This window comes from Clupea harengus, chromosome 18, assembly GCF_900700415.2.
Source record: "Clupea harengus chromosome 18, Ch_v2.0.2, whole genome shotgun sequence".
NCBI lineage: Eukaryota > Metazoa > Chordata > Actinopteri > Clupeiformes > Clupeidae > Clupea > Clupea harengus.
The window spans coordinates 19,715,580-19,775,579 of NC_045169.1; the positions used below are offsets into that span (position 1 = coordinate 19,715,580).

Below are 60,000 nucleotides of genomic sequence, written 5' to 3' on the forward strand. Positions count from 1 at the left end.
ATAAAATTTGAGTACATATATTATTATTTTTAAGTAAACTTAACTTAAAAATGATACATCGGCTATACTGATTTATTTTGTTATCGTTTTCATAATTTTTAAGTTCTCTGAACTTATATTCAAATATTTTTATACTTAAATCTTTTAACCTCTATGTACTAAATTATTTTCACTCAACAACACAAAATAAAATTAAGTTTTAAGCCTTAAAAATCAAGTTCAGTGCACTTAATAGTTCAACTCAGAGTTCAACTTAATTATTCTGAGTAAATAATACTTAATAAGCTTACTTTTTTTAAGTTAACTCCGCTTGATTATTCTGAGTAGGTAATACTTAAATAGCTAACTTTTTTTAATTGAGCAATACTTATTTTCAATTATTGACCACATATACTGATTTTCTGGTTGTGTTTACAAACTGACTTTAAACTGAAAGTTACTCTACAAGAAACATTCAAATCTATGTAAGATTTCTATTAAAAACAGTGAAATGAGAAAAACTTAAGAGGTATCACATCATTTATATTTCTTGTAAAACAACTGACAAAATAAAAGATTACATTAAAGCTTTAAAGAACAGCGTTACAAAGTTAACAAGTCAACAACAAATCGTTTATTTCAACAAATATTTTTTTAAGGTGAGTAAGGACGGTTTCAGAGGTTTTTTTGTCTTCCAGACACATAAAAAGGTTCTGTATGAGAAGGTGTGCGTGAGTTTTTTGGGATATTCTAAATTGAAAGCATATGTCAGGCCAAACAACAACATAAATGCCTCAGAAATCCTCTGCACCCAATTCAAAGATGTTCTCGCAGCTGAAGGGGTCGGGGCCCGATGTAAGGAGAGCAACAGGAGCATCATCAAAATCTGGCTCTTACTCCTCCTGCAAAACACCATCAATACAATTACCAGGACAGTTTAAATGGAAACACTTACAAAAAAACTGGCAATTAATAATACAGAGTATCAACTAATATTAAAGTTTCAGTAACAAACAAAATGTGATCACCTAGACATACCTGAAGGTCATAAGCCTCGAGGATCACCCGTAGCACCTCTGCTGTCTTGCCAGTCCGTGATGCCTGTACACAAAAAATATCTCCTTTGGTTGACTCCTCTTCTTATATGTCTACATCAAATCGGTTTGTTGTTTATATGCAACACGAATGCTGTCAGGGCAAAAAGAATATTGTAGGTCTTAACTGAAGTTCTCGACCATTATTGTTAGCTTGCTGCTAACACTTTTATCCATCAGATCCATAAAACACATAGAAGCTAGCTAGCTGCTAAAAAGTTACATATAACCTTAGCATGCTGATATGAATTATATGGTGTTTCTGTAGAACATGAGTTGTTTTCAACATAAACAATTGATTGTTGTTTACTTTGCACATGAACATATTTGGGGGGAAATAACCCACTAACTAGCTCTTTAGCTCTTTAGCTTCCTAGCCGCCAGCGCCAACAGTCGTGCAACTGAACTTGCTACTTGACAGCCAAAACGTGATTACTCAATAATAATTACAAAGAGGGAAATTAGCCACTTCTTATCGCAATTTCACTTGCTCCCGCAATTTTGTCGCAACAAACACCTAAAAAACACTGTTTACTTACCAGATAAGGACGCTTAGCAGCGACAGGATTACTAAAATATCTCCTTTGGTGGGGTGACCAGACGTCCTCTTTTACCCGGACAAGCGTCCGGCAGTGATTGCAAAATCGTCCGGGATTTTGCCTCGTCGGATATTTGTGTTTCTCTGGGTCCTTCACAAACTAGTTTTTACGCCCTTACAAGTTTAGGAAAGGGTATCTCCCTTACGTTCCACCTTCTAGCACAAGCTCTGACTGTAGCGAGAACTGTCATTGGTCGACCGGCCTCTCAGTGTTGCCAGATTCACGATAATTATCCTCCAAAAACGATTATTTTGAGCATTTAATACTATACTTCACCATTTCCAATCTGGCAACACTGTGCACCGTGCCGCTTCCACTAGTTGCATTGTTTACAACAGCACATGACATCTGCATGTGGAAAAGGTGTCAAAATTCCGTCGCGGGGGGAGGGGGCGGGGTCATCTGTATGCTACACACTACCACGCCCCTCCCCGCGACGAAGTGTCCTCTTTTTCACAAACTCAAATATGGTCACCCTACAAAGTTGGTCGACTCCTCTTCTACAGGAGGAACATGCTTATAGAAGTCTAACTGATACTATACAATTATTAAGTCTGCTGTCTCTGTCTCTCATCACAAGATCTCTGATTCTGTTCTGAACTAGTCCTGCAACGACGTTGATGACGTCAGACGTCACGTTTGAATGAAACTAAAAAAATATGAGTTATCAGGCAATGTTTACTCAAACAAATACATTCCAATACAATTAAAACGTCTTCACTTGCTCAGAAAACTAATACATTTAAAGTTGGGTCAACTAAATACCAGGTTTTAAGTAATGAATACATCATTTTAATAAGTTAGTAGAACTGTTTGGGTTTACAGTGTGGGAAAAGGATGCCACAGGTCTCGCAAGATCGTCAACAAAACAGCATAATTCTGAACACAGAGACATAACACGGGGGTGTATAAGACAAACAGATGCATGAGTAAAGTAAACGGGAGAAAGCAGTGGGAGATTCAGAGAGTAAAACTGACGCAGATATGGATTATTATGACAAATGTCCATCCAAGTATCCATTTTATGAGAGATTACTTGCTTTATAATGCCACAATAAGATAAATGCCTAGCATGTCCGCCAAGGATTTTCAGTTATGTGGTAAACTGTGAATTGTGAGAACACTACTAACACATTTGTTGTGTTATTTTTCATACGGCCAGATGAAGTGTGCAATATTTAGATAAATAGTTGACCTGTGAGTTCACACGACCCATAAACAAACAGGCCAAGTGTTTGACCATCTAAACAAACAATGCTGTCTTCATTTTTTTAAGCCCCATATAATCCGGTGGGTTGAGATAACAAGTATCACAGCTCAAAGCGTCTAAAAGTAAACAAAAGGGAATGGGTGACAGAGTAACAGAGACGGTGGATGCGAGGGGAGATGGCATCAGGTCCTCAGGAAACGGACTTTGTCCACATGGCTATCCCGGTACGGTCAATGTATTACCCACTGAACTCATAGGGCATGATCTGGGGCACACAGGCTTACTTGCACCAAGCTATACGCAGTGACAGGAAGCTATACGAGTGAGAGGGAGACAGAGATATAGGGAGAGAGAGAGGGAAGACAGAGAGAGAGAGAGAGAGCGATAGATAGATAGATTGATCGATAGAGATAGTGGACAAGGAAGAGAGAGAAGACATAGAAAGAGAAAGAGATAGAGGACAAGTCGAGGAGAGGCAGAAGATAGAGAGCGTTTTTCCATTGACCATCACAGTACAGCACTGTGGACCAGTGCCTGTGTTGTTCTCCATCTGCAGAAGCACCCTTGCAGGTAGGCATGCTTTCCAGGAGCTGTGGTCTCATGCCACTTGCTTACAACCCAACAATGGAGGAGCTTGAAAGTTCGGTGAACCTGTTGCTGGGTAGACTATATGGCTGCACGTGACAGGGTGTGATCTCAGCAGAATGCTTTAACATAGTGCTGCGTCTGCATTGAGTAGCCTATACATAAACTAACTAACTACACTTACTGACTGCATATTTTCACATTAAGGTGCCTGCTATAGTGGTGTCAGACAGGGTTTGTGGTATTTTCTGGATAACAGTGACCAAGGTGTAGCTACTCACAGGCTACACACACAGTGTGCGGTATTAAATAGTCATTTAGTGGTTTAAAATGGGTTGAGACGGGAGTTTAGTTATGTATGATGTCATTTATAGGAAGTTGTGATTTAAATTGCAGGGTGCAAAAGTAATAAAGAAATTAACATCAGAGGTCAGCGTTGATTTAGTAAAAATTAACGTTGACATTGGAATGTTGATTTAACAACATTCCTTGGTATCTACGATTTGATTGGTAGTCGGATCACCCGGATGCCAACTAGAACAAATACAGTTTATTGACAAGATCAGCCTGATGAACCAGAATAGCCTAATGTAAATAGACACAGTTCAGGATGAGTGTTCCTGTATGTTAGCAGACTCTTTGAGACCCTGGTCAAACTGTGGTGATCCATAGGTCCCCTCTCCAGATTTAATCTGTTTTTTCAGTTTTTTTTTTTACATTCTGGGTTTGTTACTGTGCCTCTAGGACATGTGGACTCCAAAGAAGGGAGAGGACCATGCCCGCGCCCGCGCTCCCCGAGGGATGGTGGTCTCCGTCCTGCTCTACTGCACGGGAGAGATGAGCCACTTCAGCAAGTTCATGGAGGGTAGGAGCTCACCTGAAAACATACTCTTTGGGGAAAGTTCCCCTGAAAAGAAAGAAACAAGCGTCTGATAATGTGGAAAGGGTCCCTACATCAGCATCTGTTTACCTCAACGACTGTAAACAAACTGTAGGAAATTACTGTTTGCTCGTTGCGACGTAGCAAACCATTCAGTGCCTGCAGTCGATTACTTCTCCTTCTGTAAACTTTAGAAAACAGCTCCTCCACTGCGATCCTCGACTACAGGCACTGAATGGGGAGCCTTGCAGAGAGAGACCAGAACTGCGTCAGAGAGACAAGTAAACTAGAGACAAGTAAACCACTGACTGACTGCAGGGGCAGGCATGTCCTTATCCCTATGGTGAAATTCTGTGTTTGTGCTTGTAAATGTGTATGTGAACGTGACTGAAATCTCTAACCTAGTTCGGAGTATATGGTGCTTAAGAAACTGGGTCTGCACAGAGGCAAATTTGATAGTTGCCAAGGAATTGACCAAAATAATGTAATTTCCATCTTTAATGATCACTGCGTGACTCTAACTTCTGTACGGTAGCTCATTGTCAGATAGCGCATACTATATCTCGTAAAAATATCGCAAGGAATGTTGAAGTGTTTAGTAAAAGGATATAGCTAAACGATAAATTAAAGAGTTAACAAATAACACCTCTCATTCTTTCTCTCTCTAATTATCTTTCTCTCTCTCTCATTATCTCTCTCTCTTTCCCTTACCCTCCCTACCCCTCAGACAAACCCTTCCCTCTGCAGCTGGTGGAGTGGATCTTGCGTGGGGTTGCCAGGGTGATCCTGGCCAACAACCCCGTCAGCGGTGCACTGGTCCTGGGGGCGCTGGTCATGGCCAGCCCCTGGCAGGCCCTCCTGGGGACCGTGGGCCTGCTGGCGTCCACCCTCACAGCCATCATCATAGGACAGGACAGGTGAGGTGGAGGAGGGTGGTGGGGGGATAACACACACAAACAAACATAGACACGCACACAGACACATACACATGCACACACACACACACATAGACACGCGCACACACACATACACATGCACACACACACACACAAAGACACGCGCAAACACACATACACATGCACACACACACACACACAGACACACACACACAAACATAGACACTCGCATACACACATACACATGCACACACACACACACACACAAAGATAGACACTCGCATACACACATACACATGCACATACACACACAAGCACATACACACACACAATCCTGTGTTGAACCTCACATAGATAACACAGACAGGAACATACCTACATACAAATTTCCACACAAAAAAACAGACACACTCACACTGAAACACACAAGCTCCCCCTACAAACACATATACACTCTGTCTCCTTTTCACCTATAGCCAGGAGCACAAATTATAATACCAATTATTGCATTTCTAAAGAGCACACCGATTGATACAAATGATACCTTACCTTAATTATATCATTTTGGATGAAGGCATGTCTTAAATGTAAAAGTATGTTATTAAGTAATTATTTTATGTAATTATTGTGTGTGTGTGTGTGTGTGTGTGTGTGCATGTGTGTGCATGTTTGTATGTGTGTGTGTGTGTGTGTGTGCGCGTGTTTGTGTGCATGTGTGTGTGTGTGTGTGTGTGTGCGTGTGTGTGTGTTGCATGTGTGTGTGTGTGTGTGTGAAGTGCAGAGATTGCTGGCGGGCTACATGGTTTCAATGGGATGTTGGTGGCTCTCCTGATGGGTGTGTTCAGCTCAGCAGGAGACTGGTACTGGTGGCTGCTTATACCTGCCTGTCTCGGTGGAGCCACGTGGTGAGGAAATCACACACACACACACACACACACACACACACACACACACACACACACACACACACACACACACAGATAGAGATACAGATGTATTGCCATTTACACACCTATACCCCCCTCACCACACACACACACACCCACAGACGCACACAGACACTCACCCACAGACACACACGGACACACACCCACAGTCACAGACACACACTCTTATGCTCCATGTCTATGGTTCCAGCACGTTTCTGTTCAGTGGCTTGGGTCCGTTGCTGGACCGCTGGGATCTCCCTGTGGCCGTGTTTCCCTTCAACATGGTGATCGTGCTCTTCCTCTCCTGCACCGGTGTTGACCATCCCTACTTCCCGCACTACCCTGCAACGCCACCGGGGGCGCCAGAGGGCCTTAACCACACCCAGCTCCACGTCCCACAAGTAAGAACTGATACACAACACCAGTTATTACACCAACCTGACAGTTATTGTCCAAATAATTCAAAAAAATTATGAAAGTGTTCAAAGTAGAAAGTTAGGAATGGACTGAGATGTTTCCTGTACACTTTTTTCTCTTCTCTTAACAGGACTTGACTAAATAAGACACGTTTTCCAAAGATTTTATACACTGGTTTTCACACACTAACAGAATTCCATGACCAATGGCTTTGCAGTATACACTCTATGCAGGTTAAGAAATTATGCAAATGTAGCGAAGTAAACTAATATTCACGCTATTCTTAGAAGGAACTGCATAATAAGGCAGCGTGGCATGAAATTGAACTCTAATGCATAGCTACCAAGCAAACAAACATTCACATTTTTAGCAAGAAATACAGAAGAACAGAGCAATGCACCATGAAATGAAGTCTTAGTGCTGTCTATTATGAGACTTATCTGTACTTTTGTAACTGCATTCCAGGCATTTGTGTATGCTGCATACTAGTGAATGCATACTAGTCTATGCATACTAGTGTGGAACAAGTATGTAAGCGGTAACTGGGTGTGGGCAACACATGCTGGCCAGGCATTTGTGAGCACTGCATACTAGTCTATGCATACTAGTGTGAAACAAGTATGTAAGCAGTAACTGGGTGTGGACAACACATGCTGGCTGCCTTCTTCATATACTCTGAGTGATAATGTGTGATAAAAGTGTGTGTGATAAAGGTCAAACGATTTTGGCTCTTAGAGCGCAGACACAGCAAAGGAAAAAGGCTTTTAAGATGAGCTCTCTAAAAGGACACTGAATGAATCTGAGTGCTTTAAAATTGCAGGAGAGAAACAAACCAAGTAGCTGGGCTGATTTTTCAGGCACTTGCACGGAACGGAACCGCACGGAATAGACGGAACGCCTGGTTGGCATTGAGAGGCCTCAATCAGAGCTTTCCTTGTTCTGTGCAAAACAACCCAGTGTTTACTGTGTGGGAACAACATACTCACACAGATGGGCAGATAAACACAGAACAATCTAGAATAAGAATCTCGTTTATTTATCTCCAGAGTAAGTTCAAAAGTACAAGTGTTAAGCTCAAAGCTAGTAACATTTTCACTTCACACCTTCACTGTTCTACTTGTTTAAAAGGACTTAACTAAATAAGACACCTTTTACCAAGGTTTTTTATTTGTTCTGGTGTTCTGTGTGTGCGTGTATAGAAAGCAGGCCATTCCATTTTCTTTTTAGCCCTCTTGCTCATACCAGAGATAGACACAGAGACAGAGACAGAGACGTGTTGCCTAACGGCTCCTTCCTGATGTCCCTGCGTAGGGTTTCTCCTCATCAATTTCACCCACTCCTCCACCTGAGTCACTCAGTCAAGTCCTTTACTCAGGAGCGTGCAGGCTTTGCTCATCTGTTCAATTTAGTAAACATATGGCCACACACACACACACACACACATACACACACACACACAGACACACACACACACACAGACACACACACACACACACGCACACATACATATGGCCAAGAGCTCTTGAAAACGGAGGGCTGGCTGCTATTTTGGGACCTTTATCAGGAGACAGAAGGTCAGAAAAGAATTCCTTATTAAACCTGAAGGATGTTCCAGCTATTCTACATCCCTATGCATCAGATAGCCCGGATGGATTGAGCACGGAGATTGGAAGTCTAAAAGTAGCTCTGTTTTGACATCATAAGCTGCATACAGCACATTTTAAGATGCAATTTAGGACATTCAGTCACACACGCACACGCACTCACACTCACACACACTCACACTCGCACACACGCACTCACGCACACACACTCACGCACACGCACTCACGCACAAGCACATGCACATGCACACGCACACGCACACTCACACTCACACACACACACACACACACACGCTCACACGCTCACACACTCATACTCACACACTGTGAGAAGGAGAATTCTCCCCCTCCTCACCGTGGCAAAAAGGAATGGTGCCCTTTAAGACTCTTGGACTCCTCCCCCATAATGGTTGGGTCCTGGCTCACCTGATTCAAATGTTGGATATAATTAAGCCCAAATGGCTGTGCCCTATTTAAAGGGTGCTTCATGTGTAGAGAAGGAGAGACTGTTTATGAGAGGCATGAGAGCACGGACAGAGGTATTAAGACAAAAACACTTCCCTGTTTACCGGAGTGAAGGAAGTGTTTTTGTGTCTAGTTGTGGGGACACGGTGTCTTTGTGCTTTGTCTTTGTGCCTGTTTTTGTGTGCTTGTTTTGTTTGGATTGGTTGGTACGGCTAGCTATGTACTTAGCTTCGGGCTGAGTGCCTGGGCCTAGTTTGGGCCTGGCTTGGGCCTTGAGAGGGTGCCGATATTTGGGCCTAATCGGCCAAGCAGGTGCCTAGAGTGCCAGTGCCTATCTGTGATCTGTTTGACTTATATGTGTTTATGTTGTGTGCACTGTGTTGGGGTTGACAGTCCCCCTGTAAATAAATATATATATATATTTTTATATCAAAACCACCATCTCCTGCACTGTATTTCCCCTGCACCACCAATTCCAGTCGCCACATCCCTAAAAGAACGTGGGGTGACCGTCCGGTCCCTCACACACACACACACACACACACACACACACACACTCACCCTCACACTCTCTCTCTCACACACACACACACTCACACACAAACAAACACTGCACCACTTAACATTTTTTCGCCCTGTTGTTGTTCCGGTCAGCTCCTGCAGGGGGTGGTGTTGGGCGTGGGGCAGATCTACGCCTGTGGGGCCCTGTGGCCCTCTGTGCTCATCCTGGGCGGCGTGCTGATCTTCTCCCCCCTCATGTGTGTCCACGCCCTCCTGGGCTCCGGGGTCGGCACCCTGGTCGGTAAGTGGTGGTGCTCAGTTATCGTGTTTGTGTTTGTGTGTAGGAAGAGAACCAATGAGTTATCGTGTGTGTGTGTGTGTGTAGGAAGAGAATCAATGAGTTATCATGTTTGTATTTGTGTCTGTGTGTGTGTGTGTGTAGGAAGAGAATCAAGGAGTTATAATTTCATTAAAATAGACATTTCAGAGATAATCGTGATCTTGGGTTATTCCGTCCAATGTTGGATGCTACATGTTAGATATGTGTAAATGCCTTTCTCTCTCTCCCTGTTTCTGCGTGGTGTGTGTAGAGGTTTGTGTGTGTATCTGCGTGGTGTGTGTGTGTAGATTTGTGTGTGTGTGAGGGAAGGTACCCAGTGCTTAAAGACAAAGTTGGGTATTTATCAGTGAGGAGTTATCGCAGATAAAAGGGATTTTAGAGCCACAAATTTGATTTATGCAATGGGTACACACACACACACACACTATGGGTGTTGCATGTTGGCTATGTGTGTGTATGTGAATGTCTTCCATCCTACAAAGACAGACACTTCAAAGTGTAATATTTGGCAGTATATGTGGGTGGTGTGTGTGTGTGTGAGAGAGACTTGCACGCTGTGTATGGCTGTCTGAGTGCATACATTCACAGTACACACACACACACGCACACGCACACGCACACACACACACTATGGGTGTGTATGGCTGTCTGAGTGCATACATTCACAGTTTTATTTGAAAGGGTGTGTGTAAGCGCCTGCCTCTAAGCGGCAGGAAGAAATATAGATAGAAAGAAAGAAAGAAAGAATGGAAGGAAGGAAGGAAGAGAGGAAGAAAGACAGACAAACAAGACTGTCCTCCTGACTGCACTAATCAGTTTCCCCATGGGGTGTCTCACAGCAGCCTAAATGTGTATGAGTCACACTCCACACACACACACACACACACACACAACAGACAGGAAACCACTGTCAGTGGGGGATCTATGCTCATGTCGCAGGTGGGTAGGAGGCTCAGATTGATGAAGCCATCTAAGGCCTCCTCTTCAAAAATAAATAAGTCTATAACACCCACCCCCTCACACCACACACACACACACAGACACACACACAGACACTAGTGTCTCTAGTGACACTAATGTATGTATGCATGTGTGTATTTGTGTGTGTATGTGTGTATGTATGTTTGTATGTATGTATGCGTGCATGCGTGTGTATGTATGTATGTATGTATGTATGTATGTATGTGCGTATGTATGTATGTATGTATGTATGTATGTATGTACAGTATAATCCAATTCATCCGCCCCTAGTTTTCCTTCTTACTTCTTTGTTTTATTTAATATAAAAAAATATTTGTATGTAAATCACATTTTTGGCAATATTATATTCATAATACCCACACCCATGTGATGTGGATAACTCTTGAGTAGAGGGAGAGACACACTGAAGGACAATAACTGTAGAAATGGCGAGATTAGAATAGTTTAATCTTTCACCATGTACATTTTTCCTTGACGTTCACAGAATATTGTCTTCAAGAGACAATCACTCCTCATCTCTCTCTCTCTCTCTCTCAATTGCTGTTGTTCCCTCTCGGTCTCACACACACACACACACACACACACACACACACACACACACACACACGCAAGAAAAGAGCATGTATCCATAGCGACGGAGAAGCTGAAAGAAAATCAAATGGGATAATTCCCATTCTGAGCATGAGACTCCCATATGTAGGTTACTGAGCTCTTATGACTCGTCTTTTATGTAACCCTCTAACCCACTTGGAAGTAGAAAGCTCATCCAATGGAGGGTGTGAGAGCCTGAAAGTGATGGATAGATAAAGGAAGAGAGAGAGAGGGACAGACTGCCAGATGGAGGAAGAGAGCAGAAGTAATAATCGTCACGGTAACGAGGGAGGAGATAAGGTTAGAGGGAAGAGAAAGATGGAGAGAGAGAGAGAGAGACAGAATTTGTTTTGGTGCTATGAATGCTTGTGTGTTTGTCATGCCTATCTAACTTATTAGATAGAGTTAGAGAGGGGGGGAGAGAGGGAGAGAGAGAGAAGAGGGAGGGAGAGATAGAGCTAGAGAGAGGGAGAGAGAGAGAAGAGGGAGGGAGAATTGCACCCTATGAATATCTGCGTATTTCTACACTAGGCACACTATGAATATGTGTGTATTTGTCATGCCCATGAACGTTATTAGAGAGATAGAAGATTTATAAAAATAAACAGAGAGAGAGAGAGAGAGAGAGAGAGGGAGAAAGAGACTGAGAGATAGAGAGACGGAGATAGAGATGGAGATGGAGGAGATGTGTTGCGGTTTGAAATGGCATGGCAGCAGAGAGAACATTAAGCGTTAATGGAAGGAGAGCATCTGGGGCTCCATATTTCCTCCAATGAGAAGGGAGAGGCGAGGGAGTGAGTCACTGGCTAACAAAGGGCCTGCTGTACTTGGCAGCACTCAGAGAAGAAGAGATCAGAGATGGGAGGGGAGGATAGGGGAGGAGAAGGAGAGATGGGAGTAAGTAAGTAAGTAAGTAAGACTTTATTTATATAGCACAGTTCGTACAAGAGTTGCAGTTCAAAGTGCTTTACATAAAATCAATAAAAGCAAGCAGCAAGAGCAATACATGGAGTAAAAAAAAAAAAAAAAAAAAAAAAAAAAAAAGAAAGAAAAAAGATCAACATTTTATCAGAACCTGATGTTCCGATAGGCTTCTTGGATTACTAAAATCATGATAAAAGGAATAAAAGTAATAAAACCCTTCTGCCTGGTCTTTAGCTCAGTTGGAACCATAGTGCTTCTTCATAGATTCCACCTTACCCTGTTAAATATTTTCCCTAGCTATGTTTCTGCCCAGAGGCCACCCTTCCTTCTATACCCTTCCTTCAGAGGCCTTCTCGTCGGGAGGGGAGGATAGGGGAGGAAAGAGAGGCGAGGACAGGTGAGAGTGGAGGAGAGGGGACGAAAGAGGAGAGGGGATTGAGGGAGAGGAGAGGAGAGGACAGGACAGGAGGAAAAGGAAGGAGGTGAGAGTAGTCTAGCGTGAGGGAGTGACTCACTCACAGAAGGCCTGGCGTTCTTGTCAACACAAAGATATGAAGAGAAGAGATGAGAGGAGAAGAGAAGATAGAGGAGAGGAGGAGAGGAGGAGAAGAAAGAGGAGCAGAGGATAGAAGGAAGGGAGAGGTGAAGAAGAGAGATAGAACAGGAGAGAGGAAGACAGGAGATGAGACGAGAAGGTAGTAATGTAAAGTAGAGGAGAGTGTTGGGGTGACTCACTCACAGAAGGCCTGGCGTTCTTGTCAACATAAAGATATGAAGAGAAGAGATGAGAGGAGAGGAGAGGAGAGGAGAGGAGGAGAGGAAAAGAAAGAGGAGCAGAGGATAGAAGGAAGGAAGGAAGAGGTGAAGAATAGAGACAGAACAGGAGAGAGGAGGACAGGGGAGGAGAAGAGAGGGTAGTAATGTAAAGTAGAGGAGTGTTGGGGTGACTCACTCACTCACAGAAGGCCTGCTGTACTTGTCAACACTCAGAGATATGCAGAGAAGAGAATAGAGGAGAGGAGAGGAGATGAGGAGAGGAAAGGGTTGAAGTAGAGAGGAGAGGAGGAGAAGAAAGGAAAGAGGAGGAGAGGAGAAGAGGAAAGGGAGGAGAAGAGAGGGTAGTAATGTAAAGTAGAGGAGTGTTGGGGTGACTCACTCACTCACAGAAGGCCTGCTGTACTTGTCAACACTCAGAGATATGCAGAGAAGAGAAGAGAGGAGAGGAGAGGAGATGAGGAGAGGAAAGGGTTGAAGTAGAGAGGAGAGGAGGAGAAGAAAGGAAAGAGGAGGAGAGGAGAAGAGGAAAGGGAGGAGAAGAGAGGGTAGTAATGTAAAGTAGAGGAGTGTTGGGGTGACTCACTCACTCACAGAAGGCCTGCTGTACTTGTCAACACTCAGAGATATGCAGAGAAGAGATGAGAAGAGATGAGAGGAGAGGAGAGGGGAGGAAAGGAGAGGAGAGGAGAGGAGAGGAAAGGGCTGAAGTAGAGAGGAGAGGAGGAGAGGTGAGAGGAGGAGAAGAAAGGAAAGGGTCGTAATATAGAGGAGAGGAGAGGACAGGAGCTGAGTACTGCTGAAGCCTTCATCTTGTTAAAATGGAGTTTGTCCTTGGCACTGTTTCTTGTCGCCTTTGTGCCGTGGGTTCTCTAAAGCACCTTTAGACCATGTTCAGTGTTAATGGTGCTCTGTACAGACTTGGGTTCTCTAACCTTGAGAACATGTTCAGTGTTAATGGTGATCTGTACAGACTTGGGTTCTCTAAAGCACCTTGAGCCCATGTTCAGGGTTAATGGTGCTCTCTGCAGACTTGGGTTCTCTAAACTTTAGAGTCTAAAGCACCTTGAGACGATGTTCAGTGTTAAGGGTGCTCTGTGCAGACTTGGGTTCTCTAAAGCACCTTGAGACCATGTTCAGTGTTAAGGGTGCTCTGTGCAGACTTGGGTTCTCTAACCTTGAGACCATGTTCAGTGTTAATGGTGCTCTGTGCAGACTTCACACTGAAAAAAGATGACAGATCAACTTGGCCTTTTGCATTGCAACTACGTTCACCTGAACCATCATTTTAAAACTACGGAGGGGGATAGAGGACAAAAAAAAAATGAAGAGACGTGGCTCCTCTTGGTTTTGGCATACATTAATGTCCGAGGAAGATAATGACAGTGACTGTGCAGTTTAAAACCCTTATCTTCAGTTTGCCAAACTCGTTCTCAGCAGAACACTCCTGCCCACGCCTGTTATGCGTGAGGTTGAAATGTCTCAATCAATCTAAGTGCACGGGAACTGAGGCCTGTTTGTTTAGAGGGAGTGGCTTTCACACACACACACACACACACACACACACACACATACACACACACACACACTTTAAATATCAGGATTTTCATATATGTTCCCGTGTGATTATTTCCAAAGTCATTCACCACATGCTTCAATTCAAAGTGATAAAAGCATAGTGTATATGTATATATATATATATATTCTTTTTAATTTTTATTTTGTATATTTAATTGAATGTTGACTGTGCGCTAGTATGTGTTGCTGATTTTTTTAGAGTGTGTTTAGATAGTATTATGATTATTATGATTATTATTTCATTATTGATTGTTTAAAGTACAACACAATGGCACGCTGAGTTGTAGTGATCACACAGAGTAAACTGTTTATAGAGTATAGAGTTTATAGAGTATAGAGTATATAGAGTTTATAGAGTATATATATATATGTGTGAGGCACCACAGTTTGGGTTTTACTGTAACCTAGCTGGTCACAAATGACAGTGAAGGTGTTGAGTGTCAGTGGGAAATAAACAAATAAAACAGGGAGTGTCTAAACTATAAAAACTGAACAGTGTGATCTGACAGGCCTGGTGCTCGAGGTCTGTCTGACGCCGTGTCACAATATGTCAGCCAGAAGTGTGTAGCTGTGTGTACTTCACTTGGGGAGAGGGGAGCATGCTGGGAGAACAGCAGTGAGAGAGAGGAAGAAGTATGTCAGAGAAGAGTGAGAGAGACAGGGAATTAGGGAGGGAGGAAGAGAGAAAGAGAGAGAAAGAGAGAGAGTCTAAATGTATAGGTAGAATAAGCAGGAGAGGTCAGTTATTACAGTGATCTCTTAGTTTTAAAGAGTTTAACGAGTTTAAATAATACACACACACACACAGATACACTAACAATGTCTAATGTGTATTAATAGGAATGTCACTAGTTTGTCCAAAGTGATATATTTTCCCAGCACGCCGAAGTGACGTGAGCCAGTAGCAGCTCTAGCCTGTAACAGATACTGCAGTTTGCCTTAGAATGGCGTGCAGATGCTCAGACGTCACATCTTGCATCTTAATCACCGCTGCTATTATTAGGAGCCATTGATGATAGTGCTAGGCATCCAGTTAGCAGTGAATCTTGAACAAAGGGTTTGAGTGAGAGAGAGAGAAAGAGAGAGGGAGAGAGAGAGAGAGAGGGGGGGAGAGAGAGAGAGAGAAAGAGAGAGTGGGAGAGAGGGAGAGAGAGAGATAGGAAGACAGAGAGAGAGGGAGAGAGATAAGAAGAGACAGAGAGAGGGGGGGAGAAAGATAGAGAGAAAGTGTGAGAGAAAGAGGGGGGGGAGAGAGAAAGAGAGAGTGGGAGAGAGAGATGGGTTGGGGAATGCAAGGCGTTGTCTCTGGTGCCACCACTTGGTGATGAGATGATACTACAATAGACATCACATCGCCCCCCATCTACAAGATAGAGGTAGACTTAGGGAGCACTGGATGAACTGTCCGTTAGTACCTCAAAAATGTCTTGATACAATCAGTAAAGTATAAAGTGGGTCTGACTTACACAGCCTGGGTTTTCCATGCAGCATCACCTGATGAAGTAAGGCGCTCTTTGTCTCCCCCTGCAGGTCTATCGATGGCAGTGCGGCATGGTGCTCTTTATTCCGGCCTATTGGGGTTCAACGGAGCTCTGGGCTGCATGGCAGTGGGCGGGCTCTTCTTCACTTTCAACTGGAAGACACACCTCTTTGCCATCGCTAGCGGTAACAAGTCTGCCTACCTAACCTGCTAAAGTCCAAATACTCTCAAACTAAACCCACAGAGGGCCAATCAAGAACTATAACATTTGATTGTATGGCAGCTATGTAGAGGTCTTTTTTTTATACCATGGATTTAGTATATTACTAATTTGGTCCAGATAGCACCTGAATGTGGGCTGAATCCACACCAAACCAGGGCCAAGCCAGGGCCAAGCCAGGGCCGGATTCAGTCCAGCCACAGCAGCTCTGTAGGCACTAGCAGATACATGAGATGTGAAACCTGTTTTCTGTTTATTCCTCTCCTAGCCTTCCTCTCAGCGTACACAGACATTGCCCTGAGCAATCTGCTGGGCACGGTGAGTACACACACACTCACACCCACACACACACACACACAAAAGAGAACACATGTACATACACACCCTTATACACACACTCTCTCACATACACACGCACACACACACGCACCCACACACACACACAAAAGAGAACACATGTACACACACATTCTTATACACACACTCACACACACTCACACACACACACACACACACAAAAGAGAACACATGTACACACACACACCCTTATACACACTCTCACACACACACACACACACACACACACAAACACACACACACACACACACACACAAAAGAGAACACATGTACACACACACTCTTATAAACACACTCACACACAAAAGAGAACACATGTACACACACACTCTTATACACACACACACACACACACACACACATTCCACCCCGAGGCAGCCATGAATAGCTCTGTGTACGATGATGATTACTATTTCATGAGGGCGACTTCGCAAAGGACCTGGTCTGTGCTTCCCTGCACTCATTATTGAGCCATGGCGTGGGTGCATCATGTCCTATTCAGCTGGCAAACACCAGCCATCTGCACTGTCTCACTGACTCAAAAACACCAGCCATCTGCACTGTCTCACTGACTCAAAAACAACGCCAAACACCAGCCTTCTGCACTGTCTCACTGACTCAAAAACACCAGCCTTCTGCACTGTCTCACTGACTCAAAAACACCAGCCATCTGCACTGTCTCACTGACTCAAAAACACCAGCCATCTGCACTGTCTCACTGACTCAAAAACACCAGCCATCTGCACTGTCTCACTGACTCAAAAACACCAGCCATCTGCACTGTCTCACTGACTCAAAAACGACCCCAAACACCAGCCATCTACACTGTCTCACTGACTCAAAAACGACCCCAAACACCAGCCATCTACACTGTCTCACTGACTCAAAAACACCAGCCAACGGCCCTGTCTCACTGACTCAAAAACTACCCCAAACACCAGCCATCTGCACTGTCTCACTGACTCAAAAACGACCCCAAACACCAGCCATCTGCACTGTCTCACTGACTCAAAAACACCAGCCATCTGCACTGTCTCACTGACTCAAAAACACCAGCCATCTGCACTGTCTCACTGACTCAAAAACACCAGCCATCTGCACTGTCTCACTGACTCAAAAACACCAGCCATCTGCACTGTCTCACTGACTCAAAAACACCAGCCTTCTGCACTGGCTCACTGACTCAAAAACGACCCCAAACACCAGCCACTGTCTCACTGACTCAAAAACGACCCTGTGCTCCCTATGAGTGCTTGGCAACTACTCCCTATGGCAACAGTTTCTGTGTGCCATTGGTGGTTCGTGCATAAATATCAATTAAGTAAAACACTACAGTATATGTAGTATTATTTAGCTGTTTTACAACATTTCTCACTGTTTTACAATACTTACAGTGCAATACTGCATAGAATAATGTTCTGGGTGTAATTCAAGGGTATAATCAATGGTCTGCTTAAACATCATAACCCCTAGCGATCACATCACTTCTGATCTGTTCTGCACGACAAGTGGCTTACTCCTAGGGTGACCACACGTCCTCTTTTGCCCGGACATGTCCTCTTTTCGGGACCTAAAAAATGCGTCCGGCAGGGATTCCAAAATTGTCCGGGATTTTGCCTCGTCGGATATTTGTGTTTCCCTGGGTCTTTCACAAACTAGTTCTTACGTCCTTACAAGTTTTGGAAAGGGTATCTCCCTTACGTTCCACCTTCTTCAGTGCATGTGAAAAAGATGTCAAAACTCCATCGTGGGGGAGGGGGCGGGGTCCCGCTACAAAGTGTCCTCTTTTTCACAAACTCAAATCTGGTCACCCTACTTACTCCCTCTGTGATGCCTGTCTGAACATGCTATGCAACCTATGTAGGTCTACGCGTGGTAGAGATAAGCAGATAGTCTCGGCAGTCTCTCAACACTGCTCTTTCCAGCTCAGAGAAGAGCTGATTCTCCCCCATGATCAAACTGATTTGGGATCATTACCGTAAGGACTTGTTATGTTGGAGGCATGCCTAAACCTGCGCTACCTTATGGATCGACTCACTGGGGTGTGTGTGTGTGTGTGTCATGGATCGACTCATGGTATGTGTGTGTGTGTGTGTGTGTGTGTGTGTGTGTGTGTGTCATGGATGGACTCACAGTATGTGGGTCCACAGGAACTGTGGCCTGTGAAAGAATGACGGACGTGCTCTGATATCTCCAGCTGTGCTAGTTGGCCCAGGCTTGAGTCCTGATCGCTGCAGGTTGTCTGTGTGTCGCTTTGGATACGAGATAGATACCTTTACTATTACAGTTTACTATAGTATTTGGATAAGAGATGAGAGTTAGATACCTTTACTATTACAGTTTACTATAGTATTTGGATAAGAGATAAGAGTTAGATACCTTTACTATTACAGTTTACTATAGTATTTGGATAAGAGATAAGAGTTAGATGCCTTTACTCTTACAGTTTACTATAGTATTTGGATAAGAGATAAGAGTTAGATGCCTTTACTGTTACAGTTTACTATAGTATTTGGATGAGAGATAAGAGTTAGATGCCTTTACTGTTACAGTTTACTATAGTATTTGGATAAGAGATAAGAGTTAGATGCCTTTACTCTTACAGTTTACTATAGTATTACCTGCCACGAGGAAGGGATGAGCGGTTCAGCAGCAGTTGTGAAAAGGCCTCCCAAACACTGGCACTGACAGCTGACAGATGGATACCACTCATACACCGGAGGCAGAAAAAGAGAGAGAGAGAGAGAGAGAGAGAGAGAGAGAGAGAGAGAGAGAGAGAGAGAGAGAGAGAGAGAGAGAGAGAGAGAGAGAGAGAGAGAGAGAGAGAGAGAGAAAAACGATTACTGTTTACTATGCATCCAGAACTGAGAAACCCAACTGTAGTAGCCATGCATGATCAAATCTGAGATGCATGGCAGTCTGAGATTCTTCTAAATGACGAGTGCGTTACAAATAAAATGAATTATTATTAATAAATCAGATCCACAGTATTTTATATTCTGAACAAATTAGTAGTAAGCCGTTCCTTTCCAGTTGCTGGGTGTTGGTGGTACAGTGGTTAGTGCTAGCTCCTTTCAAGCGATCCAATAGACAAAAGAATACACGGGTACACATACACTTATGCACACAAACAGACCCCCATGTACATTCACACACAAACAGACACCTATGACAATACACACACACACACAAGCTATTTGCACTAACTTAACTTGATACTTTAACATCCGTATGTAAAAGCATCATTGGCCTAACAACACAGAGCCTACAATCCCACAATGCCCTTCTCATCCACAGGTGGGCCTCCCAGCATGCAGTTTGGGAGCAACACTCATAGCCACCCTCATGTTGCTGTTGACAGCCCAGCATCTCTCCGCCTACAGAATCCCTATTGGTCGAGTGGGATCACCAGAACACAACCTGCACAAGCACAGCCAATGGGAGGAGGGGGCCAAAGATGACAGCACAGATGTGTGACCTAAAATACACACACACACACACACACAAACACACACATACACATACACAATTGCACTTTTTTTATCTTGCACAATGTCACAGACCAGTCTTTTTGTCATGGCATATTAACATTGTTAGGCTGTTCTTATTCCATTAGATGTTATGTTGCAGGTTACAGTGGGGTTGTCACAAATAAATTGCCAATTTTGGCATCCGACTAATTCCCCTCCCAGTAGCTTACGGTGAGACAGAAGCCAGTGGTGGGCCTGTTCTTCCTTCTTCTGCCCAAAGACACGGTGTGCAAATGTTCTGTTCTTCGCTCGTCCTTCACGAGTCCTTTAGACATACGGGCCTCAGACACAGAACAGGCCAACAGGAAGGGACATCTGTGCATCCCTGGATAAATAAACCAATTTACAAAGACATCCATGTGTGTGTGTGTGTGTGTGTGTGGGTGTGTGTGTGTGTGGGTGTGTGTGTGTGTGTGTGTGTGTGTGTGTGTGTGGGTGTGTGTATGTATGTATGAAAGTGTTTTGATTGATTTTGGAGTGGCCATTCTAGTTTCAGACATAGACATCAGCTGTCAACAGCTCTCATACAACAATAAGATGGAATCAGGGTATCTAACCACATGTAAATCCAAATCCATTTGTTGTCGTAAGATTTGGATCTGCTTCTTTGGAAACCTATTATCTCCCCTGGATCTCCAAAAATGAAATAAATGTGGGTGTATGAGTTTGTGTGTGGGTGTGTTTGCATGAGTTTGTGTGTATGTGTCTGTGTGTGAGTGTGTGCATGAGTTTGTGTGTATGTGTCTGTGTGAGTGTGTGTGTGCATGAGTTTGTGTGTAGGGGAGAGTGGGGTGATTTGTGCCAGCGGGGAAGTTGTGCCACCCCCTGTTTCTAGGGAACCATAGAAGAAATTGGTCATGTGACTACACATTTTTGAAGAGTCAGCCATTTTACTCATCCTGCAAAGAAGAGAGCCTCATTGCATGAGAGGAAAGCACATTTTAGTTAAAAGAAACAGTTTTTTTGCCTTCCAAAGTAAAATTTCTATGATCAAGGTTTTTTGATTGTTGTGTCTGAATAGTTATAGACAAGTTTGAAAACATTTCACACATGTTTTAGTGCTTTGGTAAGCTACACTATGAATCTATATAGCTACCATGATTTTAGATAAAAACTGCTGGATGATGCATTTTTTCCAAAAAGGTGGGATTGGGGTAATTTGTGCCAGTGGGGACTTTGTGCTGGGGACTTTGTCATTGTGAACTTTGCAGGCAAAACCAAATCCTACAACTACGTTGGATTGGTTGAGAAGGTTGATGGTGCCGACATCAGTGCAAAGTTTCTAAAGCGAAGTAGTAAGAGGTCTGTGGATGGAAAGCCCATCTTCACTTTCAAAGAAAATGATGAAGGAGTCATCCCTAGAGAAGATGTGCATAAGAAACTACCCACACCACAAAAACTTGGTGGTACAGCCAGAAGTAGGGAGAAATGTATATTTCGACAAGTCGACAAGTTGCATCGACAAGTGGGATGTTATGTAGTAGGCCAGATCTGTGAAGAGAATTGCAGTCAATTTGGTCTTCATTTGAATTTAATTTTGTTCTGAACATGTGTTAATGTAAATTACCTTTAAATAGAATTGCTTATTTTTTTTCATTTGAACTCAACTTTGTTCTGATGTGTTCAGGAAGCCCTAGGCCTTGTTTAAGAAAATTGACCTTTGATGTGCTCATGTGGCGCAATAGGCTTGTAGAAAATCGGCCTTTGATGTAAAATAACTTTAAATAAACCATAAATGAGTAATTTTGTTTGAATTTGTCTAGCTTTTATATAGCATCACAGTTTCTTAGATGAAAATATACTGTTTTACTTCATTAATCAATGGCACAATTTACCCCAATGTATTCTCTCTAAAGGCACAACTTACCCCGCACAGGGGGCAAGTTGTGCCACGAGACCACTTTTTTTCAGAAAGCTATATTTCTTAAATACTATATTTCAGATCCAGAGTGATTGTTCCCAGGGATGCACCACATCCTGAAATATATGTACATACGTATTTTAGTTGGAAGCATTACTGTCATGGCCTCGCTTTAAAGTCACTTTAAGTAGAAACTGGTACAACTCACCCTACTCTCCCCTATGTGTCTGTACTTGCCTGTACATTTGCAGGTGGAAGATCAGAGCTAAGACTTCATACTTCACACTTACATCTCTCTCTCTCTCCATCTCTTCCTCTCTCTCTCTCCATCCCTCCCTCTTTCTCTCTCTCTCCATCCCTCCCTCTTTCTCTCTTTCACTCTCTCTCCATCTCTCCCTTTTTCTCTCTCTCTCTCATCCCTCCCTCTTTCTCTCTCTCTATCCATTTCTCCCTCTTTCTCTCTCTCTCTCCATCCTTCCTGCTCTTCATCCCTCTCTCTCTCTCTGTCATATGTGCTGGTATGTAGGTTCACTGCATGGTTAATGCCCCTCTGTGGAAGCTTTGCCTCTGTAATGCCCCTCTATTATCTCCTGCCCTGTGCAGTGGCTACGCTTACTCCTGTCCTACTTAATCCCCCTCTCCCCAGAAAACCGTGTGTCTGTGTGAAACTATAACTTCTCTCTATCTCTCTCTCTCTCTGCATCCCCCCTCTCCCTGGAAACCGTGTGTCTGTGTGAAACTATAGCTTCTCTCTCTCTCTCTCTCTCTCTCTGCATCCCCCCCTCTCCCTGGAAAACCGTGTGTCTGTGTGAAACTATACCTTACATCTCTTTCTTTCTCTCTCTCTCTCTCTCTCTGCATCCCCCCCTCTCCCTGGAAACCGTGTGTCTGTGTGAAACTATAGCTTCTCTCTCTGCATCCCCCCCTCTCCCTGGAAAACCGTGTGTCTGTGTGAAACTATAGCTTACATCTCTTTCTCTCTCTCTCTCTCTCTCTGGACAACCGTGTGTCTTGTGTGAAACTATAACGGATGAAACTATGATGTGAAACTGTGATGGATTTTGGGTATGGCCATTGTAACCTGAAACGCACTGAGACACACCGCTGGCTTCCAAGGCCGTAGGCAGGATTTGTAAAATACAGAGGTCAAAGGTGTGTGCATGCGAAAGGTGCCTTCACCTTTCTTCGCCTTTACCCACTCACATCATTATAATGCCCTGCAAAACCAATACCCCCCACACACACCCACACCCACAATAACACCCCACTAACACCTCAGGACCAGAACAGAAAGATAACAGAATGAAATAGATACATAAAAAAAAACACATCATTATAATGCCCTGCAATACCAATCCTGTGAAATGTTACACAACAATAGTGCAAAGAAGAAGTGGAGAGTGCAAGAAGTGCAGGGATTTTCCCATCCCTCTCTTGGAGAGGTCCTTTCTCTCTCTCTTCTTCTTTTCTCTCCCTCTTGGAGAGGTCCTTTCTCTCTCTCTTCTTCTTTCCCCTCCCTCTCTTGGAGATGTCCTTTCTCTCTCTCTTCTTCTTTTCCCTCCCTCTCTTGGGAAGGCCCATCTCCTGTTTTCTCCCTCTCCCCTCTTCGTGACGTTCTGAAGCTTGGTGTGGTGCTAGCTCCACATGGCTGTTACGGAATAGAGGGTTTGTGTTCCGAGGTGTGCGTTTCCCTTGGTGCTAGCGCCCCCTGGCGGGGGGTAGACGCCAAAGCATTTTATGAGCAATAGCTTAATAGTTTAATTTTCTTTTTTTATTTGGTATGCTTATACTTGGCTTCTTGGCTCAACAGTTAACCAAATGTCAGCAACCAATACATGCCTGTGTGAATGGCCAATCTTGATGAACTTTTGTAGGCTCATACATAATGGCATATAGAAGCTAAGACATAAGATGTTGCTACAACATGTTTTTCTCTGTTCCTCTGATATGGTTTGGTCTGTCTTAGCAAAATTTAGCAAAATCTGATTGGACCTCGATGATCGCTACTTGTGGCTATATTCAACAGTTTAGACGTATTATTATGATAGTGTCCCTGTCCTGTTATAAATGTCGACACTTGCAGGCATGTGACCATGTGCTTCTATGTTTACTTCCTGTGTTCCATGTGCTTTTGTTGTCCCATGTGTCCACGCTGGTTTGCTACCCTGTTCGTGTTTGTTCCAAAAGCTGTAAGTGAAGAATCCTTGTTTTGATATAATCTCCCAATCCAGTCGAAACAGGAAGTGTGGTGCTGGATATGACTGAGGCCATGCCTGTCTCTGGGCCTCCAGCTCCGGTTCCTGTTCCAAAGCCTGATCCTGGTCCCCTGCATACCCAGGAGTCACCATTCGGGGGAACTCTGCTGGCGAGTAGGTTCATAGACATATATTCGTCACCTTCCTAAAATAATTGCCTACGTCATTTTTTGACGAAAATGACTTTTTTGCCTAAATCATCTCCTCATGATGCTGGCCACCTCTGATAAAATCGCCTACATCCTCAGTTGAACAGATCATGTGATTCTACCCCTGTAGTATAATGGCCTATGTCAAGAGTGTGACTTAGGCAGTTTTATGTTGCCTAAGTCAAAAGACAATATGACTTTTTTACAAGCTTTTCAAGATGAATGCCTACGTCATTTATTCCTCTTGTGTTACATAATTGACATAAATTTGTAGGGATGCACCGATACCACTTTTTTACAAACCGATACGAGTACGAGTATTTTTATTTGTGTACTTGCCGATACCGAGTACCGATACCGATACTTCTTAGATTTGGTCTCCATGAAAGTGCAATTAATTTGGAGGCAGATTTTATTTTATCCTCTGCAGATTATGTCAAGCCTATAGTACAAAATTAACAGAAGGCTATCCCAATCCAAAAATAAACAGAGCTTTCTGGTTTGAACACACAAAAAAAGCCTTCAAACAGACAATATCATCACATTAGACAAAATGCAAATATAACCAGATAAAGGCAATTCAATTTGCTGCATAGTTAACAACACAGTCTGCTTAACAAAAAGTGAACAGAACTATTACTGGATTAGCACAAGAGCACATTTCAGTTACAAACGGATCAGAAGAATCTCCTGCTCAAGTACACAAACAATCACTTAACCTATGTGGCACAGTCTCTCTACCTCTCTCTCTCTCTCTGTGTGCGTGCGCGTTTTTTTCTTTTGCAAGACGTCAGTTAAGATTGGTTGCTTCGGTCTTGCGCCACTAGCATCAGTGAACTCTGTGTACTTAGCACTATGGTGTGTCTTCAGATGTTTAATCAAATTGCTTGTGTTAAACAAAGTACTTTGCTTCCCGCCCCTCGACACCGTAGCAGTGCAGATCTTACACTGTGCCTTACTCCTGTCGTCGTCATTTATCTTAAAATGAGCCCAAATCGCCGTTATGGCAGCACAACGGAATTGCTAATCGCTAACGAGATGCTAGCAGCTACATTTAGCGAAACCTGTATACTGAAATACTTTGACACTATGACAAACTTTCCTAACACAGTCAAACATCAAGCAAATGCAACACAAGACGGCAAATAAGCTACTTACTAGTCTGGCAGAGAGTGGTAGGACAGGTAGGACAATAAATCACATTTTGTGTCAGCATAGCTCGGCCAGTTTGATGCAGTGAAATACTGATGAGTGGTATCGGTGCTTGGTATCGGCAATTCAAAAACGAGTACGAGTATTTTAACAAAGTACCGTATACATTTGTATTAGTATGTCAAAAGTAATCTTTTGTCATAACCTTTTTGAATGAAATTATCAATAAATATCATATATTACATTTTTGGTTACGTTTTTTATGTTTTCTGAAAAACCTGAAAAAATTACTTCAGCAATTATTTTAGGAAGGTGACGATATGTCTATGAGTAGGTTCCCCAGAGCACCGGTGTCTTGTTTTAGTCCCGTTATTTAGTCCCTGTTTGTCTGTCAGTGTCATGTTCGTGATAACACGTTGTTTGTGTCCATGCTGTTTTGCTGCCCTGTTCCTGTTTGTTCCGAGAGTTGTAAGTAAACAATCCTTAAAGACTCCTGCTTTGGGTCCTACTTAAAGCTCCAGCATTACACAATGGAGAACATACTTGCTAATATAAGCCTAGACCTGTACATTTCACCAAATGCTCACCTTTAGCATAATAATTATATTTTATAAAGTCGCTCATCCTCAGTTCATAGCTCATAGTTTGTTTCTGTCTGTTTTCTCATTTGCACATCCCTATGTAAATGAAGAATCAATACATCGGGCAGAAATAAACATGGCGGAACGTTGATAAATGAGTTTGGTTTGGTTTGTTATTCGTTGCTAATTGAAATACTGCGTGAATTGGAATGCGCTCTCTGCAGTGTCAGATTAAATCTAGGAACCTCACCTCATAAGGTAGGTAGCGTGTGTATCTCTAAAAGCACATGTTAACATATCTTAAATATGAAATGTAATTAAATATACGAAACCTGCAGAAAAAACATGACTTCGGTTTGCTCAATGGTAGATACGGGCATGCTGGCTTCACTAGAAATCCATTTCCTCTCACGGATTGCGGAACAGCCATTCTTATTTCACCCACGCCCATATTTTATAAGTCATTGGCTTCTTCAGAATTCCGTATAGGTATTTCCCCAGATTTCCCTCATCTCCTACACTGTGTATGTGTGTGTGTGTGTGTGTGTGTGTGTGTGTGTGTGCGCGTGTTCCTGTGTGAGTGTATGTGTGAGTGTTTGCATCAATGATGGGTTTGGGCGTGTCCATTGTAATTTCAGACAAACTGCTGAAACTAAGCTATTCTTAACATGTACAGTATACCAGCTGTCATAGTTGGTATCAGGATATCCAGTAACATATAATCAAACATCTTTCCTAGAAGTAGAGCCTTCTTGAGAAATACATTTCCCCAACTGTTGATGTGAATGAATCATGAATGAACGAATAGAAACCAAATCATCTTCAAAAACAACATCGGACAGGCCACAATTCATGCCAGTAAGATAGGGTGTGTAAATAAGACGCTCATCTCTTTTCCGAGGTATAGACCCCACAGGCTATACATTGTTGACACGTTTAGAAGTGGAGGAACGGCTACAGAATATCTCCTAACTCTGTTTTTCTACAACAAACTCTGAAAGGCCTGCCATCTTATTTTTGAGTAATACAATTTTCTTGTTTATGTTCAATAATTGTACAAACACAAATATAAATACAGAACTAATTTGAAATGTCAGTCACATTGTAATGCCATAGTGTAACTCAATGAATATTGTATTGTGCTTTGGAATATTCCTTACAATATAATCTCTGATGTATAGGCCACTTGATTACATTCACATAACTCCAATCAATAGCCTATTCCCTTTAACAGGTTCATGAAATTAATTGTTTACATTGCGCAGTGCAATTTGGCCATCAGGTGTTGGAAGCCATCAATTCTTAATTCTAGTCTTGCTGCTCTTCTGTGTGAAATAGGTTATATTAATGTGCTGAGCAACATATTTGAAGGTAACTGTGTGTGTCCTATATGGGAATAGCTCGCTGACAATGCTGTGTGGGCCTGGACATGGGATTGACTAATGTGAGAATTTGTGTTAGGTGTTCCATTTCAGAATGTACTCGTACTTCCCTGCCTGTGTTAATGTCAATGTGTTTTTTTCTGTTGCCATTTCAGTCTCTGTGTTATGTGTAATGTCCCGGTGTAGTTTTCTCGTTCTCGTTCTCGTTTCTCGTTAGGTTAGCGTCAGTCTATCCTGTCCTGTGTGCTGTGTATAAGATCCCTGCCATCATGTCCATTCGACATCAGTTCCTGAGTGATCTGATCACATAGGCCACTGCGTGTAGTCAACAAACGGCAAAGACTCCAAAGAAAAGCCTGCCTCTAGCTCATCAATACAATATCTTGATTTAATGTAGCTATTCAGTTATTTAGTCAGTGTAATAATAGTAGATGGACGTGTATTAACAGATCACGAACTTCAACGAATCCAAGTTGAATGAATCATGCAACCGACTACAACAAACACGGCGATTCTTAAGAACAAGTTAATCTCTGTTTATATAGAAAGACAAATCTGGGATTTTCCCTCGATTTTTTTTCTATGACCCTAGGCGTATAATTAAAGCCTCATGCTGGAAGGCGTGCGAAGGTTAGTCGTAGCCTACACGGCGACAAGGACTTTGGCCGGGGGCTTCTCTGCCCGACTGGTGAACGGTGATCCAAGATCTGACTCAGCAAAAAAAAAAAAAAAAACTGAACGACTTCACGACTGAAAGTAGGCGACATCATCTTGGTCAGGACCGTTGCGACTTGGGAGTGCGAACGTCGACGAAGCTGAGTTTGTTGCTACTTTTTTTTTTAGCTTTGCGGGAGGTAAGGTCCTTTTCTCTGTCCGCTGGGAGCGCCTCCAGACTGCGCCAGCGCCTAAAAGCTGGGGCACACTCGCTCACCATGAGCTGCGGTTTGAGCGGTGATTCACAGGACGTCTCCGTGATGTGTGAGTTGTAAAGGCGACCAGATGTGGCGCTCAAAGTTCTGAGAGGACTTTATGAATCACCCGCTCCCTCTGCGAGACAGAGGTTACTCGTTTGCTGACTGCGGCAGGACAGAGTCCAGCTGAAGGAAACTGAAACTCGACTCATCGACTTCTTAGTCAGGCCATTCAGTTAAATCTACTGATGTGTCCGTCGTGATGTACTATATGGAAGATGACAGCGAAACTCTGATTACGTCGTTTCTAGTCGAAATCGTCAGCACTTTCGTAATAATGCTGTAGGCCTACTGCCTTAGCTACATGGAGAATGCCACAGGAATAAGCCGAACACTCCCACACTGTCAGAAGAAAGCCCACTGGAGTTCAATAAATCAATCAATAATACAATCACTTATTCCACTTGTCAACTGGAAGAATGACCTCAACAAGCACCGGACTTAGGAATGGATCCGTTACTGATGTGGTACCCACACAAGAAGTGCCAGATCAGGGGTGTAGCCCATTCACGCCAGACTCGGATGTAACTAATATGATAATGTATCCACAACATTAAAGGTAAACAGTGCCTCAGTGGAAAGTTGAACGGGTTAAAATAAGCGTACCTGCCCTGTTGGGCGTGAGACCCCGTCATGTTTTGGGTTTGACAGGTCTATTTGCCATGTAGGAGTAGTCAGGTGTGGCCTGCAATTCTCAGGAAATGACTCAGGAATGCTCCGGTTTAGCCTCACAGTCAAATTTGGGTCAGTCAGTATAACTGTCAAATAACTATAGGTGTATTTCTAGTATTGTATAGTTCAATGGTAGGGTGCGCTTAGTCAGTTATTGAGGAGAGAGGCATCCCGCATCTAGCCGCCTGATACATGCAGTGGGGTGTATGTATACAATGTTGTAGAATACAAAAGTAACGATCTCGAAATTACTTTTGTCTCCACAATAATCCTTATGATTTAACACACGCATAGACCATAACACTGTCCTAATCGACGCGGGTCTGTCTTAGCAAATAGTCACCTCTTTCTCATGTGTTTGTCACAAAACACACACACACAGACTTGTCTCGACGCTAGATGTTCCCCTGTGATTCCATGATTCATATGTTACAGGGGCCAATATCCGGACCAGAGTGAGTGGTCTACATTATTTCTTCTCTACAAATAGCATGGAGAGGTTTGCATGGCTCTACATCTGAATCCACCATCTTACTCCTGCCACATGTCCATATCATTCTACAAACATATACGCCTGTGTATCGCCATGTGTTTGTGTGTGTGTGTGTGTGTGTGTGTTTGTATGTTTGTGGGAAGTACGGATGACAGAACTTAGTTTATGCAGATCTAAGCTGATCCTGGAGAGCATGTGGTCCCGGCTTGCACCAGATCCGGCTGGGATTCTCCTATTGTGTGGAAGGAACACCGTATCAGGAGTTGACTGTCACATGACTCATGAGAATTTGATACGACACTTACGTTCATTGAGATTTTTAGATGTGGGCGTTGCGCACTGACGTAATTTGCGCAGTTTTAAACACACCTAAAACACGTTGAGTAAGATCTTCCCGCCCAGCTCCCTGAATCATTAAACTTTTTTCCTCTTTCAGGCGGTGCTTCGAAGGACATCTACTGACTCATTCAAGTGTTGCTCGGACACTTTGGACGTGCTTTAAGGGTATTTGGGCTATAAAACGAATTTTTAAAAACACGACCGACCTGTCGACGGATACTTTCGGCAGGAGCAGGTAAGTGTGTGTGTGTGAGAGAGAGAGCGTTTTTACCATGATGGAAGCAGGCTGTATTTATAAATTCATATTTAATTTTTTATGTGGTGACAACACATAAAAAATGGTTAAACGTCTAGTTATGGCAATGTTTAAACTATGCATAATCAGTGTAGATTGTCTCCTAAAGCTATGAGATGCTTTACTACAATATAACAATCCATAGCCGATACTAGAGTTTATATTATATATTTGGTGTCTTCTGCTGATAGTCATTGGTTGTTCTAAACATCCTTCGTCTGAAATGTCCCTGTTGATGAAGTTATGTGGGTATGAATAGACACTGTTGATTCTGGGTGGAATAATTCGTCATACACCAAACTGCGACATGGAAAATGGTTTTATAATGGGCTACTTATTGCATTTGTACATGGCCACTGTGAAATTCGGCAAATGCTTTAGAGTTGTGGACGCTTCATTTGTAGGGAAAGCTTTACCAAGTGTTTGACTATTAAATGTTTGTTTAAATGTCCAAGGACAAGTCAACAGTACAGATAAGACATAATTCATGAAAAAACTACTTTTCTCTTTTCAGAAATGGGAAAACAGGCACGAGGAGATAGGCCACTCCTTTCTCCACTGGGTAGAGAAAAGATGGCAAGATGTTGGCATAGCTGTAGTTGTGACTGCCCTGCTATGCCTCCATATTGCCATCGTTTGCTTCCCTTAGCTGCAAGAAGAGGCCTACACCAAAGGCTACACGTGAAGATACAAGACACCAACGCGAATGCTTTAAGCATTCAATAGTTGCATTAGGTGGAGTGCGGAGAAGAAAATAATATAACTAACTGCTTTGTCGTAGCATGTGCAATAATTTTGTTGTCAACCAATGATGGTGATCGTGTAGCCAAATAAGTGTCTTGAACATCGTTTCGAGATTTGGAAAGGTTCCATGTAGGCTACGGTAAGATGACCTACTCCCGTGCCTGTTATCCATCTAATAGGTCTATCTATGCAATACAGCCACGGAGATAACGAGCTCACGCAGGGTATTACACAGTCACAGGTGAGCACGTGAACTAATGAGGTAACTTGGCCTACTATTGTAAAGTTCACACCGATAAAACGTTCTGAACATTGTACCGAAAACCCCTCTCTAAATTCAGTTAAATTTGCATTAGTTTGTGTAAATACCTGGGTCCGTTTCTTTTTTATTTTAAAGTAAAGATGTACACAGATATTGGCAGTAAATGTACACATATATTGGCGGTATTTTTAGTCATATGTATCAAACTTAAAACGAATGGTGGCCTTAATACACACTTTTAATTTCACAATGACTGTTAATTGACCTTCAACTTTGTAGCTTGTTTTATCACGTCTCCGCTTTGGCGTGGGCCGATGGTAGCTTCAATGTGTGTGTGTACTAGTCTAGGCTATCTTTATTAGTGTTCGCTACTTTTCAGACAGTTGATTTTTTATTTCTTAAAGATGTCTTAACCTAACCTTGATGTCTTAACCTTCATTTTCAAGCCAAGCCAACCATATGAAACCAGAAAAGGTCAATACAATCACAAGACGTTCAATTATTTCACCTTTTTTTTCCCTTCAAAATCCCAAATTACTTTTTAATACTCGCAGAAGGTTCGCCTACTTGCATCATTCAAATGAATTGTGAGGCAGGTAGACCTGGACGAAGTAAAGTGAAGCTGTCAGAATATATGACGGATACATTGTGTCTGATCGAGGCAGATCACCAATGATAAAGAAGATACCGGTATACATGGAAAATAACTATTAAATTAACGTCCATCCACTTAGCAGACACTTGAGTTACAATACAAGTAGTCCATGGCCGAAGCATCTTATCAGTAGGCTATATCATAGTGATGGGCATCATATACATGCTCCATGGCTTTGGCCACTTCTCCCACCCATGTTCTTCCACGCAGGTAATGAAGTCTTGGCCTTGGTGGTGGTGGCACGTAGTAGAATACTTTTTTTTTAAATGGTACAAAAAAAGTTATCAATGTAATTCTTTCTCAGGGCCCCCTTGTTCAGAGGCAACATCAATAAATGAGGATGTATTGGCGTTGAATTTCTGAGCTCTTTACTTTGCAACGGCTCCAAACACGACCTCACAGTCAACTATAAATCAACATGTCGATAACAGCAACTGGCGATTTTCATTGAGAGTTTTTCGTTGATGACACTAACTGTTGACATGTAAGGTCTATTCCTGGGTGGGATTCCAACGTCGACAAGATCTAGCAATCAACTTTAAATGAAGTAGTATTTCGCGGAACCCACTGAAAATGTTGCATTAAAAATAGCCTGAGCTAACATAGCTGAAGTTGTAAATTAAAAAACTTCCTTTTCTTTCTTTCAATTTGACAAAATTAAAACCCGCTTATACGCATATCGAACAAGGATTTTTGGTAGGTTAATCTTTCATTTGTAAGACTTATTTTTCCCAATGACAATATAAAGGTGTATGTAAGAACAAAAACGTATTGTCAGACTTTTACGACCAATACATTATATTAATGAACCAACCAAATGCTTTATGCAAAGGTTTCAGCGACAGGATATTACATGGTCCACTTTTATTGTATATTTTTTGCTTATTGTACATTTATTGTGTATTTCTGTTTTTGTATGCACCACTTCATCTTTGTTAATTGTGTTCTTATTTCAATTTAAATTATTACATTATTGTTGAAATTAAGACAGATTATATTAATTAAATTATATAAAAATAGAAGAATTGAATTATATGATATTTTCACTGCAGCCTTTATTTGTACACATGCGTTTAATTGTGACTTTATAGTGACCAAAGTTTGTAGAATGTAAGTTTCATCTGTTTTTAAATAATTAAATGGAAAAAGTGGGAATAATGTAAATTTGGCCTTGTTTTGACCTTGAAGTAATTTTGAAAACCTTGGAAACATTGAAGTGTTTGTAGTTTAGTGAGGTTTCAGCCTCCACACAAAGACACGCTATTGGCCAGAGCCCAGTGGTTTGACAGGTACAACCAGTCAGCACTTCATGCAAAACCTGTGGTAAGAGACATGTCTTATTTTGCCAGTTAAGTGGGAAAAAAGTTATGAGTTAAGAGGAAATTCTGTTTATGGTCTGTGACGGCTGGGTGGGTGTGTGTTTGTGACTCTCTGTTACTGTTACTGTGGGTGCAGCAGTCGTGTAAGTAACACAGGACTTAGCGCACAAAAGCATCATATTTCATTTATTTCAATCTACAAAGAAGTCCTAAACATGGACAGACAAATCAAGAGTGGACTCTCAGATTCTTGATTAACGGCAGGTACAGAGGAAGGTATTCATTTGATGACAAAAGGCTCCCTCTGCTGGTGAGCTTTGAGAAGTGAGAAGCTGCGAGGTTTTGGACCTTTAGGTGTGTGAAAACCATAGACATATATACATATATACTTACTTTTGAACCTATGAATTGCAAGAAATGCTAGAATCATATTTAGTCTTGTGAAACGCCGTGTCAAATACATTCAACTTGCTCAAAGCAAAATTAAGTTAATTAATTTTGTAGTCATGGCTGGGGTAGGCTATATATTTCCACAGAACAAAAAGGTGTTCTTTTGCGTTCGTTATTATCCGAGTTTTTTGGAAGAAAAACATCGGTTGTTTGTACTCTTTAGAACAGTTTTAAAGACTGTAATCACTTGTGTTCTTCTCTTCCATCTCTTTCACAAATAATTAAATCGTAGTATAGTATTTTCCCCTGCGTTTGTTTTAAAGACTGTAGCCCTTTACCCACATCTGAAAAACACATACACGATGAAACAGGCGCTCGGCGAAGACCTGACTCCGAAATTATAACAACCTGTTCAATAGGGGCACAACAGCTTGAATGATAGGAGTTGTGCAGGAAACTTTCTTGCTATGTCCCTGTTGTAGTGGTCATCAGCTCGCAGGCGATGATGAGCTATATGACCAGGCAAAACGTCTGTCTGACCACTACAACAGGGACATGGGAATAACGTTTGTCCACAACTTCTATCATTCAGGGCCTGCTTTAGAGCAGAGATTGCTCAGCAGTCCTCACTCTCAACTTGCAAAGATGCTGATTGTGGATTATTACTAAATCCACCTTCGGTGAGGTGTGCACTGCCCTGCTATTGTTTCTGACAGTGGCAACAGCCGAGCGATCCTTTTCCAAATTTAAACTCATTAAGACCTACCTGAGGAGCAGGAGAGGCTGAATGGCTGGCTATCCTGTCCATTGAAAAAGCAAATCATGCATCATCACTTTTATGTTTGAAAGGCATTGTTTGGCCTGCAGGTGAGCTGTGTCAACTTGTCGGTCTTGACGTTCAGATTTTGCGCCTAAACTAGCTATATCGTATTGTATCGTCACATGATCAAATAAAGAATTGACATTTGACAACAACACACATATTACCCAGCAATCATCATTGCAAATCTGAAAATACCAAAGAAAATTTTATTTTAAAAGTTTCTTAATGTATGAAGGATAAGCATATCATTTTGTTATTGCTACTATTTCCCCCCCGAAATAATAAAAAATGGAGATAAGTTTGCCTTTTCAAGGGTATATATAGGGTTAGACACTTTTAGAAGTGTTATACCAGTTCATCTTTGAACACACGCGTATCTGAGAGGCGAAAACATGAGTCTTAGACTACTGACAGACACAATACTGGGGGTCCGTCAATAGATATTGTTACGGCCCCACTAATAAGGCCAGGGGCTCTTGTGTTACGGCTGTTGTCAATCTGTCCTGCAGGGTGCTGAGTGCCGTTAATGGGCTGGCCTATAAGAGGCTGGGGTTTGGCCATCGACTCTCTCGCTCTCTGCTCCAGACTTCTGCGTTGCCGGAGTAGGCGTACGGATTGTTCCAGTGGTGAGAGCCTGGGAGAAGACGTCCGGCTACGGAACTCCCTCAATGTTTCCTCCGTCCTCGTCGCGTTTTACACATTTGTTTGTTTACCCCTAGACACATTGCACGACACTTTCCTTTTACTACATTATACTGATTGTTTTCCCCCTTGTAAATAAACCCTTTTTAAGTATCACTACGGTGTGGTCGACCCATTTATGTCAGGGCTGCCTTGAGCCAGGCAGTCGTGACATGTGGGAGCTCGTCCGGTGATTTTTCGCCGACAGTGGAGTTTAGTAATTGGTAAAAAAAAAAAAAAATTGCGCCGCATTGTGCCGTTGGAAGCAACAAATGTAGGTGATATTTCGGTGAGTCTATGCAATTTTTCATTTCATTGAATAGGCTCAGCTGAAAAGTAATTTGGGAAAATCCCCGTAGTGATTGGGTTTTTGGGATTTTGTAACGCGGCGAAGGAGAATTCCATCGACATTTCATGCAGTTTTCGGCTGGTGGAATATAGAGTGCACGTCAGGTTTGGTTAATGCAGTGGTGTCTGGTTTACAACGAAGAGAAAAATACTGAATTGGGTTACTTTGGAGCAAAGTGAACACCCCGCAATAGGTGAGACCGCACAAAAGTTTTTGCTTTATTTTCTGCTTATTTTTTGTTTCTGAGTGTTGAACGAGGGAGGGCTGAATTCAGCCTAATCACGAATGCACTTGAAGACGTTAGGCTGTGGAAATAGGCGTTTATTTTTGGGGTGGTTTTAGATGCGGGGAGCTCCAAGCTAAAACTGTAGTCCTTCGTTTGTAAGTTAGAGCCACGTTGAGTCTTAACATCGTCAGGACGTGTAGTTTTTTTGTGTGAGGGCGACGTGAGCGAGAGTTGCTTTGTGTTTGTAGCCTAGTGGACACTGGGGGCTATATTGTTTGGCGTAACAGTACTGAGTTTGGTTTTCTTTGGTGGACATTGGTAAATTGTAGTGGCGAAATAAAATGGATAAGCTTGGTGCGTTTTTTTCTGCTCCTTCGGCAGCCACGTTGGACGTTTTAACAAAGGACGAACTAATTAAAGTAACTGAGCACTACGCGTTTGAATTGGAGATTCCGAAAGCGATTAAAAGAGACAAATTGTTACGGTTGGTTAGGGAACAGTTGGCTGGAAGAGAAATCTGTTCATTCGATCCAGTGCCAGAGCTTCTGAATACAGCTGCGTCATCGACGCCTCAGGGCTCAGATGCAGCTGATAGGTCCAGTGGACTCACGTTCGAACAGCAAATGAAAATAATGGAGATGCAAATGGAACGTGAAAAATTCAGCCAAAGGCAATGGGAAAGGGAAACTGAAGAACGAGAGAAGGAGAGGGTTGAACGAGAGAAAGACCGAGAGCTGCAGTACATTAAAATTAAACTGGAAGAAGAACGGTTGAGACTGGGTAGCGAGGGTAGAGCACCTGGCGGAAATCTTGGAGTTTCTTTTTCGAGTTTAAAATTATCAAGCATGGTTAAGCTCTCACCACTGCCCACTGGAGGGAAAGATAGAGAGATGGAAGACTTTCGAGTGAAATTGAAAGAGTGTTGGAAACGGTTTAGGGAGGGTACCAGACCTGGTGGCAATCCTGGAGGTTCCCCTTCAGATCCAAAGATAGCAAACATGGTTAAGCTTCTACCAAATTTCAGTGAGAGTGACCCAGACCGGTTTAAAGTATTGGCGGAGGAACCCAGTGTTACTGCTGCTGGTGATGACTCTCTGATGTGTTCTGTGAGTGAGAGCACTGACACAGTCAGTGAGGAATCCAGTGTTACTGCTGCTGGTGATGACTCTCTGATGTGTTCTGTGAGTGAGAGCACTGACACAGTCAGTGAAGAATTATCTTTAGAACAACCACCAGCATGTGCTAATGACAGCAGGGAAGAGGTTCTGTTGACTGTACGTCTGTCCATGCCTGTAGAGGGCGTCGATAGGGACCTGGATTGTTTGAATTTCCCTGTGTTACTGCCTACTCTTTACCATGAGGAGGTTGTAACCGCACTGAAAGGAGATGAAGAGTTGGTAGGCATTTTATCTGTTTGTCCTATTCCTGCAGCAGAGAAACCCTTTGAACACATCATTGATTGTGTGGGCACTCTGCCATCGTCTAAGTCAGAGTGTGCATTTCAATTGACTGTTTTTGCCCATCAAGTGGGTGGTCTATTGTCTCTGTTAAGGGAGGCTTTGGAGGAATCCAAACTTCCTGTAAAGGTGGTTGATTACGTCAATGGGTTCCGTCGTAGATTGATGCTCGCCTGGAAAATGGCCTGTGACAATCTGACGAAGGCCCGGCGACGTAAGAAGAGACTGTTTGATCGCCGAGCTAGGAAAGAGCTTGAGCGTTTTTTGGAAATGGTGGGTCATTACAGCAGTTTCTGTTGTAACTTTTCCACTTTTGGTTGTCCACTAACCAACCTCCTAAAGGGAGGAAGAAACCATACAACCCTAGCACTTCAAATTCGTCACATCAGGGGCGTGGACAATGTGATTGCAGACGCATTGTCTCGTTCCTTGGTCACTGGGTAGTCATGTTGTCGGGTCTCGTGTTTTCTGTTCCTCTTGTTTCCTTTCTCTCCTATTCTATACTTAAATAGGCTTTCCAAGGTACCTGGATTGCGGGTCGAACAGAAGTTGGAGGTTTGCGAGGGGATAAGGAAATTGAGATTGGGCAATACACTTGGTGATGCTTGGTGATGGTTGGTGTTGGTGGGTGTTTGGTTGTATACATTTGTATTTATGGTGGTAGTGGTGTTGGGGTGCACGATGGTATGGGAATTGTTATGCCTTTAAAATACAGTAGGCTATTTCATATAAGGACCTATTGTACAAGTTGGGTTATTGTCCAGTGCAGAGTCCCATTTAGGTGGGCCTCTGTTTTAAGGGGGGGGAATGTTACGGCCCCACTAATAAGGCCAGGGGCTCTTGTGTTACGGCTGTTGTCAATCTGTCCTGCAGGGTGCTGAGTGCCGTTAATGGGCTGGCCTATAAGAGGCTGGGGTTTGGCCATCGACTCTCTCGCTCTCTGCTCCAGACTTCTGCGTTGCCGGAGTAGGCGTACGGATTGTTCCAGTGGTGAGAGCCTGGGAGAAGACGTCCGGCTACGGAACTCCCTCAATGTTTCCTCCGTCCTCGTCGCGTTTTACACATTTGTTTGTTTACCCCTAGACACATTGCACGACACTTTCCTTTTACTACATTATACTGATTGTTTTCCCCCTTGTAAATAAACCCTTTTTAAGTATCACTACGGTGTGGTCGACCCATTTATGTCAGGGCTGCCTTGAGCCAGGCAGTCGTGACAATATATATACATCTACGCCCGGCTACGGGTACCCGCACCCAAGTGTACCCGCGCCCAAGGGGCCCCAGTGCAACCGCACCTGCTGCACCGCCTATAGTTACGCCCCTGGTATAGGAAAACATGTATCATTAGTATATATGCTCTCTTGGAATCAAACCCATGATCTTGGTGGTGTTAACACCTTGTTCTACCAGCTGGGCCACAGGAATCGCGTTTCCATTCAGATTAGACCACACTTTTCAAATGTCATGCACTGTCTCTACATTAGACCCAAAACTTTCAACTTTTACTCACTCTGCTTTTTCCCTTCAGCGAGATAAAAATAGTCCGGGTGCTGACTAGCCGCATAGCTGTGCTGTGTGTCGGACCGTGAGTCAGGGTGTAGTAAGGCCCTTGGCTGAATAGCCGCCCTCCAGATAACTAATGAAGCAATGGAGACGGAGTCACTCACCCCCACACAGGGTGTGGTGTAGGCTTGCTAACACAGACACAGACACAGACACAGACACATGATTCTGTGCAGGCTGTGGACATTTGTCACATGCACATTCCCTGGTTATTACTCAACTTCAAAAGCCAGACGTAATGGTGGTCATCGTCAAATTTGACATGAATTCATTCAGTTTTTAGATGTTCTCATGTGAGATAAGTTGTGTAAAGAAATAAAGAAGTAATTTTCATAGCAAACTGTTTATGCTAATATTTATATGTGTGTACAAAGAATATCTCAGCTGTCCTGTGCCGAGCCCAGAGGGGGAGAGAGAGTGTTCCTCACGCATAAATGTTGGCCATTGATTGGTGGAATATTTAGACAAATGTGTATGTTTACCTACCAGCTGGCTAAAAAAAGATAGCTTATTATAGAGTAAGATGAGTAAGAATAGAGTAAAATGAGACTCATCAAAGTTATTTGAGCTCTTCCATGTCTCAAGACAGAGTGATGGTTTGGCACTGATGGTGTGAGTCAGCTGGCACAGAATCTGAACTTTCAGGACCTTAAACATGACTTTGCTACCTAAAGGGTGACGGATTTTTAAAGTGATTATCAGCAACTCATCATTTTGACATTAATGATTTAATTTGATTGGTATATTATGAGTTCATGAGGCTAGGCTACTAATGTGATTTGAACGTTTTTGAATGAGAGTCGACAGCAGCAACAACAAAGCATGGTGCTAAATATCAAGCCTGTTGTGAAGCGTATTTTTACTTGAATAAGGGTTGAGGCTGGGACCACTGAAATAATTTTGCCCCTCGTCCGGGTATAATGCCGGCCGGCCCTGGTTCCCTCTGTACAGGGGGCCTGACAGCCAAAGCCTGATCTTGCCCAAACAACTGCCCCCAACTACTCAACATTTCATTTTCTCATAAGACTTGTGTACAAGAGGCCCGGATTCTAGAACAGGCCCAGATTCTAGAACAGGCCCCGATTCTAGGCCTGGATTCTAGGCCCGGAGTTCTAGTAGGAAGTCTTGACAACTTCAGTGACCAAGAGCAAACACAGAGCCTTCAGCGATGATGTCTGTTCACTTTGACAACCGCTCCAAGAGGACCACTCATGGTGAGTCGCTGCGAGTCATGTGGAGGCAGTGGTGAGTCTGTCCCGGGCTTTAAGCTGCCCAATCACTCACATTCAGAGACAATGAACACAAGTCAGGTCTAATGTATCCCATCTGTCTTTGCCCAGTAACACCAATAGCAATCACATCAATTCACACAGACACCCCAATTAACACAAAGTTGGGAGAAACGTCTGTGCATGCAGTGATGCAGAATGAATGCATTTAGACTTATTTCTGGAAAGCTGTTCAATATACTATGGGACACATAACATTCAACATGACACCCAAACGTAATGTTGTGTATATGCTCATAATGGATGTAACACTATGTAAGAGAGAGAGAGAGAGAGAGAGAGAGAGAGAGAGAGAGAGAGAGAAACAGAGACATAGACAGAGGAGAGGAGAGAAGAAGAGACATGGAAAGAGAAGAACAAAGTGAGAAAGAAAGGAGAAACATAGTGAGAGAGAAAGGAGAAACATGGGATAAGACAGGGATAGGGCAGGTAAAGAGAGGAAGGGGAAGAGGGGTCTTAACTCATTCCCCCAGCACACGGGTCAAAGCCCCACATACCTTATCTGCCCTCGTGCATTAGGTCAGTTCTTCGCATGCTATCACTTTTGTTAACCCCTTTCCCAATGTTAACTTCAGGATCAGGGCCAGACTGGGCTCGACCCACTCCAGAGTCAGGGACCATGTAGGTGCTGTCTCTATGGTATCGGTCAATGGGGCTCATCATCTGAGCAGGGGATCAGCCTTTGGAAGGGAAATGTTGCCATCTAGTGGGAGAATGTAAATAACTCTTCTGGTCCCCCTCTCTCCCAGCTCTCTGTGTCTCTCGCTCTCGCTCTCGCTCTCTCTCTCTCTCTCTCTCTCTCTGTCTTTTCTGTCTTTGTCCCTCTCTTTATGAGCTTAATATATACATTATACAAGGTACAATGCATGGAACAGAGCCTGGGGTGATGCTTATTTCAACCTCAAGAAGGAAAAAATCTCTCTGTCTGTTCAATAAGTACTATATAAATAACTACTGCACATGATCTTATAATATACATTAGAGTTGTGGCATTAAATAGGCCTATTTATCAAATATAATACATGTAAATGATGATCTTATAATATACATTATAGTTGTGGTATTCAATAGGCCTATTTATCAAATACAACACATGTATATGACGATCTTGAAGTTTGTATGTATGATGTGAAATACAAAGGTGTACTGCATACTGCAGAGCTGGTTCATCAGAGATGTGGATGGGTGGGTCACTAACATATATAGTGATGTAGTTTTAATGAAGATGTATTTCAGAGAGGCTGATTTTAGTGAAGATGTATTTCAGAGGCCTATTTTAATTTACATTCACATATGGTAGCCTAATAGATACATTTTTAGTGCTCAGTGAGCACTGGAAGAGCAAGGTGCTAACAATATCAAGGTCATGGGCTCTACACCCAAGGTCTTGGGCTTCACACCCAACGCATCAGTTAATCTCTATTGCCGTTTGGCTTTGCAGAGCAGTGTGCAGAGCAGTGTTCCTTGTCTTATCTGTCCAGCACACCTGCGTTAAACCCATTGCCCTGTACACAGTTGATGCACCTGTCAGTTGTGTCAACACACATAAACAAAAATATAAACTGCGCTGTCCTGTAAGTAACTTTGGACAAATGAGCCTGAACGTTGAGAATATTATGGGGTGCGGTGGAACAGTGTTTCCCAGTTGAATTCCCAACCGCTGCAACGTGCGTATGTAAGTCGCCTTGGATAAAAACGTCTGCTTAAATACCTGACCTTTACCTTTACATGTAGATATATTCCCCACCCTTTCGCCCTCTGGTGGCCAGCACAATAGCTACAGGCACCAGTTCACCAGCTGCCTGGGGACGGCAATGACCGAAGCAGGTCACATGACCCTGTGAGGAAGCGTCCTCTTTGACAAGTTGTAAAAAACAATCAAGAATCTGACTTTGGATAAATGGGTCTGTTAAAAGAATAAATATGAATGTAGATATACCCAGCACCCTGACTCAATCTGTGGAGGAGGCTAGCACAACAGCTCCAGCCACCTGTTGGTCAGCTGCTTAATCATGGTATTGACTGATGCAGGTAATGACCGAAGCAGATAATAACATGAGCCTATGAGCAAGTCATAAAAGACAGTCAGGAGATTCAGTGCTCATTTCATCCTGGGCGCCCAAACGACCGGGAGGCACAGCGGGCCCTCGTCTCAACACGCCCGCAGAATGAGATGCCGAGGTGGCAGTGGCCCCAGCTGTAAATCACTCTAATTGGCTGTCTCCGTCGGAAACGCTCGGTGGGCCGGCCGCCCGGATCCATGGCGACAGCTGTCAGCTGATGTTCCTGACGCAATCCGCCAAATTACACGGCGGCAGGGACGGTGTGTGTGTGTGTGTGTGTGTGATTGTGTGTGTGTGTGTTTGTGTGTGTGTGTGTGAGGGGCTGAACGCATTGATCACTGGCGCGTCGGACGTTGGATGTTTTGTTTGCAGCATCTGCTGTTGTGCATTACAATATTACCTCATTAAGCCAGGGGGAGGGACTGCTGTCCTGCTGCAACAATGAGAGACAAAGAGACAGAGGCAGAGAAAGAGAAAGTAAAAAGAAAAAGAAAGCGAGAGATAAAGTAGAGAGAGAGAAAGAGAAAATAAAGAGAGAAAGAAAGCGATAGATGAAATAGAGAGAAAGAGAAAATAAAGAGAGAGAAAGAGATAGAGAGGGGGAGAGAGAGAGAAAAAGAGAGAGGGGGAGAGAGAGAGAGGAAGAGAGGGGGGAGAGAGAAAGATATAGAGAGAGTAAGAGAGAGGGGGAGAGAGAGAGAAAGAGAGGGGGGGGAGAGAGAGAGAAAAAGAGAGAGGGGGAAAGAGAGAAAGAGAGAGAGAGAGTCGCTCATACGTCTTGGCTAGACTGTGTGTACACATTTGACCAGATGTCGGCCGCACGCTTATTTGTTCCAGAATGAGGGAGTACATGAGGAGTGACACGCTGGAAGCATTTGAATGATTAGGCTGTACTCATTTTCCGTATGGAGGAATTTCATCACAATGTTCACAATTGGAGCTTCTTTACTCCAGTCTTCATAATAGTGGAGGCCTGGTGAGGGAGAGAGAGAGAAAGAGAGAAAGAGAGAAAGAGAAAACTGTCTTAATGAATGTAGAAAGGGAAACATTACTTCAAAGTATTACATTGCATCAGCAACCCTATCTCATTTGATATGATACACATATATACAGACCTACCCACACACATAGAGGGCCCCCCCCCCCCCCACACAGGCTAAAGCAGGACGCTGTCTGCCAATCCATTGCTTAGAGAGACATCCCAATAGCAACTAAGATACCCTTTTAAACAGAGAGCCCCACACAAATCACTGTGCAAGACCTGGGCCAGACCTGGGCCAGACATGGGCCAGACATGGGCCAGACCTGGGCCAGATGTGGGCCAGATGTGGGCCGGAGCCAATCCAGTGTCAGCCCTTAACCAGGCAGAACATCTTCCTCTGCCTTATTTCATCAGTGAGCCAGACTCTGATAAAAAAAGGAGAGAGACCTTTCAGTCTCTGGAAGGATGAAAGGAAAAATACATCTCGTCCTGTCTCACTTCACCCCGAGGCCTCCTCCACGAGATAAGCACACCCTCTGCGGAGGCTTCTGGGAAGAGAAAAAAAAAAAGTCTGATCCACCGACGGAGACACAGAGCACCGTCGTCCCACTGGAGAGGTTAAGCATAGCCGGCGATTAGATGGCCATTGTGGCAACCGTCTAGCTGCAGGAGATTATAGCACTTAATATCGTACGTCAACGCTCCTTCCCCCCTCGCGGGCTTCAGCCCTGGGCCTCCACAGCTACTTCATAGATGAGAGATTGGATCCTAGCCTTGTGTCTGTCAGCGACGCTCAGAAATCACACAGCTATCAGATGGAGAGAGATGTCAGACAGCGGAATGGCTTCCAAATGGGTTTTTCAAAGGGAGGATTTGCGATGTCTCTGTTACGTCTGCTTCTAGGGCTGATCTGCCATTGCCTTACGTACCTCTTGAGCAGAGGTTTGTCTAGGTTTAGCACACGAAGTTGTTATTTTTTTGGAAAGTTAGCTTGGGAGTTGTTATCTGTGGAGTTGATGATCTGACGAGTTTGTTTGTTGTGGAGGCGGCGGTTTTACTTCCTGGGAGGCGGGGCTACTTATGTCCTTGATGAGGTGTGAAGAGGAAGTGTCACTTTGTTGCTGTTCCTGTTGTCCTCTCTCTCTGTCTCTTTCTGCCCAGCCGGTTTTCTATCCATCATTCCAGCTCATAAATTTCAAGGAGTTGTAAGCGAAGAGGGTTAGGGGTATTAATTTTACACGCACAAACAATATGGTGTTGCAGTCTAACAAGGCAGGTGAGGTAGAGGGAGGTCTTTAAAGAAATTGATATGGATAAACAGAGAGAGAGAGAGAGAGAGAGAGAACTGATATACAGTGTCAGGGGGGGACAGAGAGAGTGAGTGCGTAAGAGAGAAATAGAGGAGAAGTACACAAGTAGAGAGAGACAGAAAGACAAAGACTGAGAGAGAGCGAGAGAGAGTGATTGAGAGAGAGAAAGAGAGAGCATTTGACAGCTAAGAAGAAAGAAATAAGATACAAAGATAGAGAGAAACAGATGGTTAAAGATGAAAAGAGAGAGAGAGAGAGAGGGAGAGACAAAGGGAGTGAGGTAAAGAGACAGAACAGCCAGCAGGAGGTGCTGGCAGATAATGGGATCGGTAATGGCCACTGGCCCTACGTGCTCCACCATGACAGCTGCAATAATAAGCTGTCTCTCACTCCCCTGTCGCCGTGGCGACGAGGATGCCAGTCGCTGTGCCAACGGGAGACAGTGTCCTTGTGGTCGGCTGGTTGCCTGTCTATCTGTCTATCTGTCTGTCTATCTGTCTATCTGTCTGTCTATCTGGCTATCTGTTACGTGCGACGCCTCACGGGCAGCTAGTCATTTTGCACAGCGGCCGACTCCATCTCGCGGATCTCGCCAGCTATTTATCGAGCTCAGAGCCGGCGCCGTCTCCTCTGTTCTCGGAATAGCACGCCACCTGGTCTTTTTTCATCTCGTCAGGCGAAAGGGGTTTTCACACAAAATGTCGCAAGCATGAAGTGGCACCTGGCTGCTCGGGGGACAGTGGCTTCTTCTAACGGCCTGACAGCTTGGCTGCGGGCTTCGCTTCTCTCTGAAGCGGTGGGGAAGAACAACGACTGGACAATAAATGTTCGACAATCTTGAGGAGTTTACCTCAGTGAATGCAAGCTTTGTGCCAAGGGAAGGTGTTCTCACTGAAGAGAATGACTTGAGTAAAACTCACATTTCTGAAGACATAAATTATCCTTAATCGGCACTGCCAATTTAAAAATACTCAGTATGGATCAAGCAACAGATAATTCTGCAGGATGTCTGGTCTCTTTGGTCTCAAAAATACTTTTTGAAATGCATGATGTTACAGGCACAGAATAGTTCAACTCACTAATTTAAAAAAAGACTTTAACAAAAGACAATACTAATTCTAATGGCCTGTCTCATTTAACATCGGCTTAATCTCCTTCACTCTCAACACCCATGAACCCACCATATCTAATGGACCCACCATTTGATTTCGATAATTAGCTTACAATAATTAGCTTACAATTAGCTTAAGACTCAAACAAGAGCCAGTCGGCTAATGAGTTAATGGAGTATGGTGATGAATTACTTGATTTAACCAATCACCAGCAGGAAGCCAGTCAAACTCACAGTTGTCGTGGGGTCAAAGTTGAGGCCAGCGAGGCCAGTCATGGGGTCAAAGGTGAGGCCAGTGGAGGAGTCCTCTTCAGCCTAGGGCCTGACTGACTTGAAGTTTGTTATTGATTACCTGTCAATTATAAATACAGAACGACAAGCATTTACTGAATTAAGACCCAGTATGGAGGACTTATTTGGGAGACATTGATGTTTGGAGAACAAACAGAAAAGAAATGGGAAAAAAAATCCTAATCCTTCTTGCCCCGATGGCGACTTGAATCCTGCAGATATCCTTGAGGGAGGAGAGTGTGGCGGAGACTAATCTCATTGTTTACCCGCGAGACTGACAGAGGAGATCTGTTCTCGACCCGCGAGACTGACAGAGGAGATCTGTGCTTGAGTCCAAACAGAGCAGAGCTGGCTGATCTGTTCTCCAAGGAAACACAGAGCTTATACTTCACCACTTATCACGTCTTCCATTGCGTATATTTACATAAATTATTATGAATAGGAGGCCATTTAAATGGTTTTTGTATGCAAATGAAATGTTGATGTATGTTGATAAAAACCATTACCATTACCATTTATTTAGCAAGCAAGTTGACATGGTTAGAACTGGGATGAGTTTAAGTCCTTCGTCAAATGCTTGGCTACTCAACTCAATTTGTAGAGACTGTATTTTTCCCATGCCTGTTTGTAACAAGCACAGTCACTAAGATTTCAGCGCTGAATTCTGTCAACAGAGTGTGTGTGAGTGTGTGTGTGTGTGTGTGTGTGTGTGTGTGTGTGTGTCGACTGGGGAGATTCTACGGGCATATGGTCTGCGTCCACACTGCGAATGCCAACAGGCCGTTAAAGGTCATCTCTGACCAGGCGGCGTCCACCCCTACTCCCTGTGCACTATGGGTAATGATCTCCTTGGCGGCGTCGCCGACTGTGCTTGTCGGACTGTCTCTGAACCCGGGCCATCTGTTGCTTCTGTTTACGGGGCGCGGCACAAACCCAGTGAGCTTCACCGCGCCACGCCGCGCCGGTCCCTCTTTTTCCACGAACGCTGCAGGAGCCCACATAGAGACTCACAGTCGCGCCATTAACCTCCACGCCGGATTGGTGAGTCTGCCTGATGTCAGGTGGAATGTGGGTGGTGGTGGTGGGGGGTTGTTGATGGAGATTCAGGACGTGATAGAGAAATGGGGGAGGATGGAGGATAGGATGGGAAACGGTTGGCACGGTGACGGACCCTTGTCGTCAGGGCAATTTATTACCCATGTGCGCCGGATTCTGTAAAGTTGTCTTTAATGTCTCTCCTTATGGATCAAATAAATCATCTCCACACATGGGAGCAGGCATGTCAGAGCTGGGAGACGGAGCGAGAGAGAGAGAGAGAGAGAGAGAGAGAGAGAGAGGGAGAGAGACAGAGAGAGAGGGAGGGAGAGAGAATGAGAGAGAGAGAACACTGGGGACAAGGAAAGGGGGAGAGAAAGATAGACAGAGGGAAAGAGAGAGAGCGAGAGAGAGGGTGAAACAGATACAAACATGGACAATTAAAAATGGAAGCAAGAAAGAAAAAGACACAATGCTGTGTATGTGTGAGAAAGCGCAGAAAAGACAGAGAGAGAGAGAGAGAGAGATTCTCAATTACTTATAAACACAATTCACTGAATAGAATATTGAAAGAAAGGATTAAGAACAAAAGGTAAGAAAACAAAAAGACTGACCAAATTAGAGGGTGAGTGAGGAGGGGCAGGCAGAGAGCGATGAAGAACATAAAGAAGTAAAAGTGTGAGAGAGAGAGTGAGAGAGAGAGAGAAAGAGAGAGAGAGAGAGAGAGAGAGAGAGAGAGGGAAGAAAGAGAGCGATGGGATGGAATGCAATATGGCCAGGATGAGAGGGGGAGCGGGTGGCAGGTACCGGGACGAAACAGCCGAGCTGTCAGGATAATTAATGTTTGTCTTCCTCTGGGGTGGGGCTGGTAGGACGCCGAGATTTATCAGCCTCGTGCACACACAGACACACACACACACACACACACACACACTGCTACACACACACCGCTACACACACACATACACACACACACTGCTACACACACACCGCTACACACACACATACACACACACACACACACACACACACACACACACACACACTGCTGCACACACACCGCTACACACACACATGCACACACACACACACACACACACACACATACACACACCGCTACACACATCTCTACATATACACACACACACACACACACACATGCACACACATACACACTGCTACACAGAGACAGACACACACACCTCTACACACATCGCTCTCTAAACACACACACGCCAGTGTCCCAAAAAGGTGCTGTAGTCACCGGCAACGCACAATCCCTTTAAGAGAAAAATAAGGTGATATCTAGGACCTTTATGAGTTCCTCAGATCAACACACAATCCCTTTAAGAGAAAAATAAGGTGATATCTAGGACCTTTGCGAGTTCCTCAGATCATTCTAAACAGAGATCCGCGAGAGCAAAGGTTCTATGCTGAGTGCTCTTGGAGGTGTGCCAAGAACCAGAGGAAGCCGTAAAGGTTCTAGGGCTCTGTTTAGAATGTTTAAGGGTTGTGAGTTGAGGAAGCCATAGCAACTCGTTCTTTTAGATAACCGATAACCTTACGAACAACAGTATGTGTCAATTAACAAATTAATTTAACATATTGGGTAATTAGAAAAATGCTCAATTTACGTCCATGTTGTTAAAAGTAATACTTATGGATTAAATTAGGTTTACAGTTTCAGCAATGTATATTAATATGTATTTACAGTTAGTAAGGTGTATTAAAGCATATATATATTTTGTTTTCTCTTATATATATATAAGAACGTTCAAATTCTCAATTTCTCAACTTGCATAAATTCACTCTACTTCAGGATACCTAGGGTTAGGTGTATTTCCGTAACAAAGTGTGACTGGAATATTTATAAAAACAGACAAGAGAAAAGACATCTCAGGAGGCAGGCAGAACACACACTGTGGCGTCTCCTGTTAGCTGACGCTCGACCCCTCTGAAGTTGAGTTAATGCAACCTCATCTCCAGCGTCACCCACATCTAAACCAGCATGGGGGCGGGTTTCGGCTGTCTGAGACGACGGTCCCTGCTGTTCCGCACCGGCCGGCTGTGGATTTATACCTAACAGTTGGGCCACTGTTTGAATTAAGTGGAGAACACTTCGACAGTGCTTGCAAAGGTATTATTATTATTATTATTATTTAGAGTTTCGGAGAAGGGAATTTTGCGATTTGGTGCTGTGATGTTGATTGTACAAAATTGCAGGGGGGACAGAGAAGCACATTAAAAATGTGATAAAAGAAAAGATAAAAGAAAGGAAACAAAACAACATCAAGAGGGCTCGTAACATAGAGATGAATGAAACTGGGTTAGGGAAGAGAAGAAATCACGTAAACAGAAAAAAACATGATAGTTAAAAGACACAGGACTGTTAAAATAGGAGCTGTTTATACTCAGCTGTATGTGTCAATATGCTCCATCTGAAAGAATGCAGCTTCAGTACATGGCAGACTCCACTACGGTCTGACACACTTAACTTCTGCTTTCGTTTGCCCTTAAACTTCCTCCCATGATGCTTTGTGCTGCAGGATGTGGTGTGTGAAGGAGGGGTATTGCATGGCCTTCCAGGTGCGCCACACAGCACAGGTGCAATAGCGTACTGGTGCAATTCACGGCTCGTCTCACCTCACCTCACCTCACCGGGGACCACGACCGGCGCCAACCCATCTTTTATCCTTGACATTAACGTCATGCTTTCCTGATGCTGTGAAATATGACAGACCACGCGCGACCCACCTCTCTCTGCCGACAGTCTGCGAGGAATTTTAAAAGTTTATTTTTGGGCTTTGTGGCCTTTTTTTATTTAGATAGAAGAGCAAAGAGATGGTAGGAAACGAGTGGGAGAGAGAGAGAGAGAGAGAGAGAGAGAGAGATGAGGGGTGGGATCAGGACGTGACCTCAGGTGAGACTCAGTCTCTGGGGTTGCTAAGATACCGGCGCTACGGCTAAACTAAGGCTCCCCTGCTAAGAGGACTTGCACCAGGAAAAATGCACCACTTTGTTTTTCAGTTGGAGTTACGGCGTGAGCAAGGTCAGTCTGCCAAAGCAAGAATCATTCAGGATGTTAAAAACATACAGTAGGTCTTTGGTTTAGCAGTTAAGAGGTGTGTCAAATAGCCCGATAGTACATAAAAAACTACACTCACTTGAGAGACCAAACTAACATTTGATCTTCAACAACTCTTTTAAGTTTGAGTCATCCCCAGGATATGTATGTTTAACCCCTTCAGCCTACGTTTGGTTGTCAAATCTCAACCCACTCCCCCCCAAAAAAATACTCTGAAGTTTTGGGTGTGTAAATAATTCACTAGCCACGCCAACAGACGAGTAAGCATGAATGATTAAACAACGTCTAACCCAGTTCTTGCCAATGAGAGAAAAACTGACTGAAGGAAAACCGCACCCAAGTTCATATGGTGTATCACAGGTGCTGTTGCCAAAAGTGTGTGTGTGAGTGTGTGTGTGTGTGTGTGTGTGTGTAACAACCCTTACAGCCCCCCTTGCACCCCACAATCAAAGAAAGAATAAAGAAGAGATAAAAAAGACACTCTTTTGTGCATTAATACCATCTGGATGAATATTATGAATAAGCAAATGGGTTGGCCAGTGAGAATAAGAATCTGCTCCAATGTTTCATACCATCCAGTTTAGTTTCTATCTCCGTCATAGGTGTCGAGTGTTGATATGGACAGTGGTTGGTCAGTAGTTTTGGTTTCACCGAAGCCTAATTTCCCCCATCTTTTCTCGTCACTTAGAAAGGTGGGCTGTGAAGCAGTAAATTGGACTTACATCACTTCAGACGTGCCCACCAGTGCACAACAGGCATGAGTGGATCGCGTTGTTAGCACACACACACACACACACACACACACACACACACACACACACACACACACACACACACACACACACACACACACACACAGCCACAGCCACCCACACACACACACCCACACACACACAGCCACACACACACCCACACACCCACACACACACAGCCACACACACACCCACACACCCCCCCCCCCCACACACACACACACACACACACACAGCCACACACACACACCCACCCACACAGACACACACACACACACACATACACACCCACCAACACACACACACACACACACACACACACACACACACACACACACACACACACACACTAACAGGACGGAGCTGTGATTAGATGGAAAGACAGCCACCGTGGCAGTCATGAGTGAAGACATTGGTTTGTCTTTAAATGTACTGTATTTGAAAAACCACTGCACCACGCTTCATACATTTCAGCCTGATTTGACAAGGATATATTGTATTCCAAGTCTGTATTGCACTAACAATAGTATATCATGGATAGGAGGACTGACCCCCCCCCCCCCCCCCTATTGTCCTAACCTGTTATCCTTGGGTCATTATAACCCAGGATTCAATTTATCTTATAACTCACCTAAATGTTTAAGGTCAGCTTTACAGGCACAATGTTGCAGTTACCTTACCTGTGTGGAATTCAACCAGGTGCATGCCAAGTCAGCTGATTTGGTCTCACCTTGGTGCCCCCAGAAGGACACATGCATCGGAAAAGTGTGGATAATGTTGAGAACATAGGTAGGTACAACTATGATTCTGTCCTCCAAAAAAAGCACTAATATTGTTTTTAGACCGTTTAGATTGTGATATTAATGAAATGAAGCCATCTTGTCATAAATCCAGCCTATAGCGCCACCTTTCGAAACGAACCGATAATCACATTTCAACGTCCAAGCAGACAGATAAAGGAGAAACCTCTTTTGAACACGAATGACACCATCTATGGACATATTGAAAGGAAGATAGGGATGTTGTGGTCAAACGTTGAGATGCTAGGCAAGAATGGTAACATCATAGTTGTTTGCCTCAGCCTATCTCCGTATTAGCCAGAGCTCCAAAGATGTATTTTTTTTCCATCAGAGGCTAGGTAGATATGTTAGCTAAACATATCTAAAAAGGAAACAAATTGTGTGTAAGTGTGTGGAGGGGAGAATACGTGGTTTAGATGCACTAGAGAAAAACATGGATACAATGCATGACATCACATGGCAATCTAGCATGTAATTATGGGTATGAGGGAAAGGGCTGACTAATTTATAGCCCTCCGAGTGACACAGAGCAGCTCATAGGGCTTGGTCTACACCAGAAGTTATTTTGGGTCATGTTGACACAAACACAAACAGGCACAACATGTTTTTGTTGTTGATAAATATCATTTTTTGGAAGTTAGATGGATAGCCATGGAGTTTTAATTTCTATAATTTTGCACTCACTATGGGTAGCCCACACAAAAGCGCTGTGCATGACGCAAGTTAATGTGAGTAACAAATCAGTGAAATGTTGTGTACCTCAAAGTTGTGTAGAATTCTTTTGAATAGCACAACACTGAGTGGATTTGAGTTTGTGTGTGTGTGTGTGTGTGTACGTGTGTGTGAGTATTTTTGTGTGTGTGTGTTTGAATAGCACAACACTGAGTGGAACTGAGTGTGTGTGTGTGTGTGTGTGTGTGTGTGTGTGTGTATGTGTGTGTGTTATAACTGCTGGTACAGATACATCTAGAATGAGTGTGCAGGAGTCACTGAGAGCCCTGCGGTTTAATGACGGACTCTCATGGCGTGCTGGTCTCTGCGTTTTAACGTTTAACGTTTAACGTCATAAATTGAGCCTTTTTATGGGATATCATGGAGCTCCAGGGATGACCCAGGACCAATATCTGACCCACACGCACACACACACACACACACACACACACACACACACACACACACACACACACACACACACACACACACACACACACACACACACACACACACACACACACACACAAAATATCTGACCCACACACACACACACACGTGCACACACACACGCACAATATCTGACCCCAGCCATATCTCCTCAGAGACCCCCAGGGGCGAAGTAAGCTCTTAATAAGAGAAAGGGAACCTAACCTGTCAAACTCCTCCGTTTCTGAGGGGAGAAAAATGACAGGGTTTTCCATCACAGCAGTTCAATCATTGCAAACACACACACTCACACTCACACATGCACTCAAACACATTGGTACACACCCGTACACACATACATACTCACACTCACTCACACACACACACACGCAGACCCAACAGCTCAGCATAACTTTATTTTCTTTACTGGGGCAGGGCTGTATCAAGTCTCTTCTCCGGGGACCTGAAACACATTCTCACTTCGCCCGCTCTTTTCCCGCCCGACGGGGATTGCCTGGAGAATTAACGGCTCCGCTCGACGCGCGCGGGTGGTGTCGACAGCGACGGGGGAGAATTCTGCTGTCTCCGCAGGTATGTGTGTTTCTTTGGGAAACTGTCAAGAGGTGCCAGTCACTCTGGAGTGCTGCTAGTCAGTCCTGTCCTTTGTTGCCAATCACTTCCACCGGTTCCCCACAGCAGACTTGGTGGATTCAATATGGCTGCCTGGTGAACAGGTTTGAACACACACAAGAGCATAAACACACACACACACATGCTCATATACACACACACACACACACACACACACACACACACACACACACACACACACACACACACACACACACACACACACACACACACACACACACACACACACACACACACACACACACAGTGACAAGCACATAAAAAGCACACACACTGTGATTGCCTGCAAAGAAACCGTTCATGTGTAACCACTTTCTGTAATGTGTGTTCTTCCGAATGTGTATGAATACTAATGCTTGTTTATGTGCTGCGTTGGTCTGTGTATGTGTGTGTGTGTGTGTGTGTGTGTGTGTTCCTGTCGAGTATAGGCCAATAAACTCTTCAGCTGTACTGGAAGAGTAACATTCTTGGCTCTCATAGGGGTCTCTAACGTGAAAACAGCAGCAGCAGCTCTGTCTGTTTCATCTACACAGTGAGAAAGGTGAGAGAGAGAGAGAGAGAGAGAGAGAGGGAATAAGTAATATCAAGACAGAAAACTGATAGAGACAGAAAACAGAGAGAGAGAGAGAGAGAGAGAAAAAGTAAACTGAAAGGGAGAGAGAAAGAGAGATGGAACAGATAGAGAGAGAGAGAGAGAAAGTAAACTGATAGGGAGAGAGAAAGCGAGATCGAACAGAGAGAAAGATAAAGAGTGTGAAAGCAAGAGGAAGAGAGACCTGGGGTCATTTGTGAGGATGCGCTCTTCTCTTTCCTCTCTCCCTCCCCTTTGATTGGATAATTGAGACGTGTCTTGGAAGGAAGAGAAAAGCTGCCCTCCTTTCTCTCTCTCACTCACGCACACACACACACACACACACACACAAACACACACACACACACAAACACACACCCTCACACCACACACACATTGTCACTCTCCATCACTCCCAGTCTCTTCTCCCATCTCTCATCTGAGGAGCATGTGAAGTTCCAGAATGGCCCGCTGTCCACAGTAAGTGTCTGCAGGGGTGAGCGTGGTGGGTTGGCCTAATAGGTGCAATACAGGTGGATGTCTGGGGGACTTCAGAGACAGTCTACCCTGTGAGCACCTGGTCCCTTCCCCCCTGAAGGCTCTGCTCAACATGGCAGAAACCCATTTATCTCACATCGCCATCGCCAAATGGGAAGGGTCACACGTAGCCCGGGAAGGAAATCAATCTCTTTATATGCTGTTTGTTCCTGTGTGTGTGTGTGTATGTGTGTGTGTGTGTGTGTGCGTGTGGCACATATATTGGCACTTATTAAATTATTCGATGGAGGAGAGTGACTGCCAGAAGGTCCTTGCACCTGAACCTGAAGTGTGTGTTTGTGTTTGTCTCTTTGTGTGTGTGTTTGTGTTTGTCTCTTTGTGTGTGTGTGTGTGTGTGTGTGTGTGTTTGTATCTTTGTGATTCTGTCTATGTGTGTGTGTGTTTGTATCTTTGTCATTCTCTCTGTCTGTGTGTGTGTGTGTGTGTGTGTGTGTGTGTGTGTGTTTGTATCTTTGTGTGTGTGTGTGTGTGTGTTTGTCTCTTTGTGATTCTGTCTGTGTGTGTGTGTGTTTGTATCTTTGTTATTCTGTGTGTGTGTGTGTGTGTGTGTGTGTGTGTGTGTGTACACCTGTGTGTATGCACACGCCTCTTCACTTGGCAAAGCAATCACTCGTGGGATTTACCCTGATCGTCGATTACTTCCGCGCCCAAAAATAGCATCTCCCAACAGAGGTGGCACATCCACACGGTCACGTTGCCGTAGCAATGAAAGAGAAGACAGCTGAGTTCGTAATGGCAACCTTAAAAAATAACAAAAAAACACTAAATCTCCGGGGACAGCCTCTAATTAGTCTACCAACACTCAGCCCATCCAGTCCATCTTCCTGACACGAGGGATTGTGCTTCTCCACAGGTACTGTTTAGAGATTAGAAGATTAGACCAGGACTGAGTGGAGGTATTCTTCTTGAAAGAATCGCACTGGCGTGGTAACCTTAAAGTGTGTGTGTGTGTGTGTGTGTGTGTCACACATGTGTGTATCTCTGTGAGCACCTGTTTGTCTAATATTAGAGCTTGAGTGTGTGTGTGTGTTTGTGTGTGTCTATGTGTGTGTGTGTGTGTGTGTGTGTCACACATACAGTATGTGTGTATCCGTGTGTTTGCATCTGTTATTCTTATAGTGGGGTTTGGGTTAGACCTGTTTGGCAGCAGAATTAAAATGAAATATGAAAGAAGTTAGGGGAAAAAGCTACACCGCAGAGAATAAAGTTAAATCTACACTTTCACCTTTGATTCAATGCACACTTCAATACTAACCAATCAACACATCTCCTTTGACACAAGCACCAACTGTATGTATGATGAAGAAGTGTGTATGAAGTGAACATTTCTATTGAAATAGTGCTTTTCACCCTGACTCAGACGCCGATGGTATGTTTACCTCAATCCATCAGACAAAGCAACAGCGAAGGCATGACGTTGGGCAAAGTTTGAGTACTCGGCCAAAAAGTTGTGTGGGTGAAAATGAATCAGAAAAAGAAACAACTCTAAAAAAACAACTCTAGAACAAAAAGGAACAACTCTAACATTTTATGAAGTATGGCGATAAATAAAGAATATAAACCACCACTTGCACATCCAAACAACGCTGCCATTCTTTTTGTAAAAGGGATGTTCTACAGTATGCCAAACATCTCTGAGTACACTTACACCTCTATGAGTATACTCTTTCTACACACTGTTAGTTGAACAGAGAGCCACACACGTGGGTATTATAGGAGGCAGTGGATATTAGCTGAGGGAGTTTGTTTCTCTTCTTCGCTTGCTGTGTGTCTTTTCAGACCTGCCCTTTGCTTTCCCTGTATGACATCTACAAACAGCATGATGTTCGTTAGTGCAAACAAATCAGGTAAAATAAAATGTCAGTAAAAAAAAAAAAAAAGCAAACACACATGAATATTGACTTCAGCATTGATTTTTGACCAGGTAAATATTTGCCATGGGAAAAAAATTATAAAAGCTTTTCTGCCCTGTTATTCTCATGGAGATGCACACACATACACACACACACACACACACACACATACACACACACACACACACACACACACACACACACACACACACACACACACACACACACACACACACACACACACACACACACACACACACACACACACACACACTTTAGGGACCCTAGGGAAGATATGCAGTTTGTGTTTCTTTTATTTTTTATTTCCAGGACTTCTGGGTAATTTATACATTGATCCCATGTCAGGATGGGCAAACACACATACTGTATGCATGTATACTTAGAGAAGCATGTATGTGTGCCGAGAAGTCTTCACAGATATTTGGCATATGCAACATCCCTTTCACAGATGAAGAGGCTGAATGTTTTACACAAACATGATGAATTCTTACCCTCTGAAGATACCTGGGAACAAGCTAGGTTCCAATAAAGCATGTACCTAATTCTTCTTCCTGGACAGGAGTATCTGAAAGATGCATGTTGCCTGTTTTCTTTTTTCTTTTTGCTCAGTCTGATTGTTTTTATAAACAATCAGGGGGTTGGGCTTAGGGCTGATAACCCTCTCCCGTAAAAAAAACGACTTATTACAGAAACCAGAAACAGAGAAACTAGTTCAGTGCTTCTCAACTAATCTGGCCTTGGGACTTGGGAATTTCCTATGGTCATTTGGTTCCCAAATGTTATAGAATTTAAACCATAAAAGGAACATAAAATATAAACATAAACACAGGGCCTAGATAGGGACAAGAGGAGCAGTCGGAGACGGAGGAGACAGAGAGGGAGGAACACACAGGGACAGGAGGCAGAGAAGGAGAAGTGCTCAGCGAAACACACAAACATCTCTTTCCCACACAGAAAACTGCATATAACATAGCTAACCTAAGTCACATGCTAACTGCTAATTACAAGAAAATATGTTCCCCAACATTATAACTACAGTTATTAGCTACATGTTTTGCTTTTCTAAACAGAATCATGACTTATAACACAAATATTCAACTATCCAACCAGTGACCCTGTAGACAGCTCTTCATTATCTCGAAATTAAAACTAAGTATCTCTCAAGATATACTCCTACATCCATAACCCTAACCCTTTAAATAGACTCCTCTAATGGAGCTTCTTTGCTGATTTCACTGTGCTGCCATACTGCCACTAGCACTGATACTGGTGGAGGGATACTGCTTACATCCATTCTAGTCCTCCTGACTGTTTGGCTAACTGGTCTCTGATGATGCACAGCGTTCAATATTGATCATTCCATAACCTTTGAATACTATATATAACGGGGCATAAAACGCATTGGATTGCTTATAAGTATCCACAGGAATACAGTGTTACTGAGGATCCTATTGAAGTAGGACGTTTGGTACATAGAAGAATGGAAGCTGCATCATTCATGTATTCACTGCTCCTGACCAATAGCCTGATTACACCTGCCTTAACAGAGACTCTACTGATGGACCTTCTGTGCTGACTTCAGTCTGCTGCCATACTGCCACTAGCACTGATGCTGGTGGAGCGATACTGCTACATCCATAACCCTAACCCTTTAAATAGACTCCTCTAATGGACCTTCTTTTGCTGATTTCTATTGATGTTTCCCCTCCTCCACCCCACTACCACCAGTTTGGTCCAGGTCTGCTGTCACAGTACGGCCGGATCTTCCACAGTGACCACACGGCTCAAACCGGACTGAGGACAGGGTCCACGACTAAAAGACTAAATATTAGACTAAATGTTCATACTGTAGTTGTTTCAGTCTTACTGTAGAAACTGAACCCTTCCCTTCATGGACGACATTGTCAAGTTCCATTCCTTTCAGGTAGAGCTGAGATTCTGATTGGATGTCTAAATCTCACAAATGTGTGCCTTGTGGGTTATTTAATTCCTTGACCCGACGATGTCTCAGAGAGCTAAGAGACATCTTTGAAGTGGTTCAGATTTTCCTCTTGAAGTGGATGAATGCAGAAACATTTAAGAAAAAGTTCTTTCTTTGCAGAGAAAAGTACTGTAAGCCTGCAAGTTGTGTGCTTTATTATGCTTTATTATTTATGACACTTTCCTTTTATATTTGGCCTCGAGTGCAGTTAGTGAAACACACAATTAGACAGTTGGTTAGTAACCAGACTGTTAATGTGTTTTTCCATTCCATTTTCTTCCAGTGGGCGAAACACATCTCAATAACAATACTATAATTGTAATGTTGTCTATCAATTCATCATCAGTATTAGCACTTAAAAAATTATAATAGCAATGTAAAACATAATTGAAACTATAAATAAACATTACAAATACAATTTACAAAGAAAACTAGGACTAGTATGTCAGAAATATTGAAATGCTAGTACCTTTTAAAAGCCATGGATTTATTCAGCGCCACATGTTTTTAGTGTCTATATGTACATGTAAATGATTAGGCACTGAGGGGGGTGTAACGGCTCGTTCGGCCCTCTGCTTGTTTTCTGGTTGTTGTCTGCAGGTGTGCCAGGGGGCTGGGCTTCAGCACCTGATTGCTGATGAGCTGCACAGGTGTGCAGGTGTCTTATCAGCTAAAAGGGCTGCTTCCGCTCCTGTCGGAGGGCCACACTTACTTTGGATGTTTACACACACAACACACACACACACACACACACACACACACACACACACACACACACACACACACACACACACACACAGCACTCTAGCACTCAACCACATTTCACTTCCAACAGCATTCTTGCATTTCTGATGACTGGCTTGAGCCCATCTCACACTCTCTTTTGTATTTAATTTAGTTGATAAAACCATTTTTGATTTAAATCCAACCTCTCGCGTCCTAATTTAGTTGCGGCCTTGGCACAGGGGTATCAAAGGGACAGAAGAAATAAACACAAACAAACAAACAAACACAACACAACCAAAACAGTCCAGCTGAACGTTTCACAAAAGCCATCAAAAGGTAAATAGTATCTGAAATCTATTTAGTGAAGTATTAGCAATGGCAGTGTTATAGATTCTAAAGTGAGTGGCATAAGCATGTTATTACCGCTTATAAGGATGTTGTAGCTGCATTGGTAACCTTCATCAGACAGGACTCCATTTGTTCTTGTGTGTGTGCCCGCACACGAGTTTGTACAGCAGTGACTGCGTCCACCCACAGATGGCACTGTTTCCTAATGAAAGAGAGAGACTCTCATATTCCAGGAGGGAGAAGTGCTCAGAGACAGCAGCAGAGGAGGCTGAGAGGGAGGAGCAGTCGGAGGCAGCAGCAGAGGAGGCCGAGAGGGAGGAGCGCTCGGAGACAGAGGAGGCCGAGAGGGAGATGCGCTCGAAGATGGAGGAGGCAGAGAGGGAGGAGCAGTCGGAGACGGAGAAGGCCGAGAAGGAGAAGCGCTCGGAGACAGAGGAGGCCGAGAGGGAGGAGCAGTCGGAGACAGCAGCAGAGGAGGCCGAGAGGCAGGAGCAGTCGGAGACGGAGGAGGCCGAGAGGGAGATGCGCTCGAAGATGGAGGAGGCAGAGAGGGAGGAGCACTCGGAGACGGAGGAGGACGAGAAGGAGAAGCGATCGGAGACGGAGGAGCCCGAGAGGGAGAAGCGCTCGGAGACAGAGGCGGACGAGAAGGAGAAGCTTTCAGAGACGGAGGAGGCCGAGAGGGAGGAGCAGTCGGAGATGGAGGAGGCCGAGAGGGAGGAGCGCTCGGAGACAGAGGAGGCCGAAAGGGGAAAAGAACTTGGAGACAGAGTAGGACAAGAGGAAGGAGCACTTGAAGACAAAGGAGGCAGAGCAGGAGGAACACACAGGGACAGAGGAGGACGAGAAGGAGAAGGAGATCTTTGGTCTATTGATC

At 43.7% G+C, this 60,000-nt stretch overlaps 1 protein-coding gene and 1 long non-coding RNA gene across 3 annotated transcripts; both read left to right on the plus strand.

Annotated features, from left to right (window-relative positions):
• The first annotated feature begins 3,754 nt into the window (after window positions 1-3,754).
• si:dkey-183c6.7 (urea transporter 1) lies at window positions 3,755-20,286 on the plus strand. The gene is made up of 8 exons (XM_031584740.2): window positions 3,755-4,332; window positions 5,075-5,264; window positions 6,020-6,148; window positions 6,381-6,573; window positions 9,313-9,460; window positions 15,878-16,012; window positions 16,316-16,365; window positions 19,702-20,286. Exons 1-8 carry the CDS (start codon window positions 4,215-4,217, stop codon window positions 19,879-19,881), a joined length of 1,143 nt encoding a protein of 380 aa, XP_031440600.1. The 5' UTR covers window positions 3,755-4,214; the 3' UTR covers window positions 19,882-20,286.
• Window positions 20,287-27,154: 6,868 nt separating this feature from the next.
• Window positions 27,155-32,909, plus strand: LOC116224720. 2 transcript variants are annotated; one of them, XR_004165710.2, is made up of 3 exons: window positions 27,166-28,844; window positions 29,393-30,024; window positions 30,599-32,909. It is a non-coding gene; the product is annotated as an uncharacterized LOC116224720 (long non-coding RNA). The 2 variants fall into 2 exon arrangements; XR_006152966.1 differs by having other exon boundaries at window positions 27,155-30,024.
• The last annotated feature ends 27,091 nt before the right edge of the window (window positions 32,910-60,000 follow it).

Coding starts and splice junctions, on each gene's coding strand:
- si:dkey-183c6.7 (XM_031584740.2), top strand. CDS start 4,215: ATGTGGACTCCAAAGAAGGGAGAGGACCATGCCCGCGCCCGCGCTCCC. Junction 6,149..6,380: donor TGTCTCGGTGGAGCCACGTG/GTGAGGAAATCA, acceptor CTATGGTTCCAG/CACGTTTCTGTTCAGTGGCT. Junction 16,013..16,315: donor CCTCTTTGCCATCGCTAGCG/GTAACAAGTCTG, acceptor TTCCTCTCCTAG/CCTTCCTCTCAGCGTACACA.